Source organism: Mytilus edulis, chromosome 3 (genome assembly GCF_963676685.1).
Source record: "Mytilus edulis chromosome 3, xbMytEdul2.2, whole genome shotgun sequence".
NCBI lineage: Eukaryota > Metazoa > Mollusca > Bivalvia > Mytilida > Mytilidae > Mytilus > Mytilus edulis.
Genome location: NC_092346.1, coordinates 67,184,178 through 67,237,903, shown reverse-complemented (window position 1 = coordinate 67,237,903; position 53,726 = coordinate 67,184,178). Strand labels below are relative to the sequence as shown.

General features: G+C 31.6%; 1 protein-coding gene across 6 annotated transcripts; it reads right to left on the bottom strand.

Annotated features, from left to right (window-relative positions):
- Nucleotides 1-8,770: 8,770 nt before the first annotated feature.
- On the bottom strand, nucleotides 8,771-53,525 carry LOC139517214 (cohesin subunit SA-1-like). 6 transcript variants are annotated; one of them, XR_011663110.1, is made up of 34 exons: nucleotides 53,445-53,523; nucleotides 52,391-52,501; nucleotides 51,456-51,540; nucleotides 48,203-48,358; nucleotides 46,137-46,310; nucleotides 45,302-45,506; nucleotides 44,717-44,868; nucleotides 44,242-44,315; nucleotides 43,323-43,446; nucleotides 42,355-42,453; nucleotides 41,637-41,716; nucleotides 40,907-41,129; nucleotides 40,334-40,448; nucleotides 39,983-40,086; nucleotides 37,797-37,886; nucleotides 36,754-36,843; nucleotides 35,775-35,834; nucleotides 35,365-35,508; nucleotides 34,803-34,873; nucleotides 34,172-34,259; nucleotides 33,860-33,940; nucleotides 33,205-33,451; nucleotides 31,949-32,082; nucleotides 28,623-28,724; nucleotides 28,037-28,105; nucleotides 27,696-27,772; nucleotides 27,125-27,256; nucleotides 26,289-26,461; nucleotides 25,382-25,553; nucleotides 14,513-14,611; nucleotides 13,984-14,122; nucleotides 12,634-12,669; nucleotides 8,933-9,019; nucleotides 8,771-8,897 (listed from the first exon to the last, which is right to left on the bottom strand). XR_011663110.1 is itself a non-coding variant. In XM_071307968.1 (33 exons), the coding sequence occupies exons 2-33, from the start codon at nucleotides 52,465-52,467 to the stop codon at nucleotides 8,993-8,995; spliced, it is 3,699 nt and encodes a 1,232-aa protein (XP_071164069.1). In that variant the 5' UTR covers nucleotides 52,468-52,501; nucleotides 53,445-53,523; the 3' UTR covers nucleotides 8,866-8,992. The 6 variants fall into 6 exon arrangements, 4 of the variants coding, with proteins under 4 accessions (XP_071164070.1, XP_071164069.1, XP_071164071.1 ...); XR_011663111.1 differs by lacking the exon at nucleotides 12,634-12,669; XM_071307968.1 differs by having other exon boundaries at nucleotides 8,866-9,019.
- Between the last annotated feature and the right edge of the window lie 201 nt (nucleotides 53,526-53,726).

Sequence of the window (53,726 nt, the reverse complement as noted above, 5' to 3'; positions counted from 1 at the left end):
TTGTGAACTACTGCAGTGCAATGCAAAGCTAAAAGCTAATTCACTTTGAGGCGAATTTCATAGTGAAATTGTATTAAAGGACTTAAAATGTATAATTATGTTTGACATAATACAATTACGATTGACAATAAGTAGCTACAGTGTCGCTCTATGAAGGAAATTATGTGTTTGGCGTTCAAAACATTTGGTTAAATCTCTTAAGATTTCTCGCGACAAGAAGTTGAGAGTAAGAGATCTATTAAAACTTTATTTAAGGCATTTATAAAGAATATTTCCTTATTCCAAATGTCACAGAGAATTATCGATTACATCGTTCCATTGTTTGCTCTGATAGATTAATACAATAATTTGTATTACAGAAAATGTAGCAATATAAGAAAAAATTGACAAGATATTATATAAATGAGGAAAATATAAGAACGAGTTTTAAGTATATCCATGATAACTGGTTACTATTGCATTTAATTTGTAATGACACTTAGACCAATCTCTCCTCCGCGAATCTTATTATTTTCATTTTGTAAAATGAAAAATATATTTGATAAAAAAAAAACCCAGTAAAATTGATAGTCTGAACGTTTAGGAGTGAAAATTCAATATAAAATCAGAACTTCGCTACTTAAAAACAGCAATTTAAGAAATTGTTAGGAAAACAAAGAAAAAAATTCTAAAGTTTACTGTTAACATTATAAAGCTTGTTTTAAAAATGATGATACAACAGTTATTATCTTATTACGGGGGAATAGCATTCTCCAGTGGTAATTGGTCAAAAATATTGGTATTTTGAATAATTAAGTTTTGTCATTTAATCCAATGTTTTAGTCAAATACACTGTACACGAGAATTGCTTTGCATACAACAAAACGAAGTTTGATTTCTTACTCGCAAATCGTGATTTCCACTTGATTAAAGTCTTTATGAAACCTCAAATAAAAAAAAAATGATGCATATGTTGTTGGGTTTTTTTTTTTAGGTAAATGGGTAGTTTTCATTATAAAACTTATGTACATATCCTTTTTCTGAAGAAAATTCTTGGATTTGTACACATTTAGAAGAAGTATACTTTTTTTAATTACTTGCTTCCAGGAAGCAATTCGCCGACATATTTTCCGTATGCAAGTGACCGTAGCGTGACCCTTCTCGTAAAAATCTGGTGATCGCAAAACTCATGGATTTGTCATTGAAATAACTATTATCTGATTGTTCATGTTAAACACGTACTCAATAGCCATGCTTCTTTGTTGATTGTTTACTATAAGGTGACAATCGGTAAACTACGGTTTCAAAACACGACAAATAATAATCTATGCTTATTAACTTAGTCTATAAGGTCTTCCGCGTCTGATGTTATATGTATTTATTATTGCATGTTGTCAAAGTTTGTGCTCTGGTTTATATTATGTTTGGGTTATCTACAACATAAAAGCATATGCAATGTCAGACGAACACAGAAATCGTTATAAAAACATACCGAAAATGTGTCTTCCTATCAACAACGAATATTCTTATCACTTGATTTCAAAATGATAACGTACTAATAGCTAGAATATCGAATGAAGTGTAAATTACTGATAATATCTCATTTCATTAAATATTTCTTTAAAAAATGGCCTGTACCAAATCATGAATATGGTCATTGTTATATTATAGTTCGTTTCTGTGTTAGTTACATTTTAACGTTGTGTTTCTTTTGTGTCGTTTGTTTCCTCTTATATTTGAGTGTGAATTCACATTATTATAAGATGTGTCAGGGTACTTTTCTATCCCAAATTCATGTATTTAGTTTTGATGTTATATTTGTTATTCTCATCGGATTTTGTCTAATGCTTAGTTCGTTTCTGTGTGCGTTACATTTTAATGTTGTGTCGTCATTCTCCTCTTATATTAAATGCGTTTTCCTCGGTTTTTGGTTTGTGACCCGGATTTGTTTTTTTCTATCGATTTATGAGTTTTGAACATCGGTATACTACTGTTCCCTTTAGTATACACTGATCTCAATATTGCACATTTTCTATTTTTAATTATTTTCAAAATCACGCATTTAAATAAAGGCAACAATAGTATACTGCTGCTCAAAAGTCATAAATCGATTGAGAGAAAAACAAATCGAGGTTACAAACTAAAACCGAGGGGAACACATCAACTATAAGAGGAAAACAACCGAATAACAGGAAGACTGTCAAAGTTCAACAAAAACAAACGACAACATACTTAGAAACTTTTTTTATAACAACTGCCATATTCCTGACTTGGTACAGGACATTTTTGAAAAATTGTTGGGTTGAAACTTGTTTTATGGCTCGTTAAACCTTTCGTTTATATGGCAATGTTAAAAAAAATCGACTGTTCGATGAATCTTATTTTCTGTGAGGTTAATCTTGTTGTGATTCCGTTATTATTTATCTGCTGTATTTGTTTGCAAAAAGTAGTCCTTTCATTTTCCCGATGAAAAGTTTCAAAACAATTTCATGAGCAGGGATGACCTATTGTGATATCCAAAGATTCTTATGACGTTCATGCCTACCTGAACCTAACGGAACTAGTAAATCTTAAATTTAGAGGATGGTACAAGGTGTTTATCAATATTCTGTATCATATTTGACTTACCCCATTCGTAGATAGGCCGGACAAGCACAACCACAACACATCCCATCTCGACAGCACAATCAAAGTATCTTTGCGGACAGATGGTCTCTAATACATGTTCAACAAAACAATATGTTACTCTTATTGCTGGCTTTTCAATATACTAGTATATTGATATAGTTGATATAGAAATAACAATCTTGTATGCACTGAAGCTACATGTACATGAGCAGCTTACCTGCAGAGTCAGGGAACATTTTATTATCAATCTGATTCACAAGAAAATATTGATGAGTTGAACGTTATCCTTTGAATACGTAGAATAAGAAAATTCCCGAAAATTCTACACGGAAAGTCCCTAAGCAAATGACAAAACCAAAAGCTCAAACACATCAAACGAATGGATTACAACTGTCATATTCCTGAAAGATGGGCGACAGACTTGGTACCGACATTTCCTAAATGTAGAAACTGGTAAAATAAAACTGGTTTTATAGACTCTCACTCGTATGACAGTAGCATAAAACTCCTTTATAATGACAACGATGTGTGAACAAAACCCACAAACATAATAGGTAAAAGCGTCAAAAATAGAGGTATAGCAGTCAACATTGTGTTATAATCTTAATCACTATAACAACAAGCAAATATGTTAACAAAGATTAACAGAAAGTTATATAAACAAAAAACAAAACAAAAAAAACGAAGGACAAGAATACAAAAATTACCATAGCACAATAGCACAATGACGTGATGAACAAGCACCGAGCCACGTCAAATGGATATCGCCAAAAAAAAAAAGGCTAGACCTTAAAAGAAATAATTTACAAAGACAAATAAAAGAATACTATAACACGTTATTAAAAAGATACCTAGAAACTATACTTCAAGACCATCATCTATTTGTGAAGTTTATACGGAATATTTATCAACAAGGTCTATTACCCAAGTGTATCACCAGCCTAGTAGTCAACACTTCTATGTTGACGTGACTTATCATTGATATGGTCATATTTTAAATTTACTGTTTACAAAATTCAGAATTTTTGAAAAACTAAGGCTTTTCTACCTCAGGAATAGATTACTTTGGCTGTATTTGGTAAAACGTTTAGATCCTCAATGCGCTTCAATTTCGTACTTTATTGTGCCTTTTTAACTTTTTTGGATTCGAGCGTCACTGGTGAGTCTTTTGTAGACGAAACGCGCGTCTGGAGCAATTATAAAATGTCAGTCCTGGTATCTATGATGAGTTAATTTGGTATCTATCGATGAACTTTATTTTAGAAAAAAGGACGAGACGTTCTTTGACATACCCCTGGTTCATCATCTTTCTGCTCAGAAATTGGTAACATTTAACAAAATATTGGTATCCTCTTGAATACCTAATAAGTTGGGAAATGTGTGTCCAATATGCAGGTGAAATTTGTAACTTGCTACTAAGGGGGATGATAATTTCAAAACTAAAATCGTCTCGTTTGTCATAGATTCTGGTACTGAGATTACCGCTTATGTCAAATTCGAGGTAAAGGCTCAAAAATGAAACGGAGGAAGCTGTGTCTGGTTTTTTTAAGTCTAGTTCTGGAGAATATTAATGGAACCTAATAGAAAAGTTTTGATTGTTAATGGAAAGAATAGCATCAATATATCTGAATGTGAAATTAAATTATCTGGCTTATTTGACCTTTTTGTTTTTGACAAGTGACTGAAGGAACTCCCGACTCATGATCACTCATATGAAAATAAGAAGAGATCGGCAAGTAGAGGCACACAGTTCGTTCCTATAGAAATCCCATAGGAATTCCGATAATTTGTTGAAAAAGACTACCACTAATATGTTGTTTATAAGAAACTCAAGCAAGATGTGCACTTGCTCATCTATGTAGAATGTTTTCCCCTTTTGTTCTATTTTACCAAAAAAGGACATATTGACAATGAGTTATAACATATATACATTTATGAAAAAAACGAAATTATTCAAAGGTAAACGTCAACTTGGGAATCAAAGTCATTTTATTACTGTGATTTTGTTCAAATAGTTAACATTTAGGCATACTCGAATTGTTCGGAGAAAAAGTAAATAACAAAAATACCGAACTCCAAGAAAAATTCAAAACGGAAAGTCCTTTATCAAATGGCAAATTCAAAAGCTGAAATAAATAAAACCAAGTACACTAAAACCTCTGCAACCTATGGATATGCTCGTCGCAAGTCGGTTGTCTTTAGTAGAATATATATGACTTGTGAACAGCGGTATACTTCTGTTGTCTTTATTAGTCCATGGGGAAATTTTGCAAGTTTTTGATACTATTTATGGGTTTAAATTTATTCATTGCTTTTCTAGAATCTTGGCCATTTAGAGCTGGACATATTGTATAGACTTTTTGTCTGTTGTTAACACTGTTTTATTAATCCATATAAAAAAAAGAATGTGGCATTAATGCCAATGAAATAATTGATCAGATTAAAAATAATGGAATAGTTGTTTTGGTTTGTTTTTGGGTTGAAGTCTCATGGCCAAGTACCCTACATCTTTTATCAGTCATCCATCATAATAAATGTTCAAACAGGCTCTATGGGTAAGCTAGGACATTGACTCGGTTGGTTTCCATATGAATAAAGGAAGTCATTCCAGAACATTTATCTTAAAAATGAATGTGAAATCCCTTCCCATAGCAGTTTCGGGTTTAGCAAATTAGCCAATAATTGTCATGTACATTGGTGAAAGAATAAAATTCATAAAATAGAAGACCTAAATTTATGTCATAGGGTCTAAATTAATGGAAACCACATATCAGTCCGTCCGTCCCATGAATATTTTTCGTCACATTTTTCTCAGGAACTACACTACCAGAATTTCTGAAATTTGGTTTCAGGCTTGATAAAAGTCAGCTATACTGTGTGATGCGTTTTCAGATTCATCACTCGACAATTTCCTGTTTACCGAACACTTGTATCATTTTTACACCTGATAGCAAAGTTGGAAAATTTTCGTCACATTTTTCTCAGGAACTGCACTACCAGAATTTCTGATATTTGGTTTCAGACTTGATATAAGTCAGCTATACCGTGTGATGCGTTTTCAGATTCATCACTCGACAATTTCCTGTTTACCGAACACATTTGGACGGGGTTATCATCAGTGAGCAGAAGCTTACAGTTTCACTTGTTTTTACGATTTTGAGAAAAATACTGTTTAATTCATATAAAATATTTCAAAATGCGAGTTTAAATTATTGCGTTTACAACTCTGTCGCATTTTTCGCAATAATAAAAACCTTGCATTAATTTCTGAATTTACAGTACCAAATAAGTCATAAAACTGAGAAATTGGTGAGGTATAATGCCACTTTCAGCACTGTTTTTTTTATTATCTTTTATTTATTTTTCAAGTCATGATTTTATATACCCTTATACACCATCACATTACAAGGGTATCAAGTGGAAAATACAAAATAATGCAAAATACAACATGTTTCTCCGACTAATTGATTTTAACTATAAGAATATTTTAGGTTACATATAAATTGTATTTGATTAATCTCTCTCTCAGCATTTTCATCACTCGTGGTTATATTTTGGCAGCCAGTGCCACAGTCTTTATTGGTGGAGGAAGCCAGTGTGCCTATGAAGAAGTACCAACCTGAACAACAAATATGGATTCTAGTCACCAGAGTTGAATGCACCTGCCATGAGCTGGTTTTGAAGTATTGACAGGTTCGGCGTTTTGCATTTGCGCCGATTTTTTCTTTCATTTGCGCCGATTTTTGTTTTCATTTGCGCCGATTTTTTACAGGTAAATTACAGGTTAATTACAGGTGAATAGATATAAGAAGATGTGGTATGAGTGCAAATGAGACAACTCTCCATCCAAGTCATGTTATTTTTAATTTATCATTATAGACCTCTTCTGTCATCCAGTTGTACACTATATTCACATACTTTAAAATCAAGAAGTAAAAACTTTAGATAAAAGCACTCTGGTTTATACTAAAATGACGAATTGAAAATCTATTTACAGCATTCAAATCCATAAAAACGGAATACATTAAAATCATAAATCTGTTCTTGCTAAGTACTTATAGGCAACATATCTAATATATTCCTTTCATGTGATTTCGTCTCTTCTATATTTGTTGTAATTGTCAATAACGAAATCTATCTTTTCTTTGTCTTGCTATTAACGTACTTATGTGTATGGCCGTCGATGGTTAAAATAATTGACTCCTCGGCTCGTTGCAGTGTGCAATATGTCCATCAATTACAGCAAAGTTCAGAACAATATGAATCAAAATTAACTAAAACCTTTGTTTATAAACAGATTTTACCAATATACCTGCACGGTATAGTACATGTACAAGTATTAACTTACCTGTAAATCCAATTAGGAGCAAATATAAAATTGGCGCAAATGAAAAAATGAAATCGGCGCAAATGAAAGAATGAAAATTTTAAAAATCGGCGCAAATGTCATACGCCCGACAGGTTAGTTATTGCTCTACATGAACCATGAAGATCACTCTACCACCAATGACCCCTAAAGGGTAATAAGAGTGTGTAGTTGAGTACTTTGAAAGGTGAAGTTTTACATGTTTAAGTGGCTTCTGTATACCAATTTAACTGGTTTTTAATGCATTTTTTTATGTAGTAATCTTTTTTTATTTTTACACTTTGTATAACAAGTTTTTTTTTTCTTCGTGTTATAGGCTGATAACAGAATAAAACCTTAATGAACAATAAGTCTTTAATAAAAATCAAAACATATATATTAACAACATTTATATGATTCTGGAATGAATTTGAAAAAAAGAGATGATAATTAAATATGCAATAGATCTTATGATATGTTTTAACAGTACTAGTTAGAGAAACAAGTGCTTTTCCCTCACCTTTGTCCAAAGCACAGCCTGATTCTAAAATAAAAATCATTTCTCAAGAATAGTCATGGTTTTATTTTTCTAACATTTAACTAATATTTAATAGCAACTAGCTAGTAACACAATGGTTTTAGGATGGCAAGATAAATAACAGCAATTCTTAGAGAGGATCATGATATATCATTAATAAAAATTTGGTGGAAATTTGGGCCTTCACATGATTAATTAATGTTTTTATCATAGATGTGCTATATTTTTTAGTTTGGAAGCAATTAATGCATAATTTATTTCATCAAATACTCTTTTTAGGAATGATTGCAGTTAAAGAAATAAGAAGATGTGGTATGGGTGATTCTTAATTCATTAGTTTAACAAAACAACAATTTATAAGCTGCTTAATCTTTCAAGAATAATTCAAGAAGATTTTTTTTTTTAACTGAACATATCTTTTCTGTCTAAATTTAATAATGGAGGGGGGGGGAGGGGTTCTGAAATGATATTCAAATAAACACCCTACAGATCAATGTAGTAATGGGATTTATTAAGCCAGTGGTCAGCAGAGGATTCCTTTTTTTTTTTTTTTTTTTAAATTTTAAGCCATGAGAAAGCTCACATTGCAACTTTCAAGCCATATAAAAGTACTAAAGTCTAATATACTAACTTACAAATTTTGATTAGTAAACTTTATTGGAAATGACCCTGAACTATTTACTGGTATATTTAATCATGATTGGTCTACTTTTGTGGACAAATCCTTTTTTTGCCTCATTTGGTGTTTTAGATTATATGACATTTAATTCAATTTTACTTATTTCCCATGGCATCAATTTTACATGATTATAGAATTCTTTTCAACTAGTTTATCATCTATCAAATAGTTTTAATGTTCATGATTATTAAAGTTAAGTAATTGAAAATTGAAAGATAAATTATGTGAAGAGGGGAATATAATAGAAAACACAAAAAACATTTTATTTCATACAAAACAATGTGTTAATAAAATCCCTCACTTTTCTATTTTATTGCAGATATAACAAGATAAATTTGATTTCAAAACAGACAATCCTAAAGCCAATCCAAATAAATTGAATTGTAATGTATATTGGAAGAAAAAAAACCAGCCTACAAACCTTAAGAAGAAGCATTGAGAGAAATTGTCATTTCCAAGGGACAAAAATTACTTTTAAAAAACACTTCATTCCTTAAAATATCTAGATAAGATTATAAACAAATAAGATATCAACAAATTACTTAGTTTTAGTTGGTATACTTTGGGAAATAACTCTTTAAAAAACCCACTCATAAACAGCATTGCTTAGACATAAATTGTTGGTTTGCAAAAAATATATTAGGCCTTATATTTTTATATTAATTTTAACATATATACCCCAGTATTACAAACAACAATTAACATGATCAATAAATAAATACATAAAACTTTATGTCAATACATAAAAACACCATGTCATAAAAACACAATGTCTTCCACATAACATCTGAACACATAATTGTGACATTGGTGGAACTTGTCTTTAAAATCCAGGATGGCTCATGTCAGACTGCAAATAAAAAACGTATACATAGAATAATACAAACTCAAGATAATATTTCACATCATCTGTAGCCACATTAAACACCTATTAGAACACACCCGCAAAATCGCGCGCTCAAATGCTTGGTTGAAAGAATGTTAACTATTTTAGGATGAATTTTTGTAAAAGATTTTATGTCTGGAGAATTTCAGAAATGATATAAAAAGTAATGTAGGTACATGGAAACAGGACAATATGTTTAAGCCCTCTCTCTATTTTTCAAAGCCAGTTATTATTTTGTTTTCTGTTAAATTCAATGATTTTCGCGTTTCTGTATACTATGAACATACATATTTTATAAAATAAAGTGTATTTGCTATTAACTATTGATTCAAATTTTTCTTCTCCATGGCGATCATGCATGCTCTGCTATAGTCTCTATATATTATAGTAGTATATTAATCATAATATACATGCAGATAAATGTGAAATTGATTGTCCTGTCCCTGTCCGTGTACTGTGAAGATCATGTGCAAGTTAAAACCGAGGCCTCAAGGTATAATAGTAGTGGTTATGACAATCTTAAAACCACGATATTGACCATGTTCTGATTGGCTTATTTTTTTAAATTTTTGTTATTTATCATATTATGATTGGTTCTCAATGTTAAAACCGGCAATCATGTCTGACTTAAAGTCGGTCTGATGACGGAAACATATCCAGACCCCTTTATTTTCGTTTTTCTCCCCCAAAAAAACAAACTGAATAATCATAAGAATGGATGACAAATGCAACTATGTATTGTGCCCATAGAACACAGAAGCTATTGTGGAAGGAAGAGAAGAAGAGAAGCAACACACAAAATGAGGTCTTCTCGTTTAAATGTATAGATGTGGACAAATAGATCTTTAAAATTAATTAGGATATCCAGTTGTTACCAAAGTGGTTGTTCTTCAGCTTCCTCCATTAATATAACCAAGTGTGTTTAAAATGACATTAAAAACCAATAACCAATCAATCAGATTTGCAAGCAAGGACAGATATTCTTTATGTCTTCTAGAACTATTCCAAGTAAACAAGTCAAAAACAAAGCATATCATCTTATACTTAACATTTATTTTGCATTTCTAATGATGTGTAGTTTTTGCCTATCCCTTTATTACCTTTGTAAATAATTTCTCTCCATCGGTCAGCCATAGATAGGCCTCTAATCTTTTGGTTTTAAATATCTCAGATGAAGATAAATACAGAAAAATAATGAGCTTTGAAACAACACCTTTTGTTTTGTGTACTCAAGACTTGTACATTTTTAAACCAGTATATTTGTATTGAATTTATCTATGCATCATGATGTATTTTTACAGGCTACTGCATAATTTTGGATTGGGGTTTAACAATTAATCAAGGTTTGACAGCACTGTATTAAATAAGTAATACACGTAAATGACCTTAGGGTTTCAGGACATTCACCAGTGTAACATATACTCTATTTTCTTATTATTTGAAACGGGATACTTGGATTATAATAAATAGATCAGTTTCACCATGAGTGCATGATACATCCACTCACCTTATTTCAATTTTTCAAGGTCATGTTTGAAGGTGGATGGAGTCATCAACCATCAATCTTCAAAGAGGATTATAAATATAACATATAATCAAATGCTTCACAAGATTTTTCACTTTTTTGTAAAACTTTCTAGTTTTAGTATTAGATAGCCACTGTTTAACAAATTGTGTCATCGACCATAATTATTACAAAAAGATCATCAATGTATTATTTATTATCTTAATATTAGCAAATTCTCTTTTGTCATCAATATTTATCACAACCTTTAAGGCAATACAAATTTATCATTCCCTTCAAAGTTTGATATCGTTTTGTCCAGGGTTTCATTTTTTATTTTACCCATGTTCTTTGTTTTTAGCAATAAAAGCCAGAATGATTTGATGAATGATAGGTCTTCAACAAAGGGTGAGAGAAGCTACGTAGAGATGACATTAAATGCACAATTCAAAAATAAAAATGCTGTGCCAGGAGGGAATGATATGCTGCTAATTATTGAGATTGGGCAGTCTATGTAGATAAATTGGATTAATGAAATGTTTACTTGAGTTATCATGAGACACATTAAAACATTTGCCTAATTTTTGCAATTCAAGTCCAATAACTCTAGAAAAACTTATTTGAAAATCATCATTATAGAAAGGCAGATAATCTTTATAGAACTTTCAAAAGAAAGTGAAAACATTTTGTAAGGATTGTAGACAACGGCATACCATATATTCTTCATAAGTTGTATAACAATCTGATATATAAAGTAAAATCCAATAGATATTCTTTAATGACTTGTTGTCTATGCAATTACAGACACACTATAATTACAATCATCATCACATGCAGGTTTTAACATATGAGAAAAATACAAATACAAACATGCAAATCTACATGAATATACCAATTAAGCAACATCAAAAACTCAAAAGTTCATTGTCATATCAAAGCCATATGAATATGTAATGTTCTGCATTCATAGATAGGTATACTTAGGTACCAACTTTTCAAACGTCTTAAGTGGTCTTGCTCTGACTAAAAATGCAACCAACCGATTTAAAGCAATTTAAACCTGCCATGAAACATTTCTAAATATAATTCTCAGTGCTCTGTGACAGCAAATAGTAAGGGATCTTAGGTGATTAAAAAAACAAACATTATTTCAAATTTGAATATGTTATATATTTATTTAGATGCTGTTTAAAGTCATAAGAAACCTCAAATTAAAAAGAATAATGCATATGTTTTTTTTATAACTCAACGGATAGTTTTCATTATAAAACTTATGTACATTTACTTTTTCTGAAGAAAATTCTTTAATTTGTTCATATTTAGAAGAAGTTTACTTTATTTTGATTGCTTCCTTCCAGGAAGCAATTCCCCGACATATTTTCCGTATGCAAAGTGACCTCAGTGTGACCCATCTCGTAAAAATCCGGTGATTGCAATATGCATGGATGTCCTTAAAATAAACTATTATCTGATTGTACTTGTTAAACATGTGCTCAATATCCATGCTTGTTTGTTGATTGTTGACAATCGTTAAACTTCGGCTTCAAAACACGAACTTCAATTACCTGGCATATTTTCACAACAACACTGGATTGAACCGATTGGAAAAAAAAATTGACGATTAAACGAAATTTATGCGAAAAAATTATAAAATCGTGCACAGAAGACTAAGTTTATGATGTTTGTATGCATTGGTTCAAGAATTGGAATAACATCATTTTTTCATTCATTTATTATGACTTTAAGGATTCTGATTATAAAAGATTTGTCATTGTATTTGACCTTTCTACTGTAATAGAGAGTTTTGACTTCAAATGACAGACTTGATCTTTTTGTAGCCTTGAAAACCTGGCTCAATGCTGGATGGTAAGCAGAAATTGGGCTAGTGACATTTCTAAATAGTGGGAGATATCAACTCATGAGCAGAAAGACTTGAAATGAATTTAAACTGGGATATTTCTAATATCAAAGTATTGTGTGAGAATGAGATGAGTTGACAGCTTATACAGTCTAAAGACGAACAAAGATAGACATAAAAACAATGATGACTATTCCATACAAAACAGCACTATACCTGTGTAGCAGGTACCTGTGGAGTTTGAGGATGCTGCTGTCAAACAAAAGAAAAACCAATTATGCATCCCCTTAAATCAATGTACATATAAAAAAACCCAGTAAATCTGAATAATTAGTTATTGTTTTTTTGGTTCAAAATTATTTCAAATTACTTGTGCTTCCACAGCACCAGACATACATAGTTACAAATGTATATGTCTCTGTCTTCCATGGAAGGATTGTTAAATTCTGTGTATCATATGAATAAGAGGAGTAGGGATACAGCTGCACATCCTTATGTAACACAATTCTGTGGGCCACAGATGCCCATGCTTGTAAATATGTATGAGTCAACTACTGATGCAGGCTTCATGTAGTAAATATCATTTTGCAATTAAAAGCATTGTGTATAACATTTGGTTAAGGCAAACTAAAGTCAGAGAATGGAAACGACAGATTTAGCAATTTTTCACTTTCTAAATAAACGAGGCATAACTCAAGAACAGTAAAACCAAATTTCGAAATTGATCTGTGTTTTGATGTTATTAGCATAGTGAATATGTTTTATAACATTTGGTTGAGGCAAACTTAAGTTAAGAGAATGGAAACCAATTTTGTGAAGAACAAAATGACTTGACAAGAAGGAAGGACAAGTGTAAAACTTAATGCTCCGTGTCTCACCTGCTATTGCTGTTTTCAGAGTAAAAGTGTTATGTTTGATGCCATTTATCAGTTAAATCAAAAATGCCTTTTTTAATAATTGTATCATTTTTCTTTAGAAGCTATTTCTTGATCTTGAAGAAGCCTCTGTCTAAGTTTCATAACATTCCATAAAGGTTTGATAAGTTTTTGATGTATGAAAAATTTAAACCTTAATGTTGACACAATTGACAATGGAGTGTAGGATTGAATGACACCCTTCTGAAAATTAATGTTGCAGGGTCGATAAACCATTGTGGAATTTTCAAAATAAAGGAGACATCAAAGCATAATAATGCATCATGCTAAGTTAGGTGAATTGTTCTCAGTGTGGTCTAACCAATAGTTAAAAGTCCTATACCAAAGGTAGCCTTAGAGTGTGGTCTGACCAATAGATAAAGTTCTATACCCAAGGTAGCCTTAGAGTGTGGTCTAACCAATAGATAAAGTCCTATACCCATGGTAGCCTTCGAGTGTGGTCTAACCATAGATAAAGTCCTATACCCAAGGTAGCCTTAGAGTGTGGTCTAACCAATAGATAAAGTCCTATACCTAAGGTAGCCTTAGAGTTTATTCATAAGTTACATAAAAAGATATAAGTAAATATTTGAAGTCTCAGACACTACAGTGACATGACATACTTCCTCCCATTGCTGTAGACAATACTTACTGATCCATCCTCAATGTTCTGTGAACTGTTATCGTAATATCCTTGTTGATACTGCTGATATTGTTGTTGTAGTAGTTGTGGAGGACTTTCAAACTCTCCAATACTTCTCTCCTCACTACCCTCACTCTCCAATGGGGGTCTAAAATAAACATGTATTCATTTTATATAATTTTGATATATGGTTTTTTATACTTTTGTTTATTTACACAAATTTAGTGGAAGGTATGAAATAATAGTTATTTAAAAAAAAAACAATTAATATTGAAACATAATACCTAGAGTCCAAATGGATTTATCATATGCTTTTTTCATTAAGGTTATATATATATATTTTTTAAATACACAGAAAAGCAATAAGACAGGATTTGTGCATTATAAGGTGTTTTTTTTCTAATCAAACCACCAACATTTTTTCTCATTAATATCCAATTAAGAACCCAATTAAAAAGCCCTGTCCTTTATAAATCATGTCTATCTTATCTTCCAAGCTCAATACTTAAAGGTTCTTTCTGTACTCAACTATACATACATAATAGCTGACTGTTTCATTCTTTGGTATGTGGCTTCTAGATGTTCTCTCTTCTGTGCATTTAACCAGGACATCTGTGTCATCTGTTGAACACTTCCACTTTACAGAAAAAATAATAAAATATTCATGTTTTATAAACTTATTTTCACCTATCATTTTAAAACCAGTTGTAAAAATATTGTATTTTTAAACTAAAAGACAATGAAATCTTTAATATAGTATTATATTTTAAGACTTTTTATGAGGGTTTCTTTCAATCTTTCAATTATTGATTTTAAAGTTACTTCTTTTCTACTTTGAATTTGTAGGACAAGATAAACAAGATAAACAAGATAATGAAAAGGTGTACTTGATCTATAAGTAAGTGATATAGTTGTGGGCCTTGTCAAATAATTCCCCTTATATCTCTACTTTATTATCTTAACATTGTGTTGACCTCTAGATGACATTAGCTTTTTGTGTTGTGGGGTTGCTATTTCATTGATGTAAACTCCACACAAATTAATGTGAATACAGCAGAGTTAAATCCCCTCAAACAAACAATTATATAAAATACTTCTTCTGAGTTCTGTTATGTGACATTAGACTGTCACATGTTAATATAATTTGTTTATCTACAAACTATTGTGTTATCTGTACATTTACCAAAGTATCCTTGAACTCTGCTCCTGTGTAGATAACATTGGTATATTTTTACTTGCCCTTCAATAGTTTTTGAAAAGCATTAAAGAAACTTGGAATTTTGAAGAATAAACAATAAAATATTTTCTCTTATATTTTATAGCTATGGCATATTAAATCTTTAGATAAATTCTTGTATGTATAATTTCAAATTTTTCTCTTTCATTCTGTGTTTTTATTATGCATCCAACTTATTTGCCTATTTTTGCGTTTTTTATTGCCTTGTACAGCATGCATTTTATTACTTTCCTGCCCAACTTCAAATATTTTGATATGCCCACAAGAACAACATGCTAGAAAAAATCATCATCTGACCATAATTAAATTCATATTGAAAGACTTAAAGATTAAAGTTTTACAAAAAGCATCACATAAACTTCAGATAATCATAATCTATGAAATGAGGTCAAGGTCAGATTGACATGGATTTTGCTCATTGTTGATGACTGTAAGGTGACATATAGGTGATTACTTCTACATCATTGGAGAGTTTTCATTGGTAAACATACCATATCTTCTTATAATATATGTACACCATACAATAATGTCATACACCTAATAAAGTTGATATATTGCTTCAAGTAATTTGAGATACGCCATTGCCATGTAAACAACATTGACCAGTGAACCATGAAAAAAACCATCAAGGCCATACTGGACTGTGATGTTCACTTTACAAACATTGCATATACCAAATATTATTGACCCACTACTTATAAAATTAAAGAAATTATCCTAACCAGAAAAAAATCATTTGAAAATGAGGTCATGGTCAGATGAATCCTGCCAGTCTAAAATGTAAATTTGACAATCATTCCATCAACCAAATATTGTTGACCTATTGCTATAGTAACTGAGATAAAGACGTAAACACAAACTAGAGGCTCTAAAGCCTGTGTCGCTCACCTTGGTCTATGTGCATATTAAACAAAGGACACAGATGGATTCATGACAAAATTGTGTTTTGCTGATGGTGACGTGTTTGTAGATCTGACTTTACTGAACATTCTTGGTACTTACAATTTTCTCTATCTATAATAAACTTGGCCCTTTTGATAGAGGAAAATATTTTGTAAAAATTTACAAAAATTTACCAAATTAGTGAAAATTGTTAAAAATTGACTATAATGGGCAATAACTCCTTAAGGGGTCAACTGACCATTTTGGTCATGTTGACTTATTTTTAGATCTTACTTTGTTGAACATTATTGCTGTTTACAGTTTATCTCTATCTATAATAGTATTCAAGATAATGACCAAAAACAGCAAAATTTCTTTAAAAATTACCAATTGGGGGGCAGCAACCCAACAACCAGTTGTCCAATTTATCTGAAAATTTCAGGGCAGATAGATATTGACCTGATAAACAATTTAACACTGGCAGATTTGCTCTAAATGCTTTGGTTTCAGAGTTATAAGCCAAAATCTACATTTTACTCCTATGTTCTATTTTTAGCCATGACGGCCATCTTGGTTGGTTGGCCGGGTCACCGCACACATTTTTTAACAAGATACCTAATAATGATTGTGGCTAAGTTTGGTTAAATTTGACCCAATAGTTTCAGAGGAGAAGATTTTTGTAAAAGATAACAAAAATTTACGAAAAATTGGTAAAAAATGAATATAAAGGGCAATAACTCCTTAAGGGGTCAACTGACCATGTTGGTCATGTTGACTTATTTGTAGATCTTACTTTGCTGAACATTAATGCTGTTTACAGCTTATCTCTATCTATAATAGTATTCAAGATAATAACCAAAAACAGCAAAATTTCTTTAAAAATTACCAATTGGGGAGCAGCAACCCAACAACCAGTTGTCCAATTCATCTGAAAATTTCAGGGCAGATAGATATTGACCTGATAAACAATTTAACACTGGCAGATTTGCTCTAAATGCTTTGGTTTCAGAGTTATAAGCCAAAATCTTCATTTTACCCCTATGTTCTATTTTTAGCCATGGCGGCCATCTTGGTTGGTTGGCCAGGTCACCGCACACATTTTTTTAACAAGATACCCTAAAAATGATTTTGGCTAAAATTGGCTAAATTTGACCCAATAGTTTCAGAGGAGAAGATTTTTGTAAAAGATAACAAAAATTTACGAAAAATTGGTAAAAAATGACTATAAAGGGCAATAACTCCTTAAGGGGTCAACTGACCATTTTGGTCATGTTGACTTATTTGTAGATCTTACTTTGCTGAACATTATTGCTGTTTACAGTTTATCTCTATCTATAATAATATTCAAGATAATAACCAAAAACAGCAAAATTTCTTTAATCAAAGAGCTGAAAGCTCTGAAGAAAAATGACGCCACTGTCTCTAATATTGGGATAGTTTTTATGCAAGTCTTGATTTTCACATACCGTAATTAGTTTAACAATGCAACATGTCTCGTAAGCATATAATTGATATTCGTGTATGTGTGTGTGTGAAGTGAAGGTGCCAACTGGCTGGGTTTTTTTTTTAAGACAAATGAATAGGTCAAGACTACCTGAATTGTACAAATAAATACCGTATAAAGGCTTCTATATTTCTCACTGGTACATAGGCTGAATCCGGGTCCGTTCGCGCCCATTCACGTTTGCACCAACTCGTGTTCGCCCCCTTTCACTTTATCACCCTACATGTTCGCAACTAATCTTAATTGGTTTTGTGTTTAATAACTCTGTAAGCAAGTGTTTTCTTATAAGTATAATTGTTGTCATTGTCTCAAAATAAAGTGAGACAGCATTTTTTTTTTTGTGTTGAATAAATCTTAATCATGTTTTGGATAGCGTATTGTTAAAGATAATAATAATCCTTTCTAAATAAAGTGGTATTTTGTCAACGTTTTATTTAGCGTTGAATAACTCTTAATCATGTTTTGGTTAGTGTATTGCTATACTTTGTTTCATTGACCTCTTTCATAATGAAGTGAGATTCTGACTATTTCTTTTCTGTGTGTTGAATAAATTTTATCATGTTTTGGTTATAATAGTGGATTGCTATATTTTGGTTCCTATATTTTATTGTTTCGTTGTTTCAGATCAAAGGGCTTAAAAACAATTATCTTTTGTGTTTTTCCTTTAAAATCTTCAATGTTTTACTCATACCAAGCTAAAAGTACATTCAGTATTTACACCAAAGCAATTTAAAACAACAATCATGATTTTCCAATTATTCAACTTGAATTTGAATTAAAATTGGGCGCGAATGAGTAGAGTGCGAATGGACCTTGGGTGTGAACGTGCAAGGTGCGAAAGTGTATTGGGCGCAAACAGACCTGATACCACATAGTCTGAACCCCCTTCTCCCACAAAATATGATGTAAATTAAAAACAAATTGTTCAGAGAATAATTGAAGTCTTTCCACTAGAAAAGATCTATTTTTATATTGAAATATGAAAAATCAGTTTAAAATGTTAGTTCCTATATGACGTCCTATTAACCTATGACCTTGACCTCAATTTCAAGGTCACAAACCATGGACCTTGAATCAAAATATCCTAGGTCTTTAATATGTTTGGTTAATGAGAACTACCACTTGACGCGTAATTTTAAATGTAAGATGGACAAAAACTCCCTTTTATTGTATGCGCAGCCTTTCAACCAAAATATACAAGTAAGAACATGTCGCAACTAATAATTTATGAAAAATTATTTGTCAAAATGTCATACAGTATTTGAAAAGAAGTGAAAATAAGCCAAAATCAAAATTTATAATATGACCTTGACCTTTGACATTGACCTCATTTTCATTTTTAGTACCAATGACCTCATGAAGACCCTAGGTCTCTATCAGTTATGGTTTACCAGTTGAAAATGCATATCGCTTGAATCAAATGAAAAAGGGGGAATAACTCTCATATGGAGTCCCCATAGAGCTATGGTTCAAACGAATATTCTTATCCTAAATATGTAACGAGCAATTTAGTAAAATAAAATCTTTTACGGTTACGAAGGAGAGGTGGCCACAAGAAAAACAGTGTTTGGGGAGATAACTCTTACAACGTAATGTATTTTGTTATAATTACATTTGATATATGTTTCATTATAATACTTTATTCTGATTGGCTATGCGCTTCATACAAAAAGTACTTCGGTCAACGCTTTTACACCTCAATGAATTTACAAAAAAAAGCATTCAATACTTATATGCAGTTGTAAATTTTTAAAGCAAAAAGAGTTAATACTAACTTTCACTTTTTTGGATGTTCATGTACATTTTGAATGTATTTATTTTTCTCAACTACATGAATTTTTTGGTGTATTTTTAATGATATATAAATTTTATTCTGGGACACCTTCCTATGACCACAAGGCTATGTTAATTTTTTTCTGGGACGCCTTCTTAGGAAGCCTTCCTACGAACGTCTTAGGAAGGCGTCCCAGAAAAAAATAAAATAGCCTTATTGGATATTTTTATGCATTATTTAACCAGTTGAGTCTTTTACAGGATTGTTTGTTTAATGCTGTTTAAACATTACTGAAAAAAAAACCACCTTAAATTTGCTAATTATTTGGCATGAAAGTTTGATTTATTGAAAGGGACTCATAGTTTTCCATTTAATTTTAATAATTGTCTAATGGTTAAAACAATAGCTTCGTTGTTTACTTTTATACACAACAACATATTCACTTTGGTCTCGTTGTTTACCTAATATTCACTATGTACTTGGTAACAGTTATTAATTAATTGAATAGAAAATATTATAATAAATATTATTGGAAGCCGAATTGACGTCAAATAGGTGCCGATTTGACTAGATGCCAATTTAACCAAGTGCCGACTTGACTTGTACGTTTCAATTCCTCTGCGATCGTTTGCGGTATTTTCTTGAGAAAACCTATTTTCCATCATCAAAGAGAAGAAGAAACTGCTTGAAATGATTCCCGAACGCTTCGTGATTGTTAAAATAAGTTTAATTCACTCAAAAAACAATTTTAAAACTTGCGATGTTTAAACAGGAAGTTTCAAAAGCACGTGTAAAAGAAGAAATTAATCGGTGAGAGTGGAAATCCGTACATAACATATATCACTATAGTACGACTTTTAAAGCAAAACAGTTTCATCCTTTTGTAAAACAGTCTTTAATATACCTATCACATTAATGTTTGAAGGGTCTTAAGCTTATTCAAACCATATAAGTCGGTATGAAACACCAAAACGGAATGATAATAACCGATTACGTTTTGTAGTTTACAAAATTCTGGACTGGTTCCTGTCAAACTACAACACTTTCTTCGACTGTAGTGGAATACAAACAGAAACCAGTTAGTTTGTAAACTGGTTCCTGGCTGATTACTACACAATGCTCATGCATAATGATAACACAAGCACATTCCTCCAGTTTGTTTTTGAAATTAGTAAATACGAAACCAAGCGCGGTAGGCAGAGAAATCAGGTCGGCAGTTATGGAACAATGACTGCGTCATTTTCCAAAAATTACCAATTGGGGAGCAGCAACCCAACAACTAGTTGTCCAATTCATCTGACAATTTCAGGGCAGATAGATATTGACTTGATAATTATTTAACCCCATGTCAGATTTGCTCTAAATGCTTTGGTTTCAGAGTTATAAGCCAAAATCTACATTTTACCCCTATGTTCTATTTTTAGCCATGGTGGCCATCTTGGTTGGTTAACTTGGTCACCGGACACATTTTTTAAACTAGATACCCCAATGATGATTGTGGCCAAGTTTGGTTAAATTTGGCCCAGTAGTTTCAGAGGAGAAGATTTTTGTAAAAGTTAACGACGACAGACGCCAAGTGATGAGAAAAGCTCACTTGGCCCTTTGGGCCAGGTGAGCTAAAAAATAATCATAATCCCTTTTCAAAGAAATGAGGTTAAGATCAGGTGAACCAAGTAGAACAAACATGTAGACCTTGCAATTGTTCTATATTCTAGCTCATAAAAAGTTAGAAATCTTCAATGAAAAGTTTGTTTTCAAGCAGTTGTTGAACCATGAATATGAGGTCAAGGACAAATGTCTCAGATGAAAATGGTGTAACATAAGGTATCTGTATTCAAGATATGATGCATTCTGATTGTCTAGCTTCTGAAATATTTAAAAGCTTTAAAGTGACTTTTAGCAAAGATATCCTCCAAATCCTATGCTAGTCTTAAACTTAAAATTTATGTTGAGGTCCATTTCACTTAGATACCAAAAACAGCAACTATAACATTGTTCAAAGTTTAAAAGTAAAATGCCTTTAGGTATTTAAATCTATATTAATATATAATATTCCTTTCCATTATAAATTCAGACTAGATGTGTCAAAGCGATATGAATGGCCCTGTCTCAAAAAGTTGAAAAATCTGCAATTTCAATATCATATGTGGATACAAACATGATGGTAGTCTCCAGAGATGCAAACAGGTTTTTTTTCCTGTCAGACAATGGGGCCTACAGGGTACCAAGTTTTGCCAGACCCATCAAATTTCTGCCAGACCCATATTTTACCGGGTTTCGACCCACTTACAAATTTTATCGGCCATGACATATTTCCTGAACTTATCAACTATGCTTAATAGACCTCCTTCCTAGAGAGCGAATTTCTAAAACAAAAAACATGACGGAAATACGGAGAATTGTTCGGGGCGAGATGGACAAGGTACGAAAGACTATTACTGGGCGGAAATACTGGTTCCCTGAGTTAGAAAATGCGGGGGAACAGGACATTTACTTTTATTAAAGATGATCGCAATTTTATAAACAAAATACTCTGCCGGGGCCGACGGGGATTTCAGTTTTGGCGGACCCAAGCGGACTTAAATATTGCCGGCCATCAGGTCCTGCACAGCTACAAGTTTTGCCGGACCTGCATAAATTCTGCCCCTTAGGTCCGACGGGTCCGACGATTAGTTGCATCTCTGAGTCTCACCTCAAAATCTGGAGGCAAATAGAAAAATGTCCATATAACTGTGATTTTCAACAATTTATTAAAGTCCAAAGCCCGTAATTTTGGCAAAAATTAGCAGAGCGGAACGAACGTAAACTTGATCTGTAACTCTTCATGGTTAACTCACATACCAAAAATCAGCCCAATATCTGAAAGTGTTTAGAAAAAAACTCTATATAATGGTTTGTTGTGGAATGACGGAATGACGAAATTATGGAATGACAGACTTCGTTGCCAGGCCATAAAAATGTATTTATGTATATCTAATATGTATTCACTATAAAACAGGCCCAAAATATCCTCTTCCTGGAGTTACATGCGACTTCTAAAATACTGAAAATAAATCACATTTTTTCCCACAAAGAACACTTCTAAAGACCAATTATAATATATATGTAACTTCAAATATGAAAGATACACAAAAATAACACTGAACAACAAAGATATGTTCATAGACTGAGAGGACACTCTATACAATATTGAAGTCTAAAACTACACCAAAAATATAGACACATTCAATAATGAACAAAGTTTATAAGGTGTGGAGTACAGCAAGACATTTGTATGCAAGGTAAAAACTATAAACACTGCATGTATAATTGCAAGGTAAATTTGATTGCCTTTATAAACAATAAAATATGAGATTATATGCTTCATTTTTCAACCATAGCAAAGCAATGTAATCTGAAGATTCAAGATCAATTTGGAGTCTTATCACAACAAAAAACAAAACAAAAATATAACAAAATATACCAAAATTGAAATAAAATAGGTGTTTGCATGTAACAAAAGCCAGATAACACAAATGGCAGATAGAGAACACATATATATTGTTGATGTGTGCATGCAAACAAAGCTAAATCGGTAATTGCTCCTAAATTTTAAATTCAAGTACATTTACTAAGTTAGGAAAATGACCAACAGTGTGCAAAACAATGTATAATCATTTGTTGCATATATGCCAATATGAAGATAATTTTTTTTTAACAGAGTTTTATTTCTCAATTTGTTCTCTTTGCAAATACAATCAATCATTTTAACCCTTAATTCTTTTGATTCAATAGGTAAACAAGATCCTCTATGATTCTATTCTTTATTGACAAACTGGTTTAGGTGCCTCCTCAATAGAAGTTATTGGTCTGAATACGGCTTTCAGCACTATTGTGCAATTTCTTTGTGGAGAAACCCAGTGTCCAGCAGACCAATAACCTTTGGTAAGATGACAATCCTAGTCAATAAGGATTCAAACTCACAACCTCAGTGTTGACAGGCTAGTTATACAGTCATTTTGACTACTTAGACCACTCAATGACTGAGGCCCTACAAAAAGTCATCTTTCATTTAGACTTATCAAATGCAAGTACAACTGTTAAAGACTTTGAACCCAGCTGACCAATTATGAGAACTACACACTACAAAACTTGAGCAATGTATTTTGTCTGTCCATAGTATTCAAAAATAGTCCGTCACATAGTTTCAGTAGCAGTAAATTAAACAGTTAGAAAATCTTCATATTTTTTATTTTCTTGTATAAAGACGAGTTTTTCAACATTTTATGCAAAGAAAACTATATAAATTAGATCTCTGTTACATAAATTCATAATGGCTGTTTATCAAATGTATAAAATCTTGAAATGAATAAAAATATAATTTATTCAAATCAGATCTATGCATTATTTGAAAATACTAAAACCCTTGGAAAACTTCCCCAGTAAATGTTTCTAATTGATTAAACCTTAAAACTATTAAAAATACTAAGCACCTAAAAATTATTGTTGTAATAAAATTAAAGTATTCAGAATTGCTCTTTTAAAATTGAATATTTAAAAAAACATTATTAAAAAACAATTGAAATATAATAAACCTTAAGTATTGCAAGCGTATCTTAATGTGACAAAAAACTTGTGTTTTATAGGATGAATTATGCAATAGAAATAATGCAGTTAAGGTGAAATAAATTAATGATGTGCAATTAGTTTATCATCAATAAATATCTGATATATAAAGTGATTTCCAACAACAAAAATGAACTATAAATATTTCACTGTTATAAGGAAAATTTCAGAGTTGTGAACTTAATTATGCTATGAACTATCACAAATCTAGATTTAAATGTAACAACATCTTGTATAATTTGTCGTTAAATTCTTTTGAAAGCTTGTTCATTATTAACACTCAGATCTTTTCATTTATAATTTCTACACATTATCAATATATTTCTATGTAATGTACACTAGTTTACAATATGTACATTTTGATTTTTACAACATATACACAATTTCATTTCATTTGCAAGTCAAATTTCTACTTCTTTGTCATCTGATGCACTTCATTTGCTGTGTTTACGGAAAGCAATTCTAAAAAAATATTTCCTCTTCTCACGTTTTTTACAACATCAATGAAGAATATCAACAAAATGAAGCTGCAATACTTCACTGTGTTCTAGGTGTAACAAATGTCGAATCTGCCAATTATCACCAAAGTCTAAAAGTAAATAAAAATAACAAAAAGAAAACAAATAAAACAAAAAGAATGAACTAAATACAAATTAAAATAACTTAAAAACAGTAATAAAAAATTTGTAAAATTCAGCACACCAATGTCCCTGACATCACAAACAATTATTATCCCACTTTTGAAGTTTTTAGAGGATTTAAATTCCAATAGCAACAAACATATGTAATTTACAATAACAAAATTTGTATTATCAGTAAATTGGCTTGATAAATTTCTTATATTAAATCAAAACCGAAACAGAAGTGAAATTTAACTTCAGCATTAATAATTCAGTATCTGCAATGAACTTGGATGTCCAATTTGATAATAAATCATGAGCGAAATATAGAAAAGGATGACCTAATTGTTGTTAGTAGGCTATTTTACCTTCTAAAAGGTATGCACCATTTAATACATCAAATCATGATTGTAGGTAAGTCAATATTTGACAAATGAATTCAAATATAAAACTTGTAAATGTATAAAACAATTAAGCATTAAATTATTTTTGGTTGATGTTGTACTACCTTGAAATATCCTTAGTTACACAAAGTATTGACATTGCAGGTTACTAAATGACAACCTGTTGAACTAATGTCAATTAGTATAAAATTCAGTTCAGTGATCTACTTTTGGATAACTCTAAACCAACAGTTTACGTTAAAATGTGGCAAACAGCATTAACAATGAAAGCAAAAAAAAACAAAACCCAAAATGAAATAGAATGAAAATAAACTAAAAAAAACCACCAAGAGATTTTTTTTTTTGTAAAAAAAAATTAAAGCTGAAAATCTTGGTACTTACGATCCTTCGAAATCTTGTTCAGATCCAGGTTCTGATGCCCCTCCAAGACTTTCCTCATCCATCCTCCTCCTCTTAACAGCAGTTGATGTCAACTGAGGACCACCTATTCCTGGTGCAGGTGTCATAGCTGAATGATCCTGCCAATCACCTGTATTAGAATCATGATCTGAAACTAGAAATGAAACATTTTCATTAGCTCCTCATCCACTGTAGAATTTCCCTCCACAAAGCCCCCTCCCCAGATGACTTGAAAACATATTCAATCATGACAATGAATTTGCAGAGAATGATATATAAATATAAAATTTAAACAAGAATGTGTCCTCAGTACACGAATGCCCCACTCGCACTATCCTTTTCCATGTTCAGTGGACCGTGAAATTGGGGTAAAAACTCTAATTTGGCATTAAAATTAGAAAGATCATATCATAGGGAACATGTGTACTAAGTTTGAAGTCGATTGGACTTCAACTTCATCAAAAACTACCTTGACCAAAAACTTTAACCTGGAGCGGGACAGACGGACGAACGGACGCACAGACCAGAAAACATAATGCCCCTCTACTATCGTAGATTGGGCATAAAATTAATACACAAGAGACAAATAAATCAACAATCCATCAAAATCTAAATTTTCCACTACAGGGCTACAACTCAGTAATCACAGTAATAAAAATACAAAATTACAATTAATGAATAAAATTTGATTCATCATTTTCCGATTTCAAAAATATTTCTTTTCAGATTTGTTGGAACCAAATATTGGAAATAAAAAAATAATCAAACATTTATAATGAAAGACAGAGGATGTAAATACACCTTTTAATCCTAAAAATCAAAATTCTTAGTATGAATTCCATAAAACTTGACAAACTGACAAGTTTTATGCAAACATTAAATAAATTACCATCGGGTATCTGTTTGCGCTTGCCATATCTCCGAGCTGAAGCTTGTTTTAAAGTGACAGGATGGACCTCACTCTCTCCCTGTAGTAAACTATTTCTATAAGCTATCAATGACTGCCAGTCTTCAGTACTAGAGATACCTCCATCAGGTAAATTCTTATCCAAGTATGCCAGGCTGAAATGTAAACATCGTTTTTCTAATACAAATATCTCTGTTTTACAGTATAAGTTTAAGGAGCACAAACTGTCCATCTTACATTATTTGTTTAAACTGAATGTGTGCAAAAAATATCAACAAAATTGTGTTATTCAATGGGTTAACATTCATTTAAATACAATGCATATATAGTATCTACTCTATTTGTGAGATTTTTGGTGAAGAAAAAATATTTGCCACAAGCTGTCATATTTTTTAAGTAACAACATCCATAGGAACTTCCACAGAGTATTTCTTTAATGATTTTTAAAGCGGTTCACATAAATTTTTAAGATATATTACTTACATTTGATCATTTCTAGAAAAAATGAAAACACTTATTGTGTTTATGTGAAGGTTTTAGTCTTTTTTATTTCCTTTCATAACTATTAGAATTCTTCGATACTGTATATTATTTATTTTGATTGTACTTTTGTTCCGGCATTAGAGAAATTTAAATATCAAATAAATTATATATTTGAATCTGCTTTCAGTAACTATGAAACTGTATTTTATATCACTGTTATCATTGTACTTGTGTTGTTGTTATCTTGGTAAGACATGTAGGACATGTCTGCACATCTATCAATTATGAAACCTGCTTTCACTGAAATCAATTAAATACACTTATATTGTACTTACACAACTCTTCTGTCTGGTTTCATCAGTTTATTTGTAAATTCTGACAAGATTTCTAAGAATGTAAGATATGGTGGAGGTCCTGCATGATCTCTATGGTCATCTGGTCGGGATAAACTGAACAAGATACCCTCCCTGTAATTAAACAATTTCAATAGTTATCAGCTGAATAGTTTTTTTCACAATTGTAATTGGCTAAAAATTGATTACACATACAAAGTTGGGTATTGGTAGAATTTATGATTAAAACACACACTATTACTGGTAACAGAAATTTTGTAAAAACCTTTTTGCAAACTAGGTACAACTCCAAATATTTTTTTCATTTACATTTACAATATTTTCTAATAATTACTTTTAATGAGCAAAAAAACCAAGAAAAGTATGTGTTTAAATGGCAGCATGCCCCACTCACACTATCACATTTAAAAGTTTAGTAAACCATGCAATTTTGGTCAAAACCATAATAATCAACAACCTTAAAATCAACCAAACACAGGATAGATAGACGTACAGACCAGAAAACGTGATCCCAGTAGCTGAGGCCAATGACAGTTAATTAAATCAGACTTACTTGTGCATTGCCGCTACTGCTTCTCTGTTTTTGACGGCATCCAAACCAAAAGAAAGTGCAAATCTTCTAGCTAATTCCTGTAATATTTACAAACATCAGTCATGAACATGTTAAAATGTAGCAAAAGACACTAGATGTCACTCGAATAGAACTAGAGGTAATGTCAGATGATAAATGATAACCCTGCCCATTAAAAAGTCAATTATTTGCTTGGGAAACCCAATGAATGTTCATTCTATTTTACTTCTCAATTGTCCAGTATTACTTAATAGACATACAATATCTAAATCTAAATTGATAACACATTGTTGAAACTAGTATAACTGAATACATATGCCAACCTTTAATGATTGGAAGGAGTCTGATGATCTATCAATGGGACCACCATCAGCAAACTGTTCTCTGTATAACTGAAAAATTAGTATAATGATGTATAGTTTGTATCTAAAGATTCTAAGTAGTACATTGTAGTAAAGTTATGTATTTCGTAAATCGAGCAAATATGTACATTTAATTGAAACACACTTATTATAAAATGATTTTTTTTTAAATGGGTAGTTTAGTATATTGTGATTGAATTTTCAAACAATCCTTTGGACATCAGATATCAAACTATGTTCATGTTCATGTTTATGTGAAATACAAATGTTTTTGTATAAACTCATCAAAACAGATTTCTATTCCATCATGATTTGTGGTTATATTTAATTGTATATTTTGTTTTTGTTTCTTTTTCTTTAAATATACTAAACATTTGAAATTCTAATATATCAAATAAATTTACATTCACCAAAAATGCATGTGGTACATGTAAAAGATAAATTCTAAAAAAATATAAGAACTGTATGATTTTCAAACTTCTGTATAAATCTGACCAAATATCTTAAAAATTGTAAATATGATGTTATATTAGCTAAATCAACATACCTGTGTCAAACTAAGGGCCAATGTTTTGGCTGTGGTCACTTTGTTGATCTCTCTGGCTTTACTTAATGTAGCTTTTATAATGTCTCCATAATCATTGTAAAACTGTAATGGACAATTATTAACCATACTTTATTTATATAGATTAGTTTAAAGCTACGGATCATAAAAACATTTCAGCAACAAATTTGCAAAAAACTAACCAGGCAATTTCAACTATGTATTGTTCATAAGTAATAACTTGTAACATAATCTATCATATCCATCAAACTAGGCATGTCCTGTCGGAAAATACGCGAAGTACAAACATTACGTTATGGTAACGTTGTTACCATACCGCTTTTACTCTGTGACGTTACATTATATGCATTAGCTATCACGACGATTAAACGTATAGAAAAACACAACGCATGATTTATTAAGATTCTTCAACATTTAATGGTGCCGTGACCAGGATATATATGGATTCAAAGCTGAAGTCAGTTCGTGCTGGACACAAAGGAGCCGTCACGAAGCTACTGGTGAAATTCGACGAGTTAAAGTCAAAAACAGACACAGAAGTTGACGAAGTGAAAGCCCTTGATGATGCCGTCACGCAGAAACAGAAAACATTGATTGACCTGAATAACAGACTTTTGGAACAGACATCGGAGGAAAATATGGAGCAGGAAATCACCGACTCAGATGAGTATATGTACGAACTTGATTGTAAAATTAGACAAATTCGGAAATTTATTAAGTCCTTTGAACATGTTGAAACACATACTATAATTTCGCATGATACTGTTGGTCCTTCAACGAGCAGACTTAACCCAGACGCATATCATTTCACACCCGAATCTAGAGTTGATATGAACAGATGTGCAATAATTTCTATTAACCAGCAGTATTCAATTAACGCCCCTGCAGTGCATACCCGTCCGTCAGAGAATGTCATGTTTCAAGTCCCGTCAGAACCGAGATCTTCAAAAACTAATTACCATAGGCTTCCAAAGTTAGACTTACCCTATTTTAATGGAGATATTCTCAAGTGGCAAACATTTTGGGATTGTTTCGAGTCATCCATACACTTCAACGACACATTAACGTCAATCCAAAAGTTTAATTATCTTAAAGCCCAGCTAGAGGGAAGCGCCGCGCAAACAGTAGAGGGATTCGCTTTAACTAATGGTAACTACGAAACCGCAGTCAACCTTCTCAGAGATCGGTTCGGACAACCTAGCAAACTTATACATGCTTACATGAAAGCACTCATGAATTTACCCGCACCGACAAATGATGCTTTTAGTTTGAGGTCTTACGGAGACAGATTAGAATCATACGTACGAGGATTAGAGTCACTTGGTCAAACACCTGAGATGTATGGTTCGCTTTTGGTACCTGTAGTTTTGGACAAGTTACCAATTGACATAAGAAAGAATATTGCACGAGAACACGGAAGAGATAATTTGATATTGGATAATCTACGCAAATCTATAACTAAAGAGATTGAAATACTTGAGGCAGGACAGGGAGTCATGGAATCGGACAGATTGTACGCCACTGCATTTTTTATGGGTACGCAATCACATTCATACAAGAGCAAATTCACAGACACACATACGAAGAAAAATACACGTACATGTATTTTCTGTTCAGGTGAGCACTATCCGACGGAGTGCTCTGAAGTAACAGACGCAAACGCTAGAAATCAAATCGTAAAACAGAAACAGTTATGCTTTAACTGTTTAGGGTCACACCGAGTGGCCGCATGTAAGTCTACAAAACGATGCAAAAAATGTAACGGAATGCATCATACGAGCATATGTAAAGTTAAAGAGGTCATTCCAGGTACGACACCGGAGCCTACAATACAACAGTCAGAAATAAACGAAGTTGAAACACTAAACGAGACTAGAGTAATGTATTCATCACAACAGAATCACAACATTCTCCTAAAAACAGCAACTGCACCAGTTATACATAACGACGTAACAATAGAATGTAATATCTTATTTGACGAAGGAGCGCAACGTTCTTTTATAACTCAGAAACTAGCTAATCAATTAGAAATAAAACCCACAGAAAACGTAAGCATTCAACTGTCTGCGTTCGGAGATTTATCTCAGAAAGTTCGTAACTTAGACACTGCAACAATACAACTACAGACCGACACAGGAGAAAAGGTGCGTATTAACACACTAATTGTTCCAGAAATTGCCGTCCCAATTAAGAACAATATTTCCCTGACTACAAGGAGCTTGCCTCATTTAAGAGAACTTAAACTTGCACATTCTGTGCAAAGTACAGAACGTTTTGAAATCGACTTACTCATAGGCGCCGACCACTATTGGGACATTATCGAGGACAAAGTTATCAGAGGAAAAGGACCCACCGCTGTACAGTCAAAGATTGGATATTTATGATCAGGACCAATCAATAAAAACATCAACCATCCGTCAACATCTACAGATCATACAAAAACACAGTGCCTTGGAAACATGACCATTTATATAATATACCTACAGGTATGACCGTTGCAAAAAGAAGACCAGAAAACACATCGCAATGGCTCGTACAAAGTAGATCGTACATGAACCAATTTGAGGAAACTCTCCAAGGAAGTAACTTGCTACCTAGACCGCCAGAAAAAACACACCCTCAACTGTTGGAGTCAACAAGTCACATAGATACAGGACAAATTTATAACGCATAACGAAAATTACCGCTTAGTGAAGTTACCGTGTGTGCCAGAAGAAACATCCACGAATGGACTAAGAAATAAACTTTAATTGTGTTCAGTCAAGGTTAAGGAATTTGATTATTTATTTGAGATGGACATTAATTTTAAATTTATTCATCTATATTGTGAATTTACATTTTTTAATTTTCGTTACATATTGCACTTTTGTCGGCCCCCAGAATGTCGGAAAATACGCGAAGTACAAACATTACGTTATGGTAACGTTGTTACCATACCGCTTTTACTCTGTGACGTTACATTATATGCATTAGCTATCACGACGATTAAACGTATAGAAAAACACAACGCATGATTTATTAAGATTCTTCAACATGTCCTAGACAGAAATTAAAAATTCTGATATATGCTTTGCATCTTCCAAAGACTTCCATCATAATGAATACTTTGGTGTTTCAATACTGAAGATTATTTTGCACAGTTCAACCATTTCAACCATTTCTAAAGTGCTTTTTCATGAGGTTGAGTTGTCAAAGACAAAGTATCCCATATCTTATGTAAACAGTTGTAAAAATAAATATTTCTAATGTAAAAACCTTGAACCATAATGAATCAACAAACAGAAGAAACTGAAGAGTTTTTACAATACCTTCATATAATGTTTGAACATATCAGCAGCCACCCTGATTCCCACAATATTGTAGACAATAAGTTTACAGAAACAGGCCAGAAAGTTTCTTCTCTTGTGCAATTCTTCTATCTTTACATTTTCATCAACATCATCTGTAAACACACATTGAATTAGGAAAAATGCACAAATTTTGCACAGCATAAAACAAAATAAACAAGAATGTGTCCATAGTACACGGATGCCCCACTCGCACTATCATTTTCTGTGTTTAGTGGACTGTGAAATTGGGGTAAAAACTTTAATTTGGCATTTTAATTAGAAAGATCATATTACAGGGAACATGTATCTTAGTTTCAAGTTGATTGGACTTCAACTTCATCAAAAATACCTTGACCAAAAACTTTAACCTGAAATTTGAACCATCATTTTCTATGTTCAGTGAACCGTGAAATTAGGGTCAAAACACTAATTTGGCATTAAAAATAGAAAGATCATATCATAAGGCACATGTGTACTGGTTTTCAAGTTGATTGGACTTCAACTTCATCAAAAACTATCTTGACCAAAAACTTTAACCTGAAGTGGGACGAACGGAAGGAAGGACGAATAAACGGACGCACAGACTCTACTTTCGTAGGTGGGGCATAAAAAATGCAATATATATTTGTGCTAGAACTTATAGTTGCAGCTTATATAATATGATCATGTGAAACAAGTTGAACTGTGTGCTATTGCTCACATACAATACCTCCTCTTTAAAGTTATTGGTACCCAGGAAGGTAATGAGCAATTGAGTAAAAATGCATCAAGCATTTGGATTCCAAAATTCACGAAGACTAAATCTGAAGTTCTTACCAAAAGATGTTTTCTTTGAGTTAGACTATACCAGTATTCTGCTAACAGGAAAATGACAATTGATGAATCTTAGAATACATAACACAGTATAGCATACTTATATGAAGCTTGATATTAAGTTCTGGAAGCTCTGATATGTAGGTCCTGGGAAAAGTGAGACCAAAATTTTAGAGATGGATGGAAAAAGTGATAAACAGAAAGAAGTTTGGACACCCTCCTTTCACAATGGGGAATAGTAGTTTTGGCAACTATTTTTTTTAAATAGATTATGTCGACATATTCATATTATAGTTTGTTAGAACATCTTTACATAAACATGACAGTCAACGTCAACTGAAGGCTTTTTTGTAAAATATTCAACATTAATAGTTTCATATTATATGAAGCTTCTAATTATAAAGAGACATCAAAACACGTACCATCTTCATCATCTACAAACACTTTATCTGTGAGAAAATTACTAAGTTGTTGTTGCAGATTCTTGTCTGGTTCATAGACTAATGGTTTCATCATGTCATTGTTAGCCATGTTTTTACTGAACACAATTAACAAGTCACAGATAGTTATAAATGCCTCCTCGTTAACTCTATCTTTAGGATGATACATCAACTCGTGACAGTACTTCAACAGGTCATTTAAACGTTTTCTCAATGCCTTCATCTCGTCCTGCAAATAAATACAACAAATGTTCAAATTGTTAACCTCTAGATGATTAGAACTATTTTACGTTATTCAAGCTGTTAGAAGCAAGTCTGCAGTAAAACAGATTGAACCATTAGGACTTGAAATCTAGTTGTAGGAAAATATATGGAAACATTATGACAAATTTTTCTCAAAATCAATCGACCTATACTTGCATCTTTATATCTGAGATGCAGAAATTACCAGGTTTAATAACAGAATCTACTAAAGGCTCAAGTTCAATTTTTTGCCGAACAGGTGCTCCTGCAGACCATTTAATACACAAATTAAGTTAGACTTCTGTTTACTCTAATATCAATTTCAAATGTGTATTACTAAAGGATATTGATTATCTAATTAAGAGATGGAAACTAACAATGTATTATAACTTACTTTACTAGGATTATTCTCATCTAACTTCTGTAGATACCATAATACTGACATGGAAGCTGATGACATTGCTTTACTTACAATCTGAAAGGAAAAAAACAAGATCATAATTAGAGCACATCTTCCAGTTTTTGGATTTTTTAGTTACACATTACTATAAAACAAGTGTTGTGCTGCCAGTTTATGAGACTAACCAGCCTTAAACAAGGTTTAAGAAACCATTATTTGAAATTTTATGTCTTTAATTTTCATGATAATTATTTTTTCTAATATACACTCAATACTACAGCTCAATCATGTCTTATTAATAGATACCTCATCTGGAATAGTTTGATTTTCATTTCCATTCTTGATAATGCTAAAAATGTCATCCCATAAGTCCCAACTGGTCAGGTTATGACAACTGAAAATAAATGTCAAAATCAATGTTACAGTAATGACATTTTTTCTTGTAAATTATTGATTTTGTGATAGTTTTATCCTTTGATATGATTTTTGCTATCAATACAGTGTATCAAATACGAGAAATGTGCACTTTATATATTTTATATATCAAGGTATGCAATACATAAATGAATGATCTCTGAAATTTTCAGAATTTTGTTCTTACGCCTATACATTATTATTTCTTGAAATCCTTCATGTACAAATTTTCATTAATCAAAGTGCTTATAAGCACTGAAAGGTAAAGATTGCTTTTATTTATCAGTAGGAAGTAAAATTAAACATTGCATTGTAATAAAGCACAGGTTGTAGTTGATAATATGCCTTCTCTACATATTTATGATTTTTTTTTACAAATTTAAAACCAACTATTTGCAGGTCAACACAAAATTCAATGATTTATTATTTTTTGCACTGTTTAGATGAATTTAAAATGTAAAATGTCAAAAGATGAATGGTCAAACTGTATCTCTTAACAAATTGCCACAATAAGATTATATACCTGTAAAATGCATAAATCCTCTTCAAACTGGCCGTCAAGGCAAATATCTCATCTTCATCTGGTTCTTCTCCCTAAATAAGATAAATAACTTCAGGATAAATATGTACATTCAAATAATATAATATATGGTAAACCAACACCTCAAGTAGAATTTGTGCAGTAGGGAAATTAGCAGGTGGATACAGAAAGGTATTCACAGATTTCACCAAGGTAAAATATAAAATGACAATAAAGTCAACAGCACCTGTAAATTAACGAAAGGTATTGGTTTATTATGGTCAACATGCTTCGCCATCAAGCGTGGTGTCGTCAAGACAATATAACATATGAAATTAAACAGTGAAGTACAAATTTGGTGATTTATGTGTTCCGTGGTAGTAGTGTACAGTAATGGTTGTTTTGACATCATTATACATATAAATAGAAAGTGAAAATGAAATAAAAATTTAGCTAGTGGAGGTTTAGTGGTATAGTTGTAGTAATGATAAAAGTAGATCATAAAATGTCAGTTCATTTTCAAATTGAACAAAACCTCATTTTTTTATGGTGCAAATATGCTTACCTCTGCAAAGAAATCTTGCATTGCTTCTTTAAATTTAACAACCAGGCTATCAATTAAAGTTTTCCTGGCCACATCACATTTACCAGCAATAGCATATTCCTCACAACATAAACATTCATAGCACTTAGAACAGGCTTCTAGAACCTAACAAAAAAGGTGAGTATTAAATTAATTCATCATACAGTTTGAACAATTAAACATGGCAGACACATGTAGATACATCATTCAAGTAAACAAATCTTTCTCCTAATTAAATTTATAGTTTAATGTTGTTCATGAAATTGAGAGTCAGCTTAATTTACATCTTTTGAATAAGCTCTGGACATAGGCATACATAACTTATATGATAACTAAAATTTAATCATTAAAACAATTTCTTTGTCATAACATATACAATGCTTATAAATTACCTCTGTGTCCGTATGTTTCTCTACAACTTCATGTAAATACCTCAATAAAGCTTCTAAATTCTGAAAATATATCAAACACAATGATAAGAAACTAACTTGTCAATACTATTAAAGCAAAATCAGATACCATTAGGCCAAAAAAAATATATGTCTGTTTACGGTTACCTGACCGACCCTAAGCCATTTCATTTCCGTTGTAAAGTGAAAATAAACTGAACTCGTGTTAAAAGTGAAGATATTGTTGCCCGATACATCCCAATGTTCATAATCATGAATATGATAGCTGTTTTAAGGAAATTGGTGACTTGTGTGATGAAATAAACATTTTGCCGCCATTTTTTTCCAATCAATAATAAAGGGAAATAATCCAACCATTAAAAATACGTGTAAACTCAGCCCATGGACAACTCGGACCACGGCAAGACGGACCGCGTAACTCAAAATCATGGTGCAAAAAATAAAATGGAAAAAAATAATAAAATGGAAATACTGACCTACCTACCCTATTTATTTTGATGATGTAACCTGAAACAGATATATATTTTTGGGGGGCCTTAATGGACTTTCCTGATTTTAATTTTAAATAATACATATGTTTGTTCAATTAATAGGTCATAAAATCAGGCTTTTATGCTAAAGTTAAGAATGAATTCTGTCATGCAAAGTTCACCGTAGACAGTTTTGACTGTTGTTTATAGATAAATTAGACCCAACATGATGCAGGTTTTATGTGTTTCTTGCAAAGATATCTGATTCATTGTCTTTTTTCTTTCTTTTGCTTTCATCAGTTACTGTCGAAAAATGATAATAGAAGTAGGTTGGTTTGAAACAATGAAGTTGTCTTACAAAAGAATAATTGTCCTGTATTTTGTGCATTTAACTATCTTTTCATACCAGTAAAACATAATAATGAAGAACAAGAACATTTCCCTAACCAGTTATGGGATAATCTTTTCTGCTATAATTTAAGCAACTGTACCTTCTCTTGTCTACTAGCTGTGTAAATGTCCAATTCAAAGTACTGTGGTACCAACAGTAGGTTAGCAACCTTTTCTGGATCCATCAGATACTAAAAAGCGTATTATATAGAGGTTAAATTTTTTAAATGGATATTTTTGACGAGATACATTATCTGATTTTAAGTTTTTAAAATTGTATAAAAGATAAGGCTCATAACAGTTTGAACACTTAAAATAATAAAATGCTTCGCTGAGCACAGCCTGATATGACTACAGTTGTCAACAATTGGGACAAATTTGGACACACTATTCAAGCTTGATACTGTCTGAATTTGGATTGTGATAAAATTTTTGACATAATATAGGTTTCTGATACAAAATCAATGTGGTCAATGTGCTCATTTAAAGATTTCTTCTTGAAACTTTTCAAAAATTCAAAATTTTAAAAATTTAAAAAAAAATATATGAATCCCTTAAAGCCAATGGAAAAAAATCCCCCCTCACTTTATTAAACCCCCTTGGATCAATTAACCCAAAACTCAATCCCAGACTTTCCTTTGTAGTATGGAACCTTGTAGTACAATTTCATAGAGATCCATACACTTAAACACAAGTTAATGTCTGAAAACTAGAAAAATGCTGTTTTTTACCCCTTATTCCTACATGTTTGGGGCAATTAACCCCAAACTCAATCCCAGTCTTCCCTTTTGTTATATGGAACCTTGTAGTACAATGTCAGAGAGATCTATACACTTACACACAAGTTATAAGTTATTTTCGGGAAACTAGAAAAATGCTTGTTTTTGACCTCTTTTATGGCCCTTAATCCCTAAACTGTTGGCCCCATAACCCCCAAAATGAATCCCAACCATCTACTTGTGGTATCAAACATTGTGGTACAATTTCAGAGCAATCGAAAATACCGATACACAAGTTATTATCCTGAAAGTAGAAAAATGCTTGTGTTGGGCCCCTTTGCCAAAATGGAGGAATTGGATTTACAAGTAGTATTTACAGGTACAAATACCTTATAGGGTTAAAACAGTTGACATGGAGATCTTACCTTCAAAAGTAACTGTGGTAATGTGGAGATAAAATGTTCTGTTAATCTTGTCTTATCTTCTGAAACATTCTTTGTTTCTTTAGCAGTTAACTGTCAAGAAAGAATTTAAAGAGTTATCTCAAAATAAACTGTCATGATCATCTACATTGCAAATTATCATACAACATAACTAAATTAGCAGTAGAGTCTTAGTAAAACATAAACTGTGGATGCATTTATATTCCTAGCTTCCTAGTTAAAACTGAACTACCAATTAAAAAATTCAAATAAGTTCACATCTTCTATCGGTTTGTATGCAGACTTCAGCTAAACCATGAAATCAAATACTTTTACTCAAAAATGACTTTCTATTTTACATTTTAACACTCTTATATTTAAAACCATAGTTTTATACTACAGTGGTTAAAACTTCAGTATTCAGGATAGTTTCTTTTAAGTCTAGTCATTCATACAAATTACACAATGTACCTTATAAAAACAAATCTGTCATTAATTTCTATTTGAATATATGATTACTCTCAATAAAATAATAGAATGTCAACATCATATTGCCATTAAATGCTTTTCAGGACCTTTAAAGCTGACTATGCAGTATGGGCTTTGCTCTTTTTTTGGCTTTGGGCTGTACATTGACCTGTAGCTGTAAATTTCTGTGTCATTTGGTCTCTTGTGGAGAGTTGTCTAATTGGCAACCATATAACATCTTCTTTTTTATATTTTCCAACAACAACTAGTTTTTTTAAACAATATTTTACACCTGACCTTAGTTTTTTTTATTATATTTAACAATGTAAGGGGAATAACCCTGTTTTAATTGATTCCATTTCTATCAAAATATTCATGGTATATTCTAGTTTAGTTCAAAATTTTGTAAGAACAAAAAGTTGAAACAAGAGTGCACACACTGAAATGTCTCGCCTTCTTTACTAATCATTGATATGATGTTGATAGTCCTAAATATAAAGCTTTATTACAACTGTCACATAAACTCAACATTAACCAAGAAAACTAAACATTGATCAATGAACCCTGAAAATGAGGTCAAGGTCAGATGAACCATGCCAGGCAGACATGTTCAGCTAACAATTCTTCCATACAACAAATATAGTTGACCTATTGCTTATAACTTAAGAAAAACAGACCAAAAGCCAAATAATTAACACTTACCAATGAACCATGAAAATGAGGTCAAGGTCAAATAAAACCCGTGCGACTGACATAAAGATCATAAAATATTTCCATACACCAAATATAGTTGACCTATTGCATATAGTAATTGAAAAATAGACCAAAACTCAAAAATTTAACTTTGACCACTGAACCATGAAAATGAGGCCAAGGTCAGATGACATCTGTCAGCTAGACATGTACACCTTACAATCATTCCATACAACAAATATAGTAGACCTATTGTATATAGTATAAGAAATACAGACCAAAACACAAAAACTTAACTATAACCACTGAACCATGAAAAAGAGGTCAAGGTCAGATGACACCTGCCAGTTGGACATGTAAACCTTACAGTCCTTCCATACACCAAATATACTAGACCTATTGTTTATAATATCTGAGATATGGACTTGACCACCAAAACTTAACCTTGTTCACTGATCCATGAAATAAAGTCGAGGTCAAGTGAAAACTGTCTGAAGGGCATGAGGACCTTGCAAGGTACGCACATACCAAATATAGTTATCCTATGACTTATAATAAGAGAGAATTTAACATTACAAAAAATCTTAACTTTTTTTTCAAGTAGTCACTAAACCATGAAAATGAGGTCAAGGACATTGGACATGCCTGACGGAAACTTCGTAACATGAGGCATCTATATATAAAGTATGAAGCATCCATGTCTTCCACTTTCTAAAATATAAAGCTTTTAAGAAGAAAGCTAACACCGCCATAGCCGCCACATCACTATCCCTATGTCGAGCTTTCTGCAACAAAAGTTGCAGGCTCGACAAAAATTACATCAAATTTTAAAACTCTAAATATAACTTATCAACAAAAATAATGCTCTAATGTGAATTACAAGTGCAAAGATTCTCCTACAGTAAAGGAAAACATAAAATGTTTGCCATTGTATAAAAACTTGTATTACAAGCAAATGCATGAATTAAGGTGAAACATTTTTTTTTGTAACAAATCATTTTTCCTATATAACCAGGTTTTATCTATACCTTTCTATTATGTCCTCTGCCTACTGGAGATTCACCTGTTGCAGCCTGTTTAACACAACACACCATTATTTCTATCAAACTGGTTTCTTGTCTGTCATCCAAAGCTGTCAAATATATAAACACAATGTATCAAATAAACATTGGATTATTCAGTTTAATAAGAAGGTCTCTAAATTTTCAGAGGACAATTTGAGGTGATTAAGTATCAGGTGATTAAAATTCATCACTTTGATATATTTCAATTGTAATTTTGTTATGATTTGAAACTTTTCTTTAATTGACAATTTCTCAACTTTGTTTGTTAATAACACAAATGAAATCATTTATTCTATAAAAAAACCTAAGACTCACGTTCTTCTCCTTTCTGTGGTTCATCTAACAATAAATCAGTCATACAATCCCAGTCTTTCATCATATCATTGATATCCCATAAACTGTCCACTAAATAAGCTGCATGTTCATGTAACTGTTAAAATAAACATTGAATTTAAATAAAACAAAAGCATTCAAATGTTTTCCTCAGTAAATGTTTGATTTGTGTTAGAGTAATAACTTTTTTTTTTATTCCTTTGATCTTTTAAACTTATCTTTATATAAAAATGTCAAAGGACTGTTGTTTTGAGAGCAAGTTACCATATAATTTCTATTTCCTAAGGGCAAAATTTAAGAAGAAAAAAAGTTGATCAACACAGATATACTCCTTTTAAATATTGCTAATATTTTTTTTTTTTACTAGTGCTGTAATTTTTTTATCGTAGGGAATACAAGATAGTTAGAGCTCGAGTTTTCTTTGTTGTACAAGCCCGACTAAGAATAACATTTTTCTTACTATCTTCTTTGACTTGTTGCTTTGTTCAATATATTATTTTATATCTATTTTATATCTTAAATGGTTCAATATAAACTATTGAACTGCAGGATTACCTCACTCTCAATAAAGAACTGAACTAAATCTCTAATAAGTGGTGCATTCAGACTCTGTTTCTTTCCTTTGTGAATTTTCAGTGTCTTTGGTCCCTCGTAATCCCTCAAAAACAACTTGGTATTGAGAAACTCTCCTGCAGCCTGTGCAACTTGTCTGTTTGAAGAGTACACTAACTCATACACATTTTCACAATCTTTGTCACTTAATATTGTATCATTATATCTGAAAATAAGAGAGCAATTACAGGTAAATATTTCGTTAACCAGGAAGTTCTTGAGTGATGATCTGAAAATGCATCACACAGTATAGCTGACTTATATAAACCCTGAAACCATATTTCAGAAATCCTTGTATTGTAGTTCCTCAGAAAAAAGTGATGAAAATATTTATGGGAAAGATGGACTGACGGATGGATAGACTGACCGACAGGGGTTAAACAGGATACTCTCACTTTTTTAAAGCAGGGGTATAAAAATTGGCTTTATAGATGACTTTACTTATAAATAATGTGAGACGACTGATTGTGAAAAGTTATATACCTTTACTATGAATACATCATGGTTTGAGAGTTTATAAAATTGGAGATTACTGTACTGGAAGACAAATCCCATGTACATGTATAAATAGGAATAATAGACAAATTATATATAACGATATCAGAAATCCTTTAAAAAGCTGAATAGGAGCATTTCTGATAAGACAACTGAATACTTGGTGAAATCAACTTACCTTAAAATGCTGATGACTAATCGAATTCCTTGTACAGCTACATCATATTCTTTATCTAATGTCATTTCAACAATACGATCCTTTATAGAGAAAAATATTATCATTATGTTCATTTGAAATGTAACAGAAAAGTTTCAAATAAGTAATTGACATTTGTAATACATATTCTCTGATAAAAGTAGACAATAGTCCATGTTTTGAAATTTAAAACCTAAACTATTTATGATAAAATAATATGAGAGAGGTATAAAAATGATTTATATAAGAAAGATTATTTAAAAGTTTCAGCTTTATCAAAGAAGCAAGATGCATATCTCCTTTTAAAGTCAATGTTTGTAATATGAAAACTTGAGTTCAAACGTTTTGGTTTTGTTCATGCTGCTCAATCTAGTTTATTAGTGTTTTTAGGACTTGCTTGTCTTTTCAATGGCTTTGTCAGTTTCTCTTTGACTTGTGAGTTTGGAACGTCTCCTTCCTATCTTTTGTCTTTTTATTTTGAATGAATTGAAGTCTATTTGCAGATACTATGGCTGAACGATTGCTTATTAATTTCAAAATGAAGAGGTCTTCCCAACTCTAATAGCAAATCAAATTTAGTGCTTCAAAAACCATTTTTTTCTTAAAATAAAGACAAAAGAGATATCAATCAAACATTCAAAAACATTTATACATGTAACAACTGCATTTTCAATAAATTTTTAACTACATAATTTCCCACCTTAAATCTGTTTGTAAACAACTCTAGTTTTGGTGACAAATCTTCAGTTTCATACAATGGATACAATGCTCTCAAACAGCATTGCCTTACATCACCAATCTACAATAAATGCAAAATTATAATAAACTACATATTTTTAACTACAGAAAGATTATTAAATACAATAATGTTCAAACATTTGATAAAGTTCTTTTTTCAGACGTAGTCGGTATAGTTTCGGTTTGTGCCCTTTGAACTTAAGAACGCTTAACTATGGCAACAGAATACGCATGCTCAAAAATCCTTTCTGTGATTGGACAAAATACTGTCATGGTGGGTGATTTGGTTGTGTTTGAAAAAACGTCTTGTTTATATCGTGATGGAAAGCAAGTGAAAAACTATAAATATTTAATCTTACAAAGATTTATATTTTTATTAAAATAATTGTTTCTTCAATAGCTCTTTGCATCCGTGACAGCTGTTTATTCGGGACAATTATATAATTTTTAATGTAAACTTTGTTGTACAAACGTACATGACTTTTAGAACGCACCTACGCATGTAAGGTTATATTTTTTAAAGATAGTTCTTGTTTTTTATAATCTCAACACACACATGCTTTTCAGCAAACAAAAAAATTGCAAAAAGGAGGAGGTATAGTATAAACTTTTAATTGGTCCCTGAAAAGACTGTCCAAACATTTGACACAATGCTAATATTACATACAAGTCATCTGGAAAGTGCAGGAAAGTCATTAATGTTATAAACATATGAAATTACGTAAAACAGAATATTTACTGCATCCATTTAATTAGGTTATCAGGTTTATGCAATATCACTATTTTCTTACTTCTGTAAAAGAAAATGAAATTTACCCAGATCTATTTTCATTCATGGCAAATACCTTTCACACACAGTTTTCTATTAAAACTACATACTGAATGTATTAATTAATTTGTTCCTAACTTTTTTACGGTCCAAAGAATTACCTTATCATACAATGTCCAGCCTACATATTTTAGATAAGCATCATCTAAAAACATATTTGGATATTTCTTCATCCATACACCAATTTCTGTCATACAAATAGATCGGATTTCTGGCTGGGTATCTCTGTAAAACACATTCACCAGATATTAAGGCATGAACATTGTAATTAAACAAAATAAGAATTTAAACTTAATAGTTTTTCTTTATCTATTTAAACATTATTACCTTACAATTCCATGAATCCATGTTTTGCCTTTTATATTTCTATCCGAGCTTGTTGGGTATTGTAAACTGATTTTTACTTTGCTGAGAACAGGCTGCCGTATTTTCAAAGAATATAATACAGATAGCAACAACCATTGTATATTCATTAACAGATGTACTATTCCAAAAACAGTTTAATCACTTCTTAAACATCTAAACAACAATAGAGAAAAATATTGTCAAACAAGAATGTGTCCATAGTACATGGATGCCCCATGGGCACTATCGTTTCTGTGTTAGGTGGACCCTGTAATTGGGGTATAAACTCTAATTTGGCATTAAAATTAGAAAGATCATAGCATAGGGAAAATGTGTACTTAGTTTCAAGTTGATTGGACTTCTATTCATCAAAAACTACCTTGACCAAAAACTTTAACCTGAAGCAGGACAGACAGACAAACAAATGAATGGACGAACCAACAGACTAGAAAACATAATGCCCCTCTACTATCGTAGGTGGGGCATACAAATCAAATGTTTTGAGTGGAGATATATTTGGCATTGGTATAATCTACATAAATACAGTAGCTTTTATATAGCCAATTTCTATTCAAGACAACAACATAGGTTTTGTAGGGTAAAATTTGTGTGTGATGGGACATTCTAAAATATAGTTTCGAACTTTTGGTTCCAAGTTGGATATAAAATAATTACCTATATCTGTGAACAAACACTCCTCTGAATATATAGGTCAACATGTTTCTGATTTCTGCTTGATTTTCTTCCAGCTGAAAGGAACATGTCATACAGATAAAATAACATAGATGCACTGTTATGTTTTCACTAAATATACAAAGAATCGTTAATGCTACACTTTTAAAACTAGGATGGTAATTCTAATTTTTACTACAAACCAAACTTTTTTATCTTTATAGACTGTTTTATTGTGCATTTACCTGCTTTATGATTTTTTTTTGTCATCTTGCACATTTATATGCTTCTCTTTCAACACAAATAATTGTTTGATATGTACATGTTTACATATAAAACTCAAATATCATTTTTGAAAGAGTATCTTATCAATAAACATGCCGGTCTTGTTCCCATGAATACAGTTTTAAAACAGATTGTGAATTTTAAGTTGTAGAATATTCAGATTGTGAATGATAAGCTGTGATATAATACAGACCTCTTGTCTTCTTGTCAGAAGCATGTCCAGTCTGTCATTAGCTCTCTTCATCTGTTGTTTTTGTCTCTCTGCTTCATACTGTCTCTGTGTATTGTCCAAGTTGATACTTAAATTCAAAGCCACGTCTACTAATGCTGTCATCAATTTCATTGCTATAAGAAAACAATGAGACATCATTTTAAATCAAACTATATTTTCATATTAATACATACTGATTTAATCCATGCAAGGATGAAAAAAAAATTAGCAATTCAGATACAAACTGTTTTTGATAAAAAAAAAAAAATATCAGCAGAGTTTTGCTTTGGGTGGAAACTTGAGTGTTATCTGCATGAATTCATAGAAACTAACAAAGTAAACTTGGAATTTAGAAATAAATATAAATGCAACGTAGTTGTAGTGAAATTCTTGACCTGGGTTTTAAATTATTATTTTTTCCATTGCAGAAGTAACTAAGTTTAAGTGAGGTGGACAATTATTAATACCATAAAAATCTACTTATTCATTTCGTAATGTTATAGATAATATTCATACTATTTAAATTTTGTTATATAACTGAAACTGCATGTGATCTTTATATCCTACCTGCTAAAGTACTTGTGTGTCGGAAAGCTCTGACTTGTGAATCTGTCAACCCAGTCAACAAGGATATGATATTGTCCATCATGTACTGATCATAGATTATACTGTACTGACACTGTCGCACTAATACTTGTACAAATTCACAGAAGTTAGAACGGAATCTTTTCCATATTGGACCTGACATTATCAATGGATAGTCTCCACTTTCCTATATAACAGAAAATCAGAACTCATTACAAATCTAACATTGATTAATTGATCGATTGGTGTTTGAAGTCACTTTCAGCACTATTGTACTATTTCATGGCAATCATTTAGTTTTGTGGAGGTTACTGTTTGTTATATCTCTAATTCTATGCTTTCTATCATACAAAATAATTTATTTATTGTGAACCAACACCTGAAGTAGTAAGCGTGCGGTTGGGTAATAGTAGCTGGATACAGCAAGGTATTCACAGTTGTCTTTCACTAGATAAGTAATATAAATGATTATTAAGACAACAGCACCCATCATTTACTGCATGGTAAGGTTTTAATGTGGTCTACTTGTTTAAAAAAAAAGTGTGGTGTCTTCAGGACAATTATAGTATGAAAAAGTTACAGTGAAGTACAGATTCTGCAGTTAGCAGAAATATATGTCATAATAAATGTAGTCTTGAGGACATAACATTTTTGTAAAATGAAAGTGAAAAAGGAAAGAATCATGATAAAACGTCCAGGTTTTGTTCTGTTTGTTTTTATACAGATACAATTATCATTCATTTAAACATATCTGGAATATATCATGGAATGCCAATAAAAGAAGGGATTGTCACAACAATATTGTATGTGATTTTACCTCATCAAACTCTTCTGTCATTCTTCTAATGATTTCTGCATGTTCCTGATTAGCATACATGTATGGAGTTATCTTTCCTTTACAACCTGATCCCTGGATGAAGAACTGTATCAACTCAAGTAGAGCTGAATCTCTGTCATTCTTATAGGATTCTATCCAGTCATCAACAAGACTCTAAAAGAGAAAACACTAATAAGAACCTGAAATAACCAAGACCTGAATGGAAAGTCAGCTACAAGTGTCTAAAAAGTAACAGAAATACCTGAAATTATTCTGACAATTTACCATACATGTGTAAATTTAAATATTTTTGTTCATGCAAAAGTGCTGTGATCACTAATTGTTAAACGGCATCACCAAAAATCTTCTTAACATAAAGAGATGGCTCACAAGATTGTTTTTTCATGTTTTTCTTTAAAGAAATCAAAAGATATGAACATGATGATCCTATATCATGTATATACAATATTAAGTAAAATATTGTTCCAATTCCCATCAAAACCTGTAGGGATGATCTTTTCTCAAAACTACTGTACATTGTGAAATTATTGTGTGCATTTATTATTGCGATTTTGTCAGTTTTTTTTAGACTGAAATGCGATAATAGTTTTGCGATATTGAGAAAAATCATGTTTAATTCATATAAAAAATTCAAAATGTGATGTTTAAATTATTGTGATTACAATTGTGCCGCATTTTTCGCAATAATTTCTTAATTTACAGTATGTTATATATTGATCCACTTCCTGTCAATATCTGTAGTGAAGATTGCTGTCCCACTCTAAGTAAAATACTGATCAAATACCTACCAATACCTGTAACAGGGCTCACGCTACCAGGCGACTTGGGCGAAGAAGTCGCCTTCCCGATCGTCACTTCGCTTTCCCCGACCCCCAAAAGCGAAATCAAGTCGCCCTGTTTTTGACGACAGTCGCTTTCAGTCGCTTCCGTCATCGGACATTTTCAATTTTTTACCAAGTTGAACATCAATTTTTTACTGATAATTAAAGAAATTCAGACATAAACGATTCATTATCTTTAGAAAAGAGGTTGAAGCATTGTCTTCGCAGTGTGTAGCAGGTTATTTGATAAAAATACAACTTTTTATCACTTCCTGCATTCCCGCAAGTTTCGGTGCTTGTTATTCGAAAACGTACATCAACCTAAATTTCGGCGGCAAAATAAGTTTGTTACTTCATTTAAACGTGACAAAAGTTGCCTCCAGTAAATGTTTAATCCATTTATTGCATTAAAACCGTCATGTTCCTTTCCAAATAACTTGTCAAACATCGTTTATTTTTGTAAATTTTCTTGCATTCGTCCGCCATTGACCGATTTCTAAAATACGGATCTGAACCGGACCAGCTATGACCGAAATCCGTACTTTTACAATATTTACTACGGACGCACGGATGGAACAGCTGACAGAAGAATATTGATCCCAAAGGGGAAAATTACGCATTCCACACGCATTAAGAGACTTTTGGTTACATCTAATTGATTGGTGTATATAATTCCCTATATTTTTTACGGATTGTTTCAAACTATTGATTAAAGTTGCTTAACTCTGAGACTATTATACTAATATCAATATATTATGGCCCAGCTTAATAACTTTTATATTTTTTTATGAGAAACACTGAATTTCATACACAAGATAATTTTTAATTAAATTGTAATCATGTAATTGATATATTATAATTTCTTTACATTTTTTAAAATAATTTTTTTTTTTAGTGCTAGATATCTACATTGTAGTTGGTAGTTTCTCACAAGAACCTTAAGTTTCAAATGTTACTTTAATTGTAATTTTTTACTCATATGAATTGAACAACATAAAAAGAACATTATTTACATATGGCCCTTTATACTATTGTAAAATCCAAACATTGTAGCGCACCGCGCGAATGAGCACTTCTCTTTCAAATCTCACCACTTCTCCCTATCAGTTTCAAAAAGAGAAGTCACTTCTCCCTATAATTCTAAAGTAGTGTGAGCCCTGCTGTAATGGAAGATATCTACCCCCTTATTTTTAATTAAAATATTGATCAACTTTCTGTCAATACCTGTAATGAAGACCTTCCTCCTTTAACTACGTCAAATATAGATCCAGTTCCTGAGTCTGCATCATCATCTGCTCCTCCTCCTACTGCTGCCCCTCCCCCTCCTCCACTTTTCTTCCTTCCACGTCCTCTTCCTCCTCCTCCTCCTCTTTTTGGTGCCTAAAAAGAAATATTCATGGTACATGTATAAACAGAAAACAGTCATGCATACACATGTTAAACTAAATACATACAAATCCAGACCAGATGCTCCGCAGGGCGTAGCTTTATACGACCGCAGAGGTTGAACCCTGAACGGTTAGGGCAAGTATGGACACAACATTCAAGCTGGATTCAGCTCTAAATTTGGATTGTGATTAAATAGTTGACACAGCATAGGTTTCTGACACAGAATGAATGTGTTCTAATGAACTTAAAATTTTTGTTTCTCTTAGAGCAATTCACTATGCTGTTGAATATTAATCCTCTCACAAAAATGTTTGAAGAAATTTTCTTTTTTATTTATGAAATTTCAAATGAGAAAAATTGAACCCAATTTTTTTAATCACATCCCCCTTTCCCTTATTCCAAAACTAATCTCAATTAAAATTTCTAATGGAGTTTGCAACAATAACTACTCATTTAAATACATCATAAAATATTAAGATGTAAAAAAACTGCTTGTTATCACTGAATGGTAAAGATTATTTTAATTTATCAGTTGGTAGTAAAAAGTGAATATACATTGTATATTGTATATAACAAAGATTTAAGTTGATTCTGGACAAAGAAAGATAACTCCAATTAAAAAAAAATCTTGCTATTGCACAATATTTTGCAATTAGATATTTCTTGCTTACTATTCTGGACAAAGAAAGATAACTCTAATTAAATTTTTTTTTGATATTTCACAATATTGTGCAATTAGATATTTCTTGCCATTGCGCAATACTGTGCAATTGAAAAGACTTGCTATTACACAATACTTAATATAATAATTTTAGATCCTGATTTGGACCAACTTGAAAACTGGGCCCATAATAAAAAATCTAAGTACATTTTTGGATTCAGCATATCAAAGAACTTCAAGATTTCAATTTTTGTTAAAATCAGACTAAGTTTAATTTTGGACCCTTTGGACTTTAGTGTAGACCAATTTGAAAACAGGAACAAAAATGAAGAATCTACATACACAGTTAGATTTGGAATATCAAAGAACCCCATTTATTCAATTTTTGATGAAATCAAACAAAGTTTAATTTTGGACCCCGATTTGGACCAACTTGAAAACTGGGCCAATAATCAAGAATCTAAGTACATTTTTAGATTCAGCATATCAAAGAACCTAACTGATTCATTTTTTGTCAAAATCAAACTAAGTTTAATTTTGGACCCTTTGGACCTTAATGTAGACCAATTTGAAAACAGGACCAAAAGTTAAGAATCTACATACACAGTCATGACAGTTAGATTCAGCATATCAAAGAACCCCAATTATTCAATTTTGATGAAATCAAACAAAAGTTTAATTTTGGACCCTTTGGGCCCCTTAATATGTTGGGACCAAAACTCCCAAAATCAAACCCAACCTTTCTTTTATGGTCATAAACCTTGTGTTTAAATTTCATAGATTTCTATTTACTTATACTAACGTTATGGTGCGAAAACCAAGAAAAATGCTTATTTGGGTCCCTTTTTGGCCCCTAATTCCTAAACTGTTGGGACCTAAACTCCCAAAATCAATACCAACCTTCCTTTTGTGGTCATAAAAAATTGATTTACAAGAATTTTCATTGAGTTAACTGCTGGGCATTAGAGTGTGATTTGATATGATTTGTTATTCAGAAAGTATGTTAATCCAATTTTAATTAGATTTATTAGAGAATATATGTTTTTTAATTAATATACTGATAGTTTTATTATGATGTGTAAATAACAAAGTTATATAGTTGATGTTAAATTTCTTTAAGAAAAAAAATATATGACCCAATAAAAGCAACGAAGTCACAGTGTATAACAGATGTAATTCAATCACAATGATGTATTTTAAATACAATTTATTTTTATCATTTTTATATTTTTGTAGTCATTAACATTGTGTTTAAATTTCATTGATTTCTATTTACTTAAACTAATGTTATTGTGCGAAAACCAAGAATAATGCTTATTTGGGCCCTATTTTGGCCCCTAATTCCTAAACTGTTAAAACCAAAACTCCCAAAATCAATCCCAACCGTTCTTTTGTGGTCATAAACCTTGTGTCAAAATTTCATAGATTTCTATTAACTTAAACTAAAGTTATAGTGCGAAAACCAAGAAAATGCTTATTTGGGCCCTTTTGTGGTCATAAACCTTGTGTTAAAATTTCCTAGATTTCCATTCACTTTTACTAAAGTTAGAGTGCGAAAACTAAAAGTATTCGGACGCCGGACGATGACGACGCAGACGCCAACGTGATAGCAATATACGACGAAAATTTTTTCAAAATTTGCGGTCGTATAAAAAACAAACTATAAAGAAACAGTGCTAAAAAAGAAGTGTTTAAAAGAGAAAATATATGTAATTGAAGTAGCCAGTATTACTTGTCTGACATTTTTTAAAATTTATTTATACAATGTGATAACAATATTTCATATGGTTTCAGGCAAAAAAGCACATTACCTGGTATTAGCTACAATGTATCATTCCAGAGCAATAACTCAGACAAGAAATCAACTGATGAGTGTGTAGCTAAATGTGATTTATTTGGTTAGCTTGCTTGCTAGCTGACGCATGAAGTTGTTATTAGATTTAATAAGTAAACTACCCTCCTTTAAGAGTAGACTAGTCCGACAGATAACCAATCTATCTGTCTGTAGGTCTAGGCTTCTTTAAAAGGAGGGAAGTATACCTAACCTAATAATGACTTCATGGTTCAGCTAGCAAGCAAGCTAACCAAAGAAATTACCTTTAGCTACACACTCAAAGCAATCGCCTGTAATATGCTGATCATTTTGGCTATTCAAAGTTTCCTCCATCTACTATGTTATTCCCACAAAATGTGATAAAAATTATCATTCATGATATTGAACTGGTAAGGAGTCCTCTGATGCACTAATTGTAGATCTTGTTCTTCTGCTCTTTTTTCTATTTAGATTCTCTTTCTACATTGCTCTATAGTTTAGACAAAAAAATACAAATATTGGTAAAAATCCATCATTCAAGGGAGATAATTAGTGCAATGAATCACTATGATCCTGATCTTGTTGACCTATGGTTGTTTGAAGTTTAAACTTACTGGTCCGTCTCCTCTCTTCTGTCTTTTTCTTCCTTTGGTTACTACTGGTGGTTCTTCAAAGTCACTGTCATCATCATTTTCTGGTCTAAAGGTAAATATTTATTTATCAAATATTGCAGTTATAAAACAAAAACATATTTGGGCAATAATTGCCACTTCGCCATAAAATTGTAAATTATGTACATGCATAATAGAACAGATGAATTCATTCTCATGCATACTTATCAGGGGAAAAAACTATGACTTTATTAGTTTGTAATTTAATTATATTAGTTTATTATAAATAAAGTGTTGTACATGGACATAAAGAGATTTAAAGAATTTTATCCTCACTGCACTATGGTTGGTATGGTAAATAAAAATTTAAAATATATAACCAGCTAGTCCGAGACTATAGAACTACTATTTACTCCCGTAAAGAAAAAACTTTAAAAGTATATGACGTAGTGAGCATTTTTGTTTGTTTGATACAAATTCAATAAGCATTAGGTCAAGGTCAGATTAACGAAACGGGGAAATACATGTACAATCATTCAATACACCAAATAAAGTTGACATATTGCTTATACAGTTTCTAAGAAACAGACTAAACCAGGAAAAATAAACATTGACCAATAAACCATGAAAATGAGGTTAAGGTCAGATGAACAAGAAGTTAGCAAGATTTGTAGTCTTAAATTGAATCTACATTGTCTAAATAATTTTTGTAGGACCTGTGACCTGTCAGATCACTATCCTTATGACAAGCTTTCTGCGACAGAAGGCACAGGCTTGACAAATATTATTTAGACAATGTAAATTTAATATTAGACTACAAAAGAGAGAAATCCATATTCTTCTTTTTACATAAATTGCCTTCTTTGGTATATTTGCTGTTTTTCTATTCCTTTTTGATGCATACATGCATCTCTTTTTATGGAAATTCTAACACTTACAATGAGATTTCTGAAGATGGCTCGGCCATGGATCTGGCCTCTGCATCTACTTTTGCTTTTCTTGGTCGTCCTACCATTTTGCTCTGTGATGATGTTGTCCACTATTTAGTTCTGTAGAAAATAATGTTAAAATAATGCAAATTTTGGTTCATTTTGATATCAAAATATCTTATTGGAAGATTGATACATGTAGGTCATTTTTTGACAATTCTCAATGCACCATTTACATTGACAATCATGGAACCAAAGAAGTGATGCAATTCTTTGACATTTAAGTAAGAGAACTGAAGTGACAGACAAGTCGTTTAAAAACATGCATGTACAATTTGTATATTTTCATGCATAAAAAAAACAGATTATTTATTTGATCTTTTTTCTATTTCCTAGGTATAATACAATGAATTTTGTATGTAAACTGCATTCCTTTTCTCTTCCAATCCTTGAGCAGATTTGAAAAACGCTGAACTTGAAAATTCACTGTTAAAATTTGTTACATCTACAGATGTATATCTTCACGCCCAAATTTGCGATTCAAATAACATACATTAGGACAAAAACATTAAGATGCTACAAATTATAACTAAACAGAGAAAAAACAAATAAATTCTATCCATATTACAAAAATACAAGACTGTGTAAGCCAATGCCTAAACTTTTCCTTATTAGCAGGTACCCAAGTTATTAAAACTGAAATAGACTGGTCTACTTTGACATGTTTGAGTACTTAAAACATTTTTGGAGTTGTCTCCCTTACACCAACAATAAACGGAATGCTTTCGGGAGGATTTGGGTCATTTCCTTCTTAAAATGCTTCTTTTGGACAGTATTTCACGTATTCTACAGGTATGACGTTACTATTGAGAGGTACAGAGTATAAACGTTTACAAACAGAGTGATTTATGACACGGACAAAGAAAAATATCATTATCACATCTAAAACTCTCTAAACTGTGCATATATCTATGCTATACTATGTGCATTTTCACAAAGGGTTAATATGTGATATCCTTTGAAAATTAACCACCACACCACTGCTTTGTGAAGCTACTATTACCTTTAATCTTCCATCGGTTTCTTCTGCAGGTTGGCGGGTTTCCTTTGGTATAAACAATGATCACGTGATCAGAAAAAGGTTACTTCCCTTGAATTACACTTCTGAGTTATTCCCCTTAGACTACTTTTCATTATTAGCAGGTACCCCAATTTAATTTTCATTTCTCTGATACAAGTGGTTGACTGTTCTCAGTTTGTAAGATATGCACATGGTTGCAGTGACGCCTCGGATATAATGAATGTGATATTTTCACCATTGTTATGCTTTATAACAGAGAAATAC

What these genes read in the sequence shown, in the direction of transcription:
- LOC139517214 (XM_071307968.1), bottom strand. Translation starts at nt 52,467, where the DNA reads ATGGTAGGACGACCAAGAAAAGCAAAAGTAGATGCAGAGGCCAGATCC. An exon ending in GTTTGTAGATGATGAAGATG is followed by an intron (nt 32,083 to 33,204) that starts GTACGTGTTTTG and finishes GTGTGTTTACAG; the next exon opens with ATGATGTTGATGAAAATGTA. An exon ending in AGAACATTGAGGATGGATCA is followed by an intron (nt 12,670 to 13,983) that starts GTAAGTATTGTC and finishes TTTGTTTGACAG; the next exon opens with CAGCATCCTCAAACTCCACA.